Source organism: Hemitrygon akajei, chromosome 1, assembly GCF_048418815.1.
Source record: "Hemitrygon akajei chromosome 1, sHemAka1.3, whole genome shotgun sequence".
Lineage (NCBI taxonomy): Eukaryota > Metazoa > Chordata > Chondrichthyes > Myliobatiformes > Dasyatidae > Hemitrygon > Hemitrygon akajei.
The window spans coordinates 4,417,305-4,489,393 of NC_133124.1; the positions used below are offsets into that span (position 1 = coordinate 4,417,305).

Here is a 72,089-nt window from a genome sequence, read left to right on the forward strand (position 1 = left end):
GAATGAACAACCAGAAGACAGCAGAGGAGAGCCAGGAGAAATGCAGCCATGGCTGCCATCACCACCACCACCACATATACGTGTCCCATCTGCAATAGAACTTGTGGATCCAGGACAGGACTGTATGGTCATCAAAGATCTCACCGTTAAAGGAGTGGACGTCATCGGATTTCGATGAACAACCGAAGAAGAAGAAGAGTCTCTGTGTGTTTCTGTGTAAATGAGGGTGGGGGGGGGGCTGCGAGAAAGGATTTGCTATGCTGTTATTTTAGTTTGTTTTGTTGTGTTGTTCTGCTGAACATTCTGAACATGCTATGCTGGGGTCAGAATGTGTGGCACACTTGTGGGATGCCCCTAGTAAACCCTTGGGTTGTGTCAGTTGTTAAAGCAAACAATGCAATTCACAGTACACTTAGTGCCCACTTCACTAGGTCCACCTGTACACCTGCTCGTTAACGGAAAACTCCGATCAGCCAATCATGTGGCAGCAGCTCAATGCATAAAAGCAGCAGACATGATCAAGAACTTCAGTTGTAGTTCAGACCAAACACCAGAAATGGGAAAGAAATGTGATCTAACCATGGAATGGAATGATTGTTGGTGTCAGACAGGGTGGCTTGAGTATCTCAGAAACTGATCTCCTTGGATTTTCACACACAGTACTCTCTAGAGTTTACAGAGAATGCTGTGAAATACAAAAAAAAACAGTGAGCAGCAGTTCTGTGGGTGAGAACACTTTGTTGATGAGAGAGATCAGAGGAGAATGGCCAGATGGGTTCAAGCTAACAGGAAGGCAACAGTAACTCAAATAACCACACGTTACAACAGTGGTGTGCAGAAGAGCATTTCTGAGTGCATAACACGTCGAACCTCCTGGTGCAGCCTCCTCTACATTGGCGAGACCCGACGCAGACTGGGAGGCCACTTCGTCGAGCACCTCCACTCCGTCCGCCACACCAGACAGGACCTCCCGGTTGCCACCCACTTCAACTCTGCTTCACATTCCCATTCAGATAAGTCCATACATGGCCTCCTCTACTGCCATGATGAGGCCAAACTCAGGTTGGAGGAGCAACACCTCATATACCGTCTGGTAGTCTCCAGCCCCTTGGCATGGACATTGAATTCTCCAACTTCCAGTAATTCCCTCCCTCTCCCTTCCCCCATCCAAGTTTCACTCTGCCTCCTCCTCCAGCTGCCTATCACCTCTCTCATGATTCTGCCTTCTTCTACTACCCATAGTGCTTTCCCCTTACATTCCTTCTTCACCTTTCCTGCCTATCCCCTCCCTGCTTCTCCTCACCCACCCCTTGCTCTTTCCCCTTACTGGTTTCTCACCTGGCACCTACCAGCCTTCTCCTTCCCACCCTCCCCCCCCCCCACCTTCTTTATAGGGCCCCTGCCCACTCCCTCCTCAATCCTGACGAAGGGTCTCGGCCCGAAACGTTGACTGCTCGTTTCCACGGATGCTGCCCGACCTGCTGAGTTCCTCCAGCGTGTTGTACGTGTTGCTTTAACCACAGCATCTGCAGTGTACTTTGTGTTTACATCAAACCTTGAAGTGGATGGGCTACAGCAGCAGATCACAAACAGGTACACTCAGTGGCCACTTTATTAGATATAGGAGCAGCCTAATAAAGTGGCTTCTGGAGCACAATGAGTCTTTGCTTGTGAAAATTCAGGTTCACCAAGGTATCAGAAGCCATTTTTGTCCAGCTTGCATTACTGCTTCTTCACCACACATTGAAAGTATTTCACTGATTTAATGTAACAGTCATCCCACAGACCTTATCCATCACACTGAGATATTTAGTTAACATCTCTGAACTGTTAGCTCCCTCCAGTGCTTTCATGGAAACTTTAACTCTGATTTCTTAATGCACTGTACTGTGTACATGGTTACATCTTTCAAAATCCTAACTTTCAAATTTACAAATAAGAACATGCATTTGGAAAGATAAGTGATTAGGGATAGTGAGCATAAGGAAATCATGTCTGGTCATACCATCATAGAGCACTACAGCACAAAAACAAGCCCTTCACCCCATGTAGGCCCTGACAAACTATTATTCTGCCTAAGACTCTAGCAGATTACTGATGTACTATGGAGAGCATTCTAACTGGTTGCATCATTGCACAGCACTGGAAAAAGCTCCAGAGTGTTCAGCCAACTCCATCGTGGATGGGTACTAGCTTCAACAACATCCAAAAGGTAATGCCTCAAAAAGGTGCCATCCATTATTAGGGTCCATGAGACCATAAGACATAGGAGGAAAATTAGGTCATTCATCCATCGAGTCTGCTCCACCATTCCATCATGGCTGATCCTGGATCCCACTCAACCCCATACACCTTCCGTCTTGCCATATCCTTTGATGCCCTGACCAATCAGAAAACTATCAACTTTCGCCTTAAATATAATCACGGACTTGGCCACCACTAGAGTCTGTGGCCAAGCATTCCATAGATACACTACTCTCTGGCTAAAAAATTCGTCATTACCTCTGTTTTAAAAGGTCGCCCCTCCAGTTTGATAGATAGATAGATAGATAGATAGATACTTTATTCATCCCCATGGGGAAATTCAACTTTTTTTCAATGTCCCATACACTTGTTGTAGCAAAACTAATTACATACAATACTTAACTCAGTAAAAAAATATGATATGCATCTAAATCACTATCTCAAAAAGCATTAATAATAGCTTTTAAAAAGTTCTTAAGTCCTGGCGGTAGAATTGTAAAGCCTAATGGCATTGGGGAGTATTGACCTCTTCATCCTGTCTGAAGAGCATTGCATCGATAGTAACCTGTCGCTGAAACTGCTTCTCTGTCTCTGGATGGTGCTATGTAGAGGATGTTCAGAGTTATCCATAATTGACCGTAGCCTACTCAGCGCCCTTCGCTCAGCTACCGATGTTAAACTCTCCAGTACTTTGCCCACGACATAGCCCGCCTTCCTTACCAGCTTATTAAGACGTGAGGTGTCCCTCTTCTTAATGCTTCCTCCCCAACACGCCACCACAAGGAAGAGGGCGCTCTCCACAACTGACCTATAGAACATCTTCAGCATCTCACTACAGACATTGAATGACGCCAACCTTCTAAGGAAGTACAGTCGACTCTGTGCCTTCCTGCACAAGGCATCTGTGTTGGCAGTCCAGTCTAGTTTCTCGTCTAACTGTACTCCCAGATACTTGTAGGTCTTAACCTGCTCCACACATTCTCCATTAATGATCACTGGCTCCATATGAGGCCTAGATCTCCTAAAGTCCACCACCATCTCCTTGGTCTTGGTGATATTGAGACGCAGGTAGTTTGAGTTGCACCATATCACAAAGTCCTGTATCAGTTTCCTATACTCCTCCTCCTGTCCATTCCTGACACACCCCACTATGGCCGTGTCATCAGCGAACTTTTGCACATGGCAGGACTCCGAGTTATATTGGAAGTCTGATGTGTACAGGGTGAACAGGACCGGAGAGAGTACGGTTCCCTGCGGCGCTCCTGTGCTGCTGACCACCGTGTCAGACCTACAGTCTCCCAACCGCACATACTGAGGTCTATCTGTCAAGTAGTCCACTATCCAATCCACCATGTGAGAGTCTACTCCCATCTCCGTTAGTTTGTGCCTTAAGATCTTGGGCTGGATGGTGTTAAAGGCACTAGAGAAGTCAAGGAATGTAATCCTCACAGCACAACTGACCCCATCTAGGTGAGAGAGTGATTTGTGCAGCAAATATGTGATAGCATCCTCCACTCCCACCTTCTCCTTATACGCAAACTGAAGAGGATCCTGGGCGTGCCTGGTTTGTGGCCTCAGATTCTGTATTATCAGCCGCTCCATGGTCTTCATCACGTGCGACGTCAAGGCAACAGGTCTGAAGTCATTCAACTCCTTTGGTTGTGGTTTCTTCGGTACCGGGACAATACAGGCTGTGCCCTCTAGATCCGGACACCCCCACCATAGGAAACATTATCATTAGTAGCTCCTGTCTATCACTGCTTCACTTTCCCTAACAAGCTGAAGGTCATCGAGCTGCAGGTCAAGTTCACTAACACGGTCTCTGAGGAGCTGCAACTCGATGCACCTGGTGCAGATGTGGCCGTCGGGGAGGCTGGGAGTCTCCCAGAAATCCCACATCTGACACCCAGAACTGGCTCTGCAGACATACCCCCTATTCTCCGTCACCCAGGACATGCCCTCTTCTCATTGCTGCCATCAGGGAGGAGGTACAGGAGCCCGAAGACACACACTCAGCAATTCAGGAACAGCTTCTTCCCCTCCACCATCAGATTTCTGAATGGACAACGAACCGATGAACACTACCTCACTTATTTTGCTCTTCTTTGGCATTATGTATTTATTTATTTTATATTTCTTATTATAATTTATAGTATATTTTATGTATTGCACTACACTAATGCCACGAAACAACAAATTTCATAACATAATGCCAGTGACATTAAATCGGATTGTGAATCGATAAACCAGGGCTCATCTCCTGGTCAGACCAGGAACTGCACATCTGTCTGGAACTGCGCCTTTCCGGAGCCGATTCTCCGGGCACAGAACTCGAAAAAAGCGATGCAACAAGCATTGTTAATCAGTGAGTGGTCTGTTATGTCTCACCTCTAGCTGCGAAATGGGGACACGTCATTTTCTCTTATCAGGGAAAGAGAGAGCCTGTGGTATGTCAAATTACCGGGTGACTGGGGCACTGCAAGTCTGTGTCTTCATTGATGCTTGCTGCGCACTTGAGTGCTGGGTGGAGGGTGTTGGTGGGGATGGGTGGGGGGGTTAATTGACTTGCTGCTGCTTGTGTGTGGGAGCAGGGAGTGGGGTGGAGGGGAGCTTTGGGGTTCTAACATTTAACTGTCATTCATTCTTTGAAGCATTCCATTGTTTTTGTGGATGTTTGCGAAGAAAAAGAATTTCAGGATGTATATTGTATACATTTCACTGACATTAAATGTACCTATTGAAACCTATTGATTTATGAATTTGTACTTTATGGTGGTTTTCTTGTTGGTGTGATGGACAGTACAATGCACGGTAACAGACAGCACGTTTGAATTGCTGGGCTTCTTCTGAACCTGTCCAATTTAGCATGGTGGTAACGTCACACATACACTAGGTTGTGTCCTCGGAATGCAGACGTATCTTACCAAGGACCGTGGCAGTGATATCAGTGCTGGCACAGATTGGTAGATCTGCCCCTAGACTAGTGACAACGTGAAAAAAGTTTTCCCCTCCTGTGGACTCTTTCCACATCAGTTTAGTACCTGATCACTTTGTGACTCTGCAGGCTTAGTCAGTACTGCTGGATGCTGTTGGAATCTGATGTTTTTGATCCAAAGTTCTTTCAGAAGTCAGGAAAGGACAATGAATCCACGTACACTACCTCAATAATATCTTTGATCTCTTTTTGCACTACTTATTTAATTTTTAAAATATATTTCTTATCATAATTTGTAGTTTTATTATTATTATTATTATATACTGCAATGTATTGCTGCCACAAAACAACAAATTTCACAACATATACAGTTGATATTAAACCTCTGATTCTGATAGAGTATGTTAAAAGATTGACACAACATTGTGGGCTGAAAGGCCTGTACTTCTGTGACTGGTCTTGTAAGTTGTCCCATGATTACTCTACTGTTAAATCGGGGGCTTACTGGCTGCTTGGCTCAAAGCGCTGTAAGGGCCCATTCCATGCTATCTTTCTAAATATAAACGGATAAAACTCAGTGGGTCAAGTAGCATCTGTGGGAGGAAAGAGCATGTTGTCCTGATGCGGGTTTTCAACCTGAAACATTGATAGATTCTTTCCTCAGAATCCGTACCAGTATCACATTGGTTGCTTGTCCGTCTCTGTCATGTGAGGCTTTTCATTGATTCCTTGTATTTGCTGTGATTGCCTGCAAGAAAATGAATCTCTGGGTAGCATATGAATGTATATTTGGATACACACACACACACGCACATATATATAAATAAATAAATATATTTAGACAAAAATATATATTTATGTATGTCTATATATATTAGATGGATATTCTCTCTCTCTCTCTCTCTCTCTCTCTCTCCTCTCTCTCTCTCTCTCTCCCCCCCCCCCCCCCCCCCCCCCGGATTGGCAACAACATCTCGATGGTCTCCAGCAGCATGTGGCCTACAGGGCTGTGTGCTTAGCACCCTGCTCTACTCACTTTATACTATGATCGTGAGGCTAAACATAGCTCCAATGCCATATTCAAGTGTGCTGATGATACTACTGTCATTGGCTAAGCCTGCATATAGGAGGGAGATTGAATATCTGGCTGAGTGGTGCCATAACTCAATGACAGCGAGACCAAGTAGCTGGTTATTGACCAGTTGGAAGAAACTGGAGGTCTTCATCTGGGCATCAGAGGAAGAGGAAGAGCAACTTGAAATTCCTCGGAGTTACAATCTCAGAGGATCTGTTCATACAGTATGTGCAATTACGAAGAAAACACAACAGCAGCTCTACTTTCGTGAAAGTTTGCAAAAATTCGGCAAGACAACTAAAACTTTGACATATGTGATGGAGAGTATATTGACTGAAACCTTGGACACTACCTCATTTTTTAATACTTAATATTTCTGTTTTTTGCACTTTTTTAAATCTATTCAATATACGTATACTGTAATTTATTTATTTATTTATTATTACTTTTTTTCTCTTCTATATTATATATTGCATTGAACTGCTACTGCTAAGTTAACAAATTTCACAACACATGCCGGTGATAATAAACCTGATTCTGATTCTGGACTGGTCAAAGAACACTGAGGCTGTCTACAAGAAGGGTCAGAGCTGTCTATTTCCTGAGGAGACTGAGGTCCTTTAACATCTGCTGGACGATGCTGAGGATGTTCTATGAGTCTGTGGTGGCCAGTGCTATCATGTTTGCTGTTGTGTGCTGGGGCAGCAGGCTGAGGGTAGCAGACACCAACAGAATCAACAAACTCATTCGTAAGGCCAGTGATGTTGTGGGTGTGGAACTGGACTCTCTGACGGTGGTGTCTGAAAAGAGGATGCTGTCCAAGTTGCATGCCATCTTGGACAATGTCTCCCATCCACTCCATAATGTACTGGGTAGGCACAGGAGTACATTCAGCCAGAGACTCATTCCACCGAGATGTAACACTGAGTGTCATAGGAAGTCATTCCTACCTGTGGCCATCAAATTTTACAACTCCTCCCTCGGAGTGTCAGACACCCTGAGCCGATAGGCTGGTCCTGGACCTATTTCCACTTGGCATAATTAACATTATTATTTAATTATTTATGGTTTTATATTGCTATATTTCTTCACTATTCTTGGTTGGTGCGGCTGTAATGAAACCCAATTTCCCTCGGGATCAATAAAGTATGTCTGTCTGTCTGATTCTGATTCTGGTTACATCATAGTCTGATACGAAAACACTAATGCCCTTGTACAAAAATTAGTGGACATGGCCCAGGCCATCACAGGTAAAGCCCTCCCCACCATTGAGCACATCTACACAGAGTGCTGTCACAGGAAAGCAGCATCCGTCATCAGGACCCTGACCATCAAGGAGCAGAATTACCACTGAGTACCTTTGCCATTCCATCATGGCTGATTTATTACCCCTCTCAACCCCATTCTCTTGCTTTCTCTCCTTAACCTTTGATGTCCTTACTAATCAAGAACTTATCAACCTTCACTTTAAATATGCCCAATGACTTGGCCTCCACAGCCATCTGTGGCAATGAATTCCACAGATAAATTTTAATCCATAACTATGGAGTGAAAGGCACCAGGTATTATAATGCCCTTCACAAAATGTCCTCTTGCCATAGTACAGTAAAAGCATTTGGGATGTAGATGTATCTTACATCTGGCAGCTTCCCCCTTCCTTTCCAGTCCTGATGAAGGCTCTCACCCCAAACATTACCTGTTTACTCCCCTCCATAGATGCTGCCTGACCTGCTGAGTTCCTCCAGCACTCTTTGTGTGTGTTGCTCTGGATTTCCAGCATCTGCAGATTTTCTTGTTCGTGAGTGTTCATAAGTTCATGTTCCATTCAGAAATCTGATGGTGGTGGGGGAAAAGCTGTTCCAGTGTTTGTCTTGAGGCTCCTATAACTCCTCCAGGATGGTAGCAATGAGAAGGCATGTCCTGGGTAATGGGAATTCTATATGATGGATACTGCCTTTTTGAGACATCACCTTTTGAAGATGTCCTCGACGTTGGAGAGGCCAGTGCCCATGATGGATGGCTGAGTTTACAACTTTCTGCAGATTTTTCTGATCCTCTGCATCGGAGCCTCCATTCAAGGCGGTGATGTGACCATTCAGAATGCTCTCTAACGTACACCTACAGAAATTTGCAGGATTTCTCACCTTGTCTGCAATCTACTTTTTGGAGCGGTCTCCTAAAATTGATATTTTAACTAAGGAATAGAGATCGCACTCAAACTATTTACAGAGGGCAGGCATTGATTCAAATTTTATTTATTTTTATTTAGTGATACAGCTCAGAGCCAGCACTTCCTGTCCTTCAAGCCATGCCACCATAGCAGCCCCTGACAAGCCCAATTAACCCTATCCTAAGCACAGGACAATGTATAATGGCTGATTAACCTAACCAGTATGTCTCTGGGCTCCGGGAGAAAAGAGCAGCCGGAGGAAACCCACGCATTCCACAGGGAGAATATACAGAGACTCCTTACAGAACGGCACCGGAATTCAATACCTGGAGCTGTAACAGCATCACACTAACCGCTACACTACTATCCAACCGTGACACAACTTTCCAGGGATTATGGATCTGTATTCCGGAACCCTCTGATCTACAGCACTCCTCAGTGCCCAACCACTCACTGTGCAAGTCCTACCGTGGTTGCTCCTCCCACAACTGCAACACCTCACACTTATCTGCATTAAATTCTATCTGCCATTTTATACATTAGTTCTGTCACTTGTTGAAGCTCTGCTGCCAAAAACCTGTTCACCAATCACACCACTGCTTACATTTATTTGCTGGCTGGTTCCCAGTCTGACAGTGCCTCAGTTTGTAATTGAGGCAATGAGGCACCTCAATGGTGGAGGAGCAACACCTCATATTCTGTCTAGGTAGCCTCCAACTTGATGTTGTGAACATTGATTTCTCCTTCAGTAATTTTTCCTCCCCTTTCCTGTTTCTTCTATTCATTATTCTGGCCTCTTTCCTCTTCTTAGACTATAAGACATAGGAGCAGAATTAGGCCATTCAGCCCATCGAGTCTACTCCACCATTCCATCCTGGCTGATCCCAAATCCCATTCAACCCTATTCTTCTCACCTGCCCATCACCTACCCCTGGTGTCTCTCCTCTATCAGATTTCTTCTTCTCCAGCCCTTTACCTTTTCCACCCATCACTTCCCAGCTTCTTACTTCATTCCACCCTCCCCTGCCTACCAGGTCTCACCTATCACCTCCCAGCATGTCCTCCTTCCCCTCACCCCACCTTTTTATTCTGACATCTTCCACCTTCCTTTCCAGTTCTGAAGAAGGGTCTTGGCCCGAAACGTCGACTGTTTATTCATTTCCATAGATGCTGTCCGACCTGCTGAGTTCTTCCAGCATTTTGTGGGTGTTGTTCAGGATTTCCAGCATCTGCAGATTCTCTCAATTTGTAAATTGTTGTTCTTGTTTTCAATATTCTCCAAGGCCTCTTCTCTCTCCGCCTGTCTGTCTATATAATGTCTTCCAGCCCCACAGCAAACCTAAATCTGGCACTAGTAGGCTGCAGGTCCCAGTGGAGTTGTCACCTTAAAGAAAATTGCAAAATCAAGTCCAGTTGCCCAAATACTGTTTTAACTGGCTACAGGCCAAATAGCTTCAAACCCCTAAAACAAAAACTGGTAGCTGGCACAATCCAAAACATGTGCTCCTGTTTATTTTTTAAAGGTGTCTTTTGCCAAAAGCAATAGGAATATTCCTCAAGTAAACCAGAAGACCATAAGACATAGGAGCAGAATTAAGCCTATTGGCTTATTTATCATCCCTCTCAAGCCTATTCTCCTGCCTTCCCCACCCCTGGAACCTTTGACACCCTGACTAATCAAGAACTGATCAACCTTCACTGTAAATACACCCAATGACTTGGTCTTCACAGTGTCTGTGGCAATGAATTGCACAGATTAACCACTGTCTGGCAAAAGAAATTCCTCCTCACTTCTGTTCTAAATGGACATCCACAGTTCTAAAGCTGTGCCCTCTGGTCCTAGACTCCCCCACTATGGGAAACATCTTCTCCACATCCACTCTATCCTGACATCTCAATATTCGATAGGTTTCATTGAGATCCCCTTCAGTCTCTAAACACCAGTGAGTACGGTCCTAGAACCATTCATTCCTATAATAATTCTTGTGACTCTCCTCTGAACCTGCACCAATGGCAGTACATCTTTTCTTAGGTAATGGGCCCAAAACTGCTCACAATACAGTGCAGTCTAAAACCTCAGCATTACACCATTTCATTTTTTGGGAGGTTTTCTTTGACTTCTGCAGGCTGATTTGCTGAAGCCTCAGAAAACAGGAGATTGAATTAAAGCGAGAGAAGTCAGCTACCCTTCCTGAAGAAGAAATCCAATCCCCTTCCTCCAAACTTGTATTCACAGCCCCATATATACTCAGTGGCCATTTGATTAGGTATCTCCTGTCCCTAATAGCGGCCTATGAGTGTATGTTTGTGATCTTCTGCCCATCCATTTCAAGATTCAAGCTGTTGTGCATTCACAGGGGCTCTTCTGCACACCACTGTTACTTGTAATTTATAGTTTTATTCCTACGTACAGTATTGTAATGTACATCTGCTGCAAAACAACAAATTTCACGACATATGCCGGTGACATTAAACCTGATTCTGATGCTCCTTCTAATCGTGTTTTACAAATGTATACAACATATAACAATGTGAAGCAAAGCAAATTAATGATATGCAGTTGTTCAAAGATAAGCCTTTAATTTCACAGACCAAACTACCTATTCTGTGCTTCCGCTTCACACGCTGACCAACAGTCCGGCCGACACGGACACCGAGCGAGCGCGTTCGCTTCAGCCACCGGTCCTTGCCGTTGCCAAGGCAGCGTGCGCGCTCCCGGGAGGCAGCCCCCCGATTGCGAGCGCGCTCCCGGGAGGCAGCCCCCCGATTGCGAGCGCGCTCCCGGGAGGCAGCCCCCCGATTGCGAGCGCGCTCCCGGCCCCCCCCGAGCTTCGTTCGCGTGCGAGCTCTGCTGAGGCTCCGTACGTCGAGACGTGAAATATGTGCGCGCGCGTGCGTCATGACGCTGGCTCCAGGCAACCGGCGAGGCCGCGATGGCGGACGACCTGGATGAGCTGCTGGACGAAGTGGAGCTGCGATTCTGCAGAGGCGGCTCTACGGCGGCGGGGGCGGGCCGCGAGGGGGAGGAGAGGACGGGCAAGGAGGTGAAAATCAGGTTAAACCCCAGAATTGTGTCTCTGTGGGAGGGAGGGTTGCGGGAGTGATTCACTGAAAGAAAGGCCCTGACAGGTGGGACCAGCAACACACTCAACCTCAACATAAACCATAGAGGTTCTACAGATGCTGGAAACCCAGAACAACACACACAAAGTCCTGAAGGAACTCAGCAGGGCAGGCAGCATCTATGAACAGTCAAATATTTGGGACGAAACTCCTCGTCTTGAAGAAAGGTCTCAGCCCAAAACATTGACAGTTCATTCATTGCCATATATGCTGCCTGACCTACTGAGTTCCTCCAGCATTTAGTGTGTGTTACTCTCAACCTCAACACCATTGATGAAGACAGGAGCATGTGGACTGCCCCCACCCACCCACCCTTAAAGTCTGTCCTCCTCTTTTGCTGACATTGAGAGCAAGGTTATTTTCTAGACACCATGTCATTGAGCTCTCTATCTCCTTACAATACTTCAACTCATTGCTGTTTCATATACAAGGTCATAAGATAAAGGAGCAGAATTGGGCAATCAGTCCATCAAGTCTGCTCTGCCATTCCATCATGTCTGATTTATTATTCCACTCAACCCCATTCTCTTGCCTTCTCCCTGTAACCTTTAATAGCCTGACTAATCAAGAACCTTCGTTGTAAATATACCAATGATTTGACCTCCACAGCCATCTGGAGCAATCAATTCCACAGATTCACCACCCTCTGGCTAAAGAAATTCCTCATCATCTCTGTTCTAAATGGGCTTTCCTCTCTTCCAGGGCTGTGCCTTCTGGCCCTAGACTCCCCTACTATAGGAGACATCCTCTCCACAGATATATATGTCACTACCGTCGTATCAACTGCAAACTTGTAGATGGATTAGCGCAGAATCTGGCCATGCAGTCATGAGTGTACTGTGAGTGGAGCATGGGGCTGAGGACTCAGCCTTGTGAGACAACAATGTTTAGAATAATGGTAGTGGAGGTGTTGCTTCCTGATTGTCAGGAAATTGATTCAGTTGCAGAGGGAGGCATTGACTGGGTTGTGGAGCTTAGAGATGAGTTTGCTTTAACAATAGTATTGAAGGCTGAGCTGTAGTCAATAAACAATCGTCTGAAAAGCTGACTAGATGCTGTTCTTTCTTCTGGTAATACTTTTCCTTCCTTTCACCTCCTGCGTTTGCATCTTAAAATTTGTTGCATCACTAACTTTCATTTCTGTTGAGATCACTGACCTGAAACATTAACTTTTGTGCTGTTTTTAGAGACATTGTCTTGTCCTGTGGATTTCTAAAGTTCAAAGTAAGTTTATTGTCAAAGTTCATGTTTGCCATGATTCAAAGGTTTCAAAGGTACATTTAATGTCAGGGAAATGTATACAATATACTACCTGAATGCCTTCTCTTCGCAGCCATTTGGAAGGAAAAATAGATCAGATTATTATTTAAATAGTAAAATATTGCAGCATACTGCTGTGCAGAAGGTCTTGGGAGTGCTTGTGTATGTATTGCAAAAGGTTGATTTGCAGGTGCAGCAGGCTGTCAAGAAGGCCATTTGGTTATTGTCTTGTGGGCCAAAGGGCCTTTACTGTGCTGTAGGTTTTCTATGTTTCTATTGTTACACATAAACTTACTGTGATTCATTCATTGTTTTCTATATTGCCTATTTCATTGTACTACTGCCACTAATTTAACAAATTTCATGACATATGCCAGTGATATTAAACCTGATTCTACCTATCACCTCCTAGCTTCTCACTTCACCCCCCCCCCCCCATCCCTTTCCTGGTCTCACCTATCACCTACCAGCTTGTACTCCTCCCATTCCCCCCACCTTCTTATTCTGGCTTCAGCCGCCTTCTTTTCCAGTCCTGAAAAAAGATCTCGGCTCAAAATGTCAACTATTTATTGCCCTCCATAGATGCTGCCTGACCTGGTGAGTTTTTCAGTGTGTTACTCTGGATTTCCAGCATCTATAGAATTTCTTGTGTTTATGACCTTTCACTAGAAGTGGCCAATTTTAACAGAGTCTCAAAAATGAGAGATCTCAGCATTGTGCTCTGAGGACTATAACATCCTTAGAAGATGTGGTGATGTTCCTTAAGATTGATTTCTATCGTATGTATGTGAGTGCATGGAATGGGCTGCCGGCGACAGATAGAAGCAAAATCAGAAAGATTAAAATGAAAATAAGATGGTGTACTGGAGTCCTGAAGTTAGTTGTTTCCCCTAAATCACAGTTTTCCTCAAACCGCTTAACTCTACAACCCAAAATCATGTATTTATCAAATGTACTGTATGTCGAAACATACAGTGAAACACACTGTTTGCGCCGACAACCAATACAACCTTACAATGTGCTGGGGGCAGCCCGCAAGTGTCACCACACATGTCAGCAGCAATATAGCATGCCCACAATGCTTGGCAAAACACAGAACACAAGCAAAAACAAAATAAGCCCATTCTCCCCCCTCACCCACACACAGACAGCCCTCCAACCCCACTTTGTTCCACTTTCCAAACCCATCCAACATAATGCTGCACAGCCTCATGCCAGTTTTTAGATGTGGAATTATGTAATGAACAATGAAATTTAATAGACGTTTGCAGTTTTTTTAATATCATCTGTATTTGGATATGATTAGCTGAAAGAAATGCAGCAGTGGTTTTGCATTCACCATCATAGTAAATGTGGATGCCACGGCAGTGTAAAGGTTAGCATGATCCTATCACAGCTTGGCGTTCCAAAGTTTGGAGTTCAATTCTGGCGCCATCTGCTCCTAAGGAGTATGTGCGTTCACATCGAGAACCACGTGAGTTTTCTCCGGGTGCTCCAGTTTCCTCCCAAAATCCAAAGACATACCACTTAGTAGGTTAAATGGTCATTGTAAGTTGCCCTGTGATTACCCTACGGTTAATTCAGTGGGTTACATAAGAAATAGGAGCAGGAGTAGGCCATTTGGCCCATCATCCCTGCTCTACTATTCAATATGATTGTGACCATGGACTCATCACCTACCTGCCTTTTCCCCTTAACCTTTAATTGTCCTACTATGCAAAAATCTATCTAACCTTGTCTTAAATATATTTACTGAGGTAGCCTTCACTGCTTCATTGGGCAGAGAATTCCACACATTCACCACTTTCTGGGAAAAGCAGTTCCTCCTCTTCTCCATCCTAAATCTACGCCCCTGAATCTTGAGGCTATGTCCCCTAGTTCTGGTCTCACCTACCAGTGGAAACAACTTTCCTGCCTCTATCTTATCTACCCCAAACATAATTTTATATGTTTCTACAAGATCTCCTGTCTGAATTCTTCTGAATTTTCGTGAGTACAGTCCAAGGCGACTCAATCTGTCCTCATAGTATAACCCCCTCATCTCTGGAATCAACCTGGTGAACCTCCAAACCTCCACTGCCTCCAAAGCCAGTATATTCTTCCTCAAGTAAGGAGACCAGAACTGCATGCAGTACTCCAGGTGTGGCCTCACCAGTACCCTGTACAGTTGCAGCATAACCACTTGAATTCAATCCCTGTAGCAATGAAGACCAACATTCTATTTGGCTGCTGCACCTACAAATCAGCTTCTTATGATTCATGCACAAGCACTCCCAAGTCCCAGTGCACTGCAGCATGCTGCGATTTTTTTTACCATTTCACCATTTAAATAATAATCTGCTCTTCCAATTTTCCTTCCAAAGTGGATGGCCTCATATTTACCAACATTGTACTCCATCTGCCAGACCCTTGCCCACTCACTTAACCTATCTATATCTCTCTGCAGGCTCTCTGTATCCACTGCACAATTTGTTTTTCCACTCAATTTAGTGTCATCAACAAACTTTTGTACATTACATTTGGTCCCCTCTTCCAGATCATTAACAGTTGTGGGCCAAGCACTGACCCCTGCGGCACACCGCTCACCACTCACCGCCAACCAGAGTAACACCCCTGTATCCCAACTCTCTGCTTTCTATTAGTTAACTGGTCCTCTCTCCATGCTAATCTGCTGAATTCGATGGGCTAGAAGGACCTGTTACGCGCTGTATCCCTAAATAAATAAATCAATTTACCACTTAACCATTGAAATTTGCTATTGGAGTAAATTTTTGCATGGTGGCTTCTTTATTTTTTGTGACCATGAGGATTTCTTTGTCTCCTAAAGAATGTGAACATTTCTGTTTTGTGCAGTAGGTTCTGACTAATCTGAGTTATTGCTGTTTTACATTTTGATTTTAAATGTTTGGAAGGTATAGATGTTGCTCACATGTTGCTGTGAAATATTTGGTGCAAGATTTCATTCATCACACTGGTTCTCATATAGATTGCCTTTGACATATTTTGTTCTGGTTTTCAGCTCACCTTCAGATGAAACTTTCCAAGAAGAAGATGATTTAAATGATCTAATTAACGATATTTTTTATGATGAGCCAAGTATATCAGACCATTCTGTAAGTGATACGAAATTTGTTTAATACAAACTCGCCTAAAGAAAATGTCCAGGATAAGTTTAGATAACATTTTTTTATGTATTTAAAAATATTATATACAATGAATTTTGTTCATTTTAATATTGTTGTACAATAGTTAGTTTATTGGGACTTTTATTTGGAAATACGGGGTGGAACAGGCTCTTCCAACCCTTTGAGCCGCAAGCCCAGCAACCTTCGATTTAACCCTAAACCAATCATGTTAATGATTGTAAACAGAATTTACAATGACCAATTAACCTACTAGTACGTCTTTGAACTATGGGAGGAAATCAGAGAAAACACACATGCTCATGGGGAAGATGCAGAGACTCCTTGGGGAGAACTTAGGAATCGAACTCTGAACTCCATCGCCCTGAGCTATAATAGTGGCATGCTAACTGCTATGCAGCTGTGGCATGGAGATAATGCAATCTTCTCAGTTTATGATGAAGCACTTTTTTTCATTTACGCTGTGGTTTCTTTTTACAGTAGTTAACTGCCTGTCACGTGCTTTATATGTTGGGAGCGCACATGAAAATTTTGAGCATTTGCTGAATATAAGACCTAGGAACAGAATTAAGCCTTTTGGCCCATGGAGTCTGCAGCTTTATTCCATCATGGTTGATTTATTATCCCTCCTAACCCCACTCTCCTGCCTTCTCTGTGTAATCATTGACAGCCTGATTAATCTATCAACCTCCACTTTAAATATAAGACCATAAGGCATAGGAACAGAATTAGGCCATCTGGCCCATTGATCTGCTCCACCATTCAATCATGGCTGATCCTTTTTCTTCTCCTCAACCCCAGTTCCCGGCTTTTTCCCCGTAACCTTTGATGCCGTGTCCAATCAAGAACCTATCAATCTCTGCCTTAAATACACCAAATGACCCAGCCTCCACAACTCCTGTGGTAACATATTCCACAAATTCACAACCTTTTGGCAAAGAAATTTCTCCACATCTCTGTTTTGAAAGGGCACCCCTCTATCCTGTGGCTGTGCCATCTTGTCCTGGACTCTCCCACCATGGGAAACATCCTTTCCACACCTACTCTGTCTGGGCCTTCCAACATTCAAAAGTTTTCAATGAGATCCCCACTCATCCTTCTGAATTCCAGCAAGTACAGACCCAGAGCCATCAAACATTCCTTGTATGATAACACTTTCATTTCTGGAATCATCCTTGTGAACCTCCTCTGGACACTCTCCAATGCCAGCACATCTTTTCTAAGATAAAGGGCCCAAAACTGTTCACAATACTCAAGGTGAAGCCTCACCAGTGCCTTATAAAGCCTCATCACATCCTTGCTCTTGTATTCTAGACCTCTTGAAATGAATACTAACATGGCATTTGCCTTCCTCACCACCGACTCAGCCTGCAAGTTAACCTTTAAGGCGTTCTGCACAAGAACTCCCAAGTCCCTTTGCATTCTCAGATTTTTAGATTTTCTCCCCGTTTAGGAAATAGTCCGAACATTTATTTCTACTAACAAAGTGCATCACCATGTATTTTCCAACATTGTATTTCATTTGCCACTTCCTTGCCCATTCTCCTAATCTGTCTTAAGTTCTTCTGCATCCTACCTGTTTCCTCAACACTACCTGCCCCTCCACCATTCTTCGTATCATCTGCAAACTTGGCAACAAAGTAATCTATTCTATAATCTAAATCATCTACAGTAGTGGTCGCCAACCCATCGATCTTGGAGACTTTCCCAGTAGATCCCGAAAAAAAAAGGAGATAAATACACAAATACTGTTGAGAGACTGTTTCCGGGTTGCGGGGTTTTAGTTCAGTTCTTTCTGCCCAGTGTGCGTGCGTGTAGCTCCCCCGCACTACACAGTGTACTTCAGTGGTCCCCAACCGCCGGGCCAGAGGAAACAATATGAGTCAGCTGCACCTTTCCTCATTCCCTATCACGCCCACTGTTGAACTTGAATACACGCGAGGTCATTACCCAAGCACGTCAGGGATCACTGGTTGGCCTCGGGTAACTGGCTGGCGGCAAGTGCTGATGCTACTGGCCCGGAGCACCGCCTCTGAACCTGTTCAGCACACCGAATGTTCATGGGAACCGGGTGCTAAAATATTCACAGACCTCATTCGGGCTCAGGGTTTCATAAGCAGCAGAGCAGCTACCTCACTGCGAGCTACTGAAACAAACTTTTGTCAGCCGATAGATCCTACAAGGGGGGCAGGCACGCGTCCTAACGCACTCCTCGCTCGGTCAGTTGCTCTCTCCGGACTGCGACCGCCGCGGCCCCAGTACAGGAACAGATGCACCTGGCCAAGGCGGCGGGCGGGTGGGTGGGAGTTTGGAGCTCGGGACCAGAGGCTGTCGAATGAGGCAATGAAGCCCTCAAAACTGCTTCGGTACCCTGAGTCCAAGCACCCCGCACTGAAAGACAAACCCATTGAGCAAGCGGGACAGCAGCTGAGAGCCACGTCAACGAAATTGCAGAATAGACTGGACATCAGGGACCTGCTTCAAGTATCACTGTATTCCCGTTGCGTTTAACGCCCCCCCCCCCCCCCCCACCATCAGCCGGTCCGCAAGAATATTGTCAATATTAAACCGGTCTGCAGTGCAAAAAAAAGGGTGGTGACCCCTGGTGTTTATACATTATTTCTACTTCCGGGTTGTGGGGTTTTACTTCCGGTCTTTTCTGCCCCAGTGCGCATGCGTGTAACTAATAGATTTGGAGTCGATCTTGCCTTTCACTAAGGCTGAGGTAGGGGATCTTGGGCTTAAAAAGGTTGGTGACCAGTAACCTACAGCATAAAAAGAAGTGGTCCCAACACCAACCCCAACGGAATACACTAGTCACTGGCAGCCAACCAGAAAAGGATCCTTTTATTCCCAATGTCTTGGACTTCACAGCCATCTGTGGCAATGAATTCCATGGAGTTGCAATTTTTCAGAAATTATTCCTCACCTCTGTTCTAAATGGATGCCCCTCAATTCTGAGGCTGTGCCCTCTGGTCCTGGAGTCCTTTGCAATAGGAAACGTCCTCCCCACATCCACTCTATCCAGACTTTTCAATATTTGATTGACTTCAATAAGGTCCCCTCTCATTCTTCTAAACTCCTGTGAGAACAGACCTAAAGCTCTTCATATGTTAACCCTTTCATTCCTGGGATCATTTTCAGGATTCTCTCTATGCTTTTCCAGTACATGTTCTAGCTATTTGAGATTTCCCTCTGGAATACAATACCCATCAAATTACTCCCTCGAGTATTCTGTTGAACTGGAGGTGATCATATTACCAATTAATTTCTGGTTCTGATTCAAAGCAGACTGCCAGCAAGCCAGTTGCTGACTCAAAGTCAAACATAACCGTGGGTTTGACCAGACTCCAATTTCTGATGGATTTGCAACTACCAAAAAACACATGCAAGATACTTTAAACCACACCTAGTTCCTAGGCAGGTTGAACTAGGCCGGAATTCTACCTCGAGCATGACAGGGCGCCCAATCTTTGGGAGCACAATAGGATTTCTCTTTCAATCTTTTTATTAATATTTAGAATATTATGAATGAGATATAATTCAAATAATGGTAAGGGATTACAAATATATAGACTCCCATTATACATAAAGTAATACATAAACAATGAATAGAGCATAAGTAAGTTTCCCAAAACATAAACCATATAGTATATATATGAACAAGGTAAGTTTAGATATTTCATAATATATAGTGTAAAAAAGAGAAAAAAAAAATCTATCTAAGAAAGTTAGCTAATCTACTAATCTAGTATCAAGAAAAAGAACAAAAAACAAAGAAGAAAAAAAAATTTTAAAAAAAACTTTTAAAAAGAGAAAAAAAAGGGCTGTTCATAGTATCTCACGAGTATACATAAACATCAATGACGTCAACTCCGATCCTCTCAACATACATACGATTAAAGCTGAAAAAAAAACAATAAGCCCGGCACAGGGCCATTACATCATATGAAAATATTGAATAAATGGTCTCCATATCTTTTCAAATTTAATAGAAGTATCAAATACAGCACTTCTAATTTTTTCTAAATTTAGACATAACATAGTTTGAGAAAGCCAATGAAATACCGTGGGAGGATTAATTTCCTTCCAATTCAACAAAATAGATCTTCTAGCCATCAAAGTGAGAAAAGCAATCATTCGACAGGCGGAAGGAGATAAGTGAAGTAAGTCCATCATCGGTAAACCAAAAATTGCGGTAATAGGATGGGGTTGTAAATCAATGTTCAATACCGCCGAAATAATATCAAAAATATCTTTCCAATATTTTCTCAAAAGTGGACATGACCAAAACATATGAGTTAAAGAAGCGATTTCTAAATGACATCTGTCACAAATAGGGTTTATATGAGAATAAAAATGAGCTAATTTATCCTTGGACATATGGGCCCTATGTACAACCTTAAATTGTAATAATGAATGTTTGGCACATATAGATGATGTATTAACTAATTTAAGAATTCTATCCCAATTCTCAATAGGAATAATAAGATTAAGTTCTCTTTCCCAATCATTTTTGGTCTTATCAAAGGGCACTGAACGTATCTTCATAATTATATTATAAAGTTTTGATATAAGCCCTTTTTGAAAAGGGTTTAATTCAAACAAACTTTCCAAAGTATCTGAAGACAGAGAATTTGGGAACGAAGGAAGTACCGTACTTAAAAAATGCCTAACCTGTAAGTATCTAAAAAAATGAGATCTAGGCAAATTATATTTATTAGCTAGTTGCTCAAAGGACATAAAACAGTTGTCCAAAAATAAGTCGGAAAATCTTAATAATCCCTTAGTTTTCCAAGCCAAAAAAGCATGATCTATAATTGAGGGATGGAAAAAACAATTAGATACAATAGGACTATTTAACATGAATTGAGTCAACCCGAAAAATTTCCGAAATTGAAACCATATACGTAAGGTATATTTAACTATCGACAATAGGATTTCAATTGAACAAAATACAAAGTGGCTTACTACTACAAACTGCACATGGATTTAATTTTAGTTTAGAATAAATACTTGGTAGATTATCACAATCGTGACTTACACATCAGTGATGATTTAAAGCTAGATGAACGCATGGAGGGAAATAAAAACAAATTTACACCATCGAATTTAGATTTAAATTTGCACTGTGGTGTATAAACTTTGCCATATTTTTTGTTAGGTAGTGCATGTAATGAATAGCACACTGGCTTAAGAATTTAATGACTAAGGTTTACTGCTTAAGTCCTGCTGAAGGGTCATGCAGCCATGTAAATTCACATTTAAAGAGCAGAACTTAACAGATATAAACTATTCATTAAAAGGGTTAGCAAACATTAGAATATCTTAGCAAAGTTGCAGACGTTTGTGTTATGTAACCATTTGCATTCAAAAGAGATGTGAGTGCAGCAAGCTGTAGTTAATCCATTCTTCGGCATGTAATTGAATATAGACCAGTACAACACCTCTAATGTAGCTGCCTCTACCAGCATTCCATGGTTGATAGTTGCAATTAAATGGAACATAATAAATTCAAAATCCAATACAGAAATGAAATTCAGCAGGTAATGCACATCTATAGCAGGAGTTTTCAACCTGGGGTCCACGGACCCCTTGCTTAATGGTATTGGTCCATGACATAAAAAAGGTTGGGAATGCCTGATCTACAGAGAGGAATAAAGAACCGACCCTTCAGGCCTAGAACCTTTGTCAGGACCACTCTTCATCAAATCTTGTTGAAGGATCTCGGCCTGAAGCATCGGTTCTGTATTCCTCTCCGTAGATGCTACTTGACGTGATGACTTTCTCCTGCATTTTTATGCTTGTGATTTCCAGTATCTGCAGAATCTCATGTTGCAAGTTGTCTTTCCTATGAATTCACAAAATTCAGCATGAAAATACTAAAATATGTCAAAATATGATTTTGCTGGTAGCATAAAGTGGACATTTACAGATGTTCTAGGTTTAGACACATTTTGTGTTCATTACAATGCTGGAAAAAAATTTAATAAGGTTTAGTTTAGATTTTTATTATTTCTATCAGTTGAAACATCACTCATTGCTTTATGTTGTTTTCAGATGTCAAGCCCAGGAGCAGTAACAAATTGTGTAGGTCAGAGGGCCAAAGGTACAAAGTAAGTTTAAAGATTACGATCCATATACAGATTTAAAGATGGCAATCATAGGTGGTAATGGTTAAATGTTAATTGTTTAATTCTAATTGATACAGTTCTGTTCAGTATATAAGGTGTTGAAAGTTAGAAATTGTTCAAACTGCTTAATGTCAACCTGTTTATTCCTGGTCACTTCTTCTCCCACTTTTTGTACTGAATAGGCCACAATAATATGAAAGAAAAAACTGCTTGCTTTTAATTATATATTCGAAACTTGCCCAACAACTTGATAATATTTTACTCTTTTATATTGCATTAGTAGAATACCTTGACCTACTAATGCCCAAATTCACAATATATGCACCTAACAAAGGAGATATCCCAAAATTATAAGGTGGGAGTACAGCACAGCCCTTCAGCCCACTGTTACGTACCCCGTAACTGGGTGTCTTACCACCAAAGATAGAAGTATCCGTTGGAGTCTGGTGGTACTATTTTCAACAGTGTTTATTAGTAAAATATACAAAACAATATCAATGCAAATATACAGATAATACACGTTAGCAATACTAAACCTAGAAGTGTGGGTATAATAATAATCAATAATAAACAAGCTCTATCGTTGTCTAGGGGATAATGAATTGTCATATGTGAGTATAAAGTTCAGTTCAGTTCATACAGGCTGAGGTAGTTGTTGGTCGATGTGTTGTAATTGTTGGAGAGAGAGAGAGGGCGATCAAACAATGACAGCTATTGTCTTGCAAACCTTCCTTTACGATCTTGATCCGTCGATGTGTTGTTGTGGCCATTCAAGTATGACCCCTCTGTCCTTTAGCTAGACCGTTCTTCTATGGTGGACTCATCACCCAGGCAAGGGTGGACACACACACAAGCCCCCACCGGCCTTGCTATAAACACTGTGAGTGAAATTGACCGATCCGTTCGGTCCCTGATGCCCCACACTTCCTCGTGGGTTTCTGATGCTCACTAGTGTGTCTCCTGGTGCATCTGAGGGGTGTCACCCCAGACCTCACTTTTATCCCCACTCACGGGGTCTCAGGTGTCAATCAGGTTTGAATGACTTAACCCATCAAACCAGCCCACTCTGGCTGTCCACTGAGGAATTTTACTGAACAGGATGGTACCACGTAAACAGCCCTCTCCGCAGCCATAAGTCTTTCGGGAGTCATAACATGGTGGATAAACATAACTCTCTCTCAGGCTGTTATCAGTAACAGATGTCCTGGCCTGTTTTCTTTTGTCTCTCTTACTCTCTCTCGTTAGCAGCATCGAAATAGTAACAGTTTGCGATTCTCCAAAAGGGGGGGGCATGGGCAACTCTGCACCCTTCTGCCCATCAGAGTTGTTCATCCTTCGTAACACCACAATGCTGTGCCAACCTTTTAACCTGCTCTAAGATCAATCTAACCCTTCTGTCCTACATAGCCATCAGTTTTTCTATCATCCATGTACTTATCTAAAAGTTCTTTAAGTGTCCCTAATATATCTGCATCTATCACCAACCCTGTCAGCATGTACCACATTCTGTGTAAAAAAAAAAATCAACTCACCTCTGATGTCACCCCTATACTTTTCTGCAGATACCTTAAAATTAGGCCCTCTTATATGAGCCATATGGGAAAAAGTATCTGGCTGTTCACTCAATCAATGCCTCTCACCACCTTGTACGCCTCTATCAAGTTACCTCTCATGCTCCTTTGGTCCAAAGAGAAAAGCTCTAGCTTGACCAACCTATCCTATTAAAAGATGCTCTCTAATCCAGGCAGCGTCCTTGCAAATCTCCTCTACAGCCTTTCTAAAGCTTCCGCATCCTTCCTATAATGAGTCGACCAGAACTGAACACAATACTCCATGTGGTCTAACCAGGGTTTTTAAAGCTGCAACATTACCTCACGGTTCTTGAACTTACTCTCCTGACTAATGAAGGCCAACACACCCTATGCTTTTTAACCACCCTATCAACTTGTGCGGCAACTTTGAGGGATCTATGGATATGGACAAGATTCCTCTGTTCCTCCACACTATGAAGAATCCTACCATGAATCCTGTATTCTGCCTTCAAATTAGACCTTCCAAAGTGAATCGCGTTACACTTCTCCAGGTTGAAGTGCATAATTGGCTTTTCTTTTGGCATATTTCCATATGACCATATTTTCAACTATCCAACTATAAGCCACGTTTCAGTTTGTGCTACATTGTTTGAATATGTTACTTCAATCTCTCATATAAACATCCCAGCAGTTTTCTGTTCAATTTAAATAAATATTCATCTTCTTGGGGACATTTAAGAAACTCTTAGATAGGTACATGGTTGATAGAAAGATGGAGGGCTTTGCAGGAGGAATGGATCAGATTGATCTTGGAGCAGGTTAAATAGTTGGCATGGCTTCATGCACTGAAGGGCCTGTGCTGTGCTGCTTACTGATGTTAGGCAACAAATACAAGGAATAACTCCAAAACCAGTTCTGATGTTCTCCAGCGAGAACACAAGTGTGCATTTCAGTAAAGATCAGTGAATAGAAGCCTGGAGTGTGACATCTAGATTGTTATTCTCTTCCAAGTGCTGCATTGCTGAGAATAAATTTAACTCATGCAAGCTGCTTCAAAAGTTCCAACTACCTCAAACTGACCTAGAAATGAACTCTGTCACTTTCTGCGTTTTGTGTATCTTGTCATCAGAATGTCTAGGAACATTAGTTTAACTAACTGTGCTTTATAAATATTTGAAATATATGTTGCTTCTCTTCAGAGAACAGGTTTCATTCTGTTTCTAATGCCACAGATACAGGTGCTGTTCCTTGACACACTAGCTATAAATTGATGTAATTACAGCAGTGTAAATGTGAAGATAATAAACACTTATTGTTTGAAGATGCCGTGCTGGGTGGCTAATTAAATAATAATTGATAAGCTGCAAAGTTTCAAAGCTCTGGTCAATGATCAAATGATTATGTTGTTGCTGCAGAATGACCATGGAGCATTCAACTCAAATAGTGCCTCCCTCCATACGTATTGACAAGCATTAGTAACAAAACTCTGCCAGTCCAAGCGTTTATCAAGGTGGATAGAAAAAGCTTGTTCAAGTACATAAGAAATGTAAGAGAGATGAGAGTGGATATAGGACCACTGGAAAATGAGGCCAGAGAAATAATAACAGGGGACAAGGAGATGGCCGATGAACTAAATGAGTATTTTGCATCAGTCTTCACTGTGGAAGAGACTAGCAGTGTGCCAGCTGTTGAAAGGTGTGAGGGAAGAGAAGTGAGTGCAGTTACTATTACAAGGGAGAAGGTGCTCAAAAAGATGAACAACCTAAAGGTGCGTAAGTCACCAGGACCAGATGAACTGCACCCTAAGGTTCTGAAAGAGGTAGCGGTAGAAATTGTGAAGACATTAATAATGATCTTTCAAGAATTATTAGACTCTGGCATGGTGTCAGAGAACTGGAAAATTGTATATGTCACTCCACTGTTTAAGAAAGTAGGGAGACAGCAGAAAAGAAATTATAGACCATTTAGCCTGACCCCAGTGGTTGGGAAGATGCTACAGTCAATTATTAAGGATGAGGTTATGGAGTACTTGGTGACACAGGATAAAGTAGGACAAGACACTAACAATGTGCCAAATGTTGAAGAGTGTGAGGGAAGAGAAATGAGTGAAGTTAGTAATACAAGGGAGAAGGTGCTCAAAAAGCTGAATGACCTACAGGAGTATAAGTCACCCAGACCAGATGAACTACACCCTAGGGTTCTGAAAGAGGTATTAGTAGAAATTGTGAAGGCATTAGTAATGATCTTTCAAAAATCATTGGACTTTGGCATGGTGCCAGAGGACTGGAAAATTGCAAATGTCACTCCACTCTTCAAGAAAGGAGGAGGGCAGCAGAATGGAAATTATAGACAAGTTGGGAAAATGTTGGAGTCTATTGTTATGGATGAGGTTATGGAGTACTTGGTGAGACAAGGCAAGATAGGATAAAGTCAGCAAGGTTTCCTTAAGGGAAAATCTTGCCTGGCGAACCTGTTGGAATTCTTTGAGGAGATTACAAGTAGGAGAGATAAAGGGGATGCATTGGATGTTGTATATTTAGGCTTTCAGAAGGCCTTTGACATGGTGCCACACATCAGGCTGACTACCAAGTTAAGAGCCCATGGTATTACAGGAAAGTTACTAATATGGTTAGAGCATTGGCTGATTGGTAGGAGGCAGCAAGTAGGAATAAAAGGATCCTTTTCTGATTGGCTGCCAGTGGCCAGTAGTGTTCTACAGGGGTCAATTTTGCGACCACTTCTTTCTAAGCTGTATGTCAATGTTTTAGATGATGGAATAGATGGCTTTGTTGCCAAGTTTGCAGATGATACGAAGATTGGTGGAGGGACAGGTAGTGTTGAGGAAACAGGTAGGCTGCAGAAGGACCTAGACAGATTAGGAGAATAGGCAAGTGAGGGGCAAATGAAATACAATGTTGAAAAATGCATGGTCGTGCACTTTGGTAGTAGAAATAAATGTGTAGATTCTTTTCTAAATGGGGATAAAGTCCAAATATCTGAGATGCAAAGGGACTTGGGAATCCTTGTGCAGAACACCCTAAAGGTTAACTTGCAGGTTGATTCGGTGGTGAAGAAGGCAAATGCCATGTTAGCATTCATTTCAAGAGGTCTAGAATACAAGAGCAGGGATGTGATGCTGAGGCCTTATAAGGCACTGGTGAGGCCTCACCTTGAGTATTGTGAACAGTGTTGGGCTCCTCATCTAAGAAAAGATGTGTTGGCATTGGAGAGGGTTCAGAGGAGGTTTTGAAGGATAATTCTAGGAATGAAAGGGTTATCATATGAGAAATGTTTAATGGCTCTGGGTCTGTACTCACTGGAATTTAGAAGGCTGAGTGGGGGGGGATCTCATTGAAACCTTTTGAATGTTGAAAGGCCTAGACGGAGTAGATGTGGAAATGACTTTTCCCATGGTGGGAGAGTCTAGGACAAGAGAGCACAGTCTCAGGACAGAGGGGTGTCCATTTAAAACAGAGATGCAGAGAAATTTCTTTAGCCAGAGGGTGGTGAATTTGTGGAATTTGTTACCTCGGGCAGCTGTGGAGGCCAGTTTGGTGTATTTAAGGCAGAGTTTGATAGGCTCTTGATTGGACATGGGCATCAAAGGTTACTGGGAGAAGACCGGGGAGTGGGGCTGAGGATCAGCCGTGATTGAATGGCGACGCAGACTCAAGGGGCCAGATGGCCTAATTCTCCTCCTGTTTCTTAGTGTCATTTATAGTAATATTTTTATGCAATGGACTGTTCTGCTGCAAAGCAACAAATTTCACTGCATACGCCAATGATAATAAACCTGATCCTGATTTCTGCTACCCATGAACAGCAGAGTTCCATTTCCATGTACTCTGTGTATTGTACTTCTCAATCATGTCATCCTTTGCTATATTCCAACAAAATGAATAACATATTTCTTCAGGGAATTAACATTTTGAGTTATTGATAATATCTGACAGATTTCTACTCTATTTTGTCAGTTTGTCAGAATTGTGTATAATGCTTCATGTGTGGGCTGATTAGAATTTTGAAAAGTTCTGGCAGAACATTCTCTCCTTTATGTTTTAGCTCTCCAGGTATTCAGTCAGGCTTTTTGAATATTTTTTTATTCCTGATGACTACCTTCTGATGCCTCTCTCTACTCTTGCCTTTAACTGAGGTAATGCTTGCATCTTTATTGGTCCAAAATGAATGGTATCCTTGTAACAGTTAAAGTTTTGTTCTTTCATATAATGCATCAATAAATCAACTTCATTATCTATTCAGATATTGAATTCATTGTTGATGGATGCCATAGATCCCTTAATCTCTGTGTATTGACTGTACGTTTATAGATGCGTTTATCCCCATGACATTTAGCACATGGCAGTAAGACTTAGCAGAATTAGACCATTCGACCTATTGTGTCTGCTCTGCCATTCCATCGTGGCTGAATCATTATCCCTCTCCTGCCTTCTCCCTGTAACCTTTGATGTTCTGACTAATTAATAACCTATCAACCTCTGCTTTTAATATACCCAATAACTTGGCCTCCAGAGCCATCTGTGGCAATGAATTCTACAGATTCACTACTCCTTGGCCAAAGATATTCCTCCTCACCTCTGTTGTAAGTGGACATCCCTCTCTTCTGAGGTGGTGCCCTCTGGTCCTAGACTCTCCTACTATATGAAATATTCTCTCAACATCCACTCTATCTAGTCCTTCCAATATTTGATAGGTTTCAATTAGAGATCAAACCCCCCCCCGCCCCCCCCCCGCCTATTCTTCTAAGCTCCAGCGAGTATATGCCCGGAGACCATTCAAACACTCTTCAAATTCCTTTCTTTCCCAGAATGATTCTTGTCTGGGCCCTCTCCAATGCTAGCATATCCACTGTCTATAACGAATTTGCATGTTCTCCCCATGGCCGCGTGGGTTTCCTCCATGTGCTCCAGTTTCCTCCCACTTTCTGAAGACATATGGGTTCATAGGTTGATTGGTCATATGGGTGTAATTGGGCGGTGTGGGCTCGTTGGGCTGGAAGGGAATCTAAAATAACAGTATGGGGAGGTTTCATCTAGATCCTCAACCCTACTGTCAATACATGGGATTTGTGCTACAGGTCTCAAGCCATGGCTTATTACCACTTCCATTCCCAACCAAAATATTGATATGCTTGTTTGTCAGGTGGAACTCAGACTCAAAAATATCAAAGAGAGTGAGTTATTAAGATGCAAATTCTGGCCCTGTAAGGTCCATTGTTCCCTACTGGTCTCCCCTTCCTTTCTAATAATATTAATTAGGGCCTCCTTTATTAACATAGTGTCCTATAGATTACTTCCTTTCCTAGTGTCATAGATTAAAGATTAGCTTTATTTATCACACATACATTGAACCATGGAAACCTACAGTGAAGTGTGTTGTTTTGTGTCAAAACAGTCCGAGGATATGCTGGGACAGCCCACAAGTGTCACCACATTTCAATACGAACATACCATGCCCACAACTTACTAACCCTAATTGGTACGTCTTTGGAATGTGGGAGGAAGTGCACAAGGAGAACCTGAAAATTCCTTTTGGACAGCCACAGGAATAGAACTCCCATCACTGGCGCTGTAAAGCCATTGCACTAACTGCAACACTACTATGAAACAGAAACATAGAAAACCTACAGCACAATACAGGCCCTTCGGCCCACAAGATTGTGCTGAATATGTCCCTATGCTAGAAATTACTAGGCTTACCTATAAGCCCTCTATTTTTCTAAGCTCCATGTACCTATCCAAAAGTCTCTTAAAAGACCCTATCGTATCTGCCTCCACCACCTTTGCAGGGAGCCCATTCCACACACTCACCACTCTCTGCGTAAAAAACTTACTCCTGGTACCTCCTCTGTACCTACTCTCCAGCACCTTAAACCTGTGTCCACTTGTGGCAACCATTTCAGCCCTGGGAAAAAGCCTCTGACGATCCACATGATCAACGTCATTTCCATTTGTGTCCAATATTACTTCTGTATATTTTTGGATCTGAATACTGGTTGCTTTATTTTTAGGTGTTCCCCAGTTTACCTGGGTGGTAGCTCTGCACCCCTTGGACTGGGAACTACTACTTCTCACAGGTAACCCATTGTCATATTTTTATTATTAACCCATAATTTAATTCAATGAAACAAAACATAAGAGAGAGAAAAATGATGCACCATCTTGTTATGGCACATTTTAATATATAAATATAAATATGCATATGCTCAGCGCATTGGATTTCAGAGTTCAGTCCCAGTGTCCTCTGTAAAGAGTCTCTGTACATCCAATGAAGGCGTATGGTGTGTTGGCCTTCGTTAATGGTGGAATTGAATTTAGGAGCCGAGAGGTAATGTTGCAGCTATATAGGACCCTGGTCAGACCCCACTTGGAGTACTGTGTTCAGTTCTGGTTGCCTCACTACAGGAAGGATGTGGAAGCCATAGAAAGGGTGCAGAGGAGATTTACATGGATGTTGCCTGGATTGGGGAGCATGCCTTATGAGAATAGGTTGAGTGAACTTGGCCTTTTTTCCTTGGAGCGACAGAGGATGAGAGGTGACCTGATAGAAGTGTATAAGATGATGAGAGGCATTGATCATATGGATAGTCAGAGGCTTTTTCCCAGGGCTGAAATGGTTGCTAGGTTTAGGACACAGGTTTAAGGTGCTGGGGAGTAGGTTGTCAGAGGTTGCTAGGATGGAGTGGATTGAAGGGACAGAAGGGCCTATTCCACACTGTATAATTGAGAGCTGGGAGCTGATGAACTGAGAGCTTGGATACATACTTGGAATTGTAGTGGCCATTACAGAGAATTGGCTGGCACCAGGGCAGGAATGGATTCTCAGTATTCCTGGATTTCAGTGCTTTAAAAGGGATAGAGAGGGGGGAAAGGGGAGGAGGGGTGGCATTACTGGTCAGGGATACTATTACAGCTACAGAAAGGGTGGGTAATGTAGCAGGATCCTCTTTTGAGTCAGTATGGGTGGAAGTCAGGAACAGGAAGGGAGCAGTTACTCTACAGGGGGTATTCTATAGGCCCCCTGGTAGCAACAGAGATACCGAGGAGCAGATTGGGAGGCAGATTTTGGAAAGGTGCAAAAATAACAGGGTTGTTATCATGGGTGACTTTAACTTCCCTAATATTGATTGGCACTTGATTAGTTCCAAGGGTTTAGATGGGGCAGAGTTTGTCAAGTGCATCCAGGACAATTTCCTGTCACAGTATGTTGACAGGCCAACTGGGGGAATGCCGTACTAGATCTAGTATTAGGTAACGAACTGGGTCAGGTCACAGATCTCTCAGTGGGTGAGCATCTGGGGGACAGTGACCACCGCTCCCTGGCCTTTAACATTATCATGGAAAAGGATAGAATCAGAGAGGACAGTAAAATTTTTAATTGGGGAAGGGCAAATTATGAGGCTAAAAGGCTAGAACTTGCGGGTGTGAATTGGGATGATGTTTTTGCAGGGAAATGTACTATGGACATGTGGTTGATGTTTAGGGATCTCTTGCAGGATGTTAGGGATAAATTTGTCCCAGTGAGGAAGGTAAAGAATGGTAGGGTGAAGGAACCATGGGTGACAAGTGAGGTGGAAAATCTAATCAGATGGAAGAAGGCAACATACGTAAGGTTTAGGAAGCAAGGATCACGTGAGTCTATTGAGGAATATAGGGTAGCAAGAAAGGAGCTTAAGAAGGGGCTGAGGAGGGCAAGAAGGGGGCATGAGAAGGCCTTGGCGAGTAGGGTAAAGGAAAACCCCAAGGCATTCTTCATTTATGTGAAGAACAAAAGGTTGACAGGAGGGAAGATAGGACCGATTAGAGATAAAAGTGGGAAGATGTGCTGGAGGGCTGTGGAAGTGAGTGAGGTCCTCAATGAATACTTCTCTTCGGTATTCACCAATGAGAGGGAACTTGATGACGGTGAGGACAATATGAGTGAGGTTGATGTTCTGGAGCATGTTGATATTAAGGGAGAAGGGGTGTTGGAGTTGTTAAAATACATTAGGATGGCTAAGTCCCCGGGGCCTGACGGAATATTCCCCAGGCTGCTCCACGAGGCAAGGGAAGAGATTGCTGAGCTTCTGGCTAGGATCTTTATGTCCTCGTCATCCTCGGGAATGGTACCGGAGGATTGGAGGGAGGCGAATTGTTCAAAAAAGGTAGAAGGGATAGTCCGGGTAATTATAGACCAGTGAGCCTTATGTCTGTAGTGGGAAAGCTGTGGAAAAGATTCTTAGAGATAGGATCTATGGGCATTTAGAGAATCATGGTCTGATCAGGAACAGTCAGCATGGCTTTGTGAAGGGCAGATCATGTCTAACAAGCCTGATAGAGTTCTTTGAGGAGGTGACCAGGCATATAGTTGAGGGCAGTGCGGTAGATGTGATCTACATGGATTTTAGTAAGGCATTTGACAGGGTTCTGCACGGTCAGCTTATTCAGAAAGTCAGAAGGTATGGGATCCAGGGAAGTTTGGCCAGGTGAATTCAGAATTGGCTTGCCTGCAGAAAGCAGAAGGTTGTGGTAGAAGGAGTACATTCAGATTGGAAGGTTGTGACTAGTGGTGTCCCAGAAGGATCGGTTCTGGGACATCTATTTTTCATGATTTTTATTAATGGCTTGGATGTGAGGGTAGAAGGGTGGGTTGGCAATTTTGCAGACGACACAAAGGTTGGTGGTGTTGTGGATAGTATTGAAGATTGTCTAAGATTGCAGAGAGACATTGATAGGATGCAAAAGTGGACTGAGAAGTGGCTGATGGAGTTCAACCCAGAGAAGTGTGAGGTAGTACACTTTGGAAGGACAAACTCCAAGGCAGAGTACAAAGTAAATGGCAGGATACTTGGGAGTGTGGAGGAGCAGAGGGATCTGGGTGTACATGTCCACAGATCCCTGAAAGTTGCCTCACAGGTAGATAGGGTAGTTAAGAAAGCTTATGGAGTGTTAGCTTTCATAAGTCGAGGGATAGGGTTTAAGAGTCGCAGGGTAATGATGCATTTGTATAAAACTCTGGTTAGACCACACTTGGAGTACCGTGTCCAGTTCTGGTCGCCTCACTATAGGAAGGATGTGGAAGCATTGGAAAGGGTACAGAGGAGATTTACCAGGATGCTGCCTGGTTTAGAGAGTATGGATTATGATCAGAGATTAAGGGAGCTAGGACTTTACTCTCTGGAGAGAAGGAAGATGAGAGGAGTCATGATAGAGGTATACAAGATACTAAGAGGAATAGATAGAGTGTGCAGCCAGCGCCTCTTTCCCAGGGCACCACTGCTCAATAGAAGAGGACATGGCTTTAAGGTAAGGGGAGGAAATTTCAAGGGGGATATTAGAGGAAGGTTTTTTATTCAGAGAGTGGTTGGTGTGTGGAATGCACTGCCTAAGTCAGTGGTGGAGGCAGATACACTGGTAAAATTTCAGAGACTACTAGACAGGCATATGGAGGAATTTAAGATGGAGGGTTATATCAGGGGCAGGGTTTAAGAGTCAGCACAACATTGTGGGCCGAATGGCCTGTACTGTGCTGTATTGTTCTTTGTTCTTAATTAAATAAAAATTTCCAAAAGCATCTTGAGATTTTTTTAAACTGAAGAGTAAAATGCAATAGTCAGATAGACTGATGGTTCAATGTGAATTGTGCAATCCTTGTGATTGATTATAATTACTTTGAATGCGTAATTTCTAAAGACGTTTTTATTTACAGAACATGTGATCAACTCCGCTGTACTTCCTGTGACTTCAGGGTGGTGATGCTTGATGACTATGAATGGAACAAGTCATGTGACTACCTTTTTTTCAGGTATATTTGGACATGGGCGGCACGGTAGCGTAGCAGTTAGCATAATGCTTTACAGTGCTAGCTGGAAAATTGGGGTTCAATCCTTGCCCCTGATTGTAAGGAGTTTCTTCGTTCTCCCTGTGACTGCTTGGGTTTCCTCTGGGTGCTCAGGTTTCCTCCCATATTCCAAAGATGTACAGGGTAGAGTTAGTGAGTTGTGGGCATGCTACGTTGACACTAGAAGCATGGCAACACTTGCGGGCTGCCCCACCAGCACATCCTCTGCCATCCGATTCCTAAATGGACATTGAACCCTTGGACACTACCTCACTTTTTTTTAATATATAGTGTTTCTGTTTTTTGCATGATTTTTAATCCATTCAATATACATCTACTGTAATTTATTTATTTATTATTATTATTTTATTTTGTTTTTTTTCTTCTATATGTTGTATTGCATTGAACTCCTGCTGCTAAATTAACAAATTTCACGTCATCTGCTGGTGATAATAAACCTGATTCTGATTCAGCATAAAACATTACATTTCACTGGATGCTTCAAAGACAAATAAAGCCAATCCATCATGTGCAGATAATCCAGTTGGAACTGAGAACTTTCAGCCAAAGTCTGATAGTGTAATGATTTCCTATGCCCCAAAATCTATGCTAATCCTTGTTTTGCAAATAAATATTTGACTGATTTGTGTGACCTGTACAAAAGGGACAAGTTACATCTGAACCTCAGGGGACCAATATCCTTGCGGGCAGATTTGCTAGAGCTGTTGGGGGGTTTAAACTAATTTGGCAGGGGGTTGGGAACTGGAATAAGGTAGACGAGCTTGTGCATTTAGAGATTGGCAGGTATGATATGGCGGACATCTCTTGAGCCGGACCTGAAAGATCATAGTTAGGAGCTTAACATTCCAAGAATACACCCCTTATAGAAAGTAGACAGATAGGCAGAGAGGGTGGGGTGGTTATGTTAGTAAAAAATGAAATTAAATCCTTAGAAAGAGGTGACATTAGGATCAGAATATGTAAAAATCCTTGTGGGTAGAGTTAAGAAACTGCAAGTGTAAAAAAATCTTGATGGGATTTATATACAGGCCTCCGAACAGTAGCCAGAATGTGGCATACAAGTTACAACGGGACATGGAAAAGGCATGTAAAAAGCATAATGTTGTGATAATAATGGGGGATTTCAATATGCAGATAGATTTGGAAAATCCATAAGACATAGGAACAGAATTAGCGCATTTGCCCCATCAAGTCTGCTCCACCATTTCATCATGATTCATTTTTCCTCTCAGCCCCAATCTCCTGCCCTCCTCCATATCCCTTCATGCCCTGACCAATCAAGAATCCATTAACCTCTGTTTTAAAGTTACATACAGACTAGGCCTCCACAGCTGCCTGTGGCAACAAATTCCACAGATTCAGCACTAAAAACACAGTTGGTTCTTGATTCCAAGAGAGGAAATCTGTAGAATGCCTATGAGATGGCTCTTTAGAGCATCTTGTTATTGAGCCCACTATGGGAAAGGTAATTCTGGATTGGGTGTTACGTAATAGAAAGCATAGAAGGGTACAGCATAGGAACAGGCCATTTGGTCTACAATGTTGTGCTGAGTCAGCTAAAAAGCAAATCAAAAACACCCAAACACTAATCCCTCCTACCTACACCAAGTCCATATCCTTCCATCTTCCTTACATCCATGTGCCTATCCAAATATCTCTTAAAAGCCTCTAATGTATTTCCCTCCATCACCATACCAAGCAGCATATTCTAGCACTCACGACTCTCTGAGTAAAAAACTTAACCCTCACATTCCCCTTGAACCTACTCTCTGTCATCTTCAATGCATCTCCTCTGGTATTAGACATTTCAACCCTGGAAAATAGATAGTCTCTGTCCACTCTATCTGTGCCTCTCATAATCTTATAAATCTCTATCAGGTCTCCTCTCAGCCTCCGGCGCTCCAGAGAAAACAACCCAAGTTTATCCAGCCTCTCATCACATAACCCTCTTAACCAGGCAGCACCCTGGTAAACCTCTTCTGCACCCTCTCCAAAGCCTCAACATCCTTCCTATAGTGGGGCAACCAGAAATGTATGCAATACTCCAGATGTGGCCTAACCAGAGTTTTATAAAGTTGTAACATAACCTTTTGACTTTTGATCTCAATGTCTCAACTAATAAAAGCAAGCATTCTATAAGCCTTCTTAACCACCGTATCAACCTGTGTATCCACTTTCAAGGAGCTATGAACTTGGATCCCAAGATCTCTCTGCTCAGCAACACTGTTAAGGATCTTGCCCTTAACAGTGTACTGTCTCCTTGGATTTGCCTTAACAAAGTGCAACACTTCGTATTTATTTGGATTAAACTCCATCTGCCATTTCTCTGCCCATATCTGCAACTGATCTATTTTGCACTGTATTCTTTGCCAGAATTCTTCACTATCCACAACTCTACCAATCTCATTATCATCCACAAACTTACTAACCCACCCATCTACATTTTCATCCAAGTCATTTATATACATCACAAACAACGGAGTTCCCAACAAAAATCCATGCAGAACACCATCCTGCTCAAGTAAGTCCCTTCAATCACTGCCTCCAGATTTAATTAGGAATCTTAAGGTAAAAGAACCCTTAGGAGGCAGTAATCAAAATAATAGAATTTACCCTGCAGATTGAGAAGGAGAAGATGAAATCAAATGTGTCAGTATTATAATGGAGTAAAGGGAATTACAGAGATATGAGAGTGGAGTTGACCAAATTTGATTGGCAGGGACACTAGTAGGGATGACAGCAGAAAAGCAATGGCTGGCATTTATGGCAGAAATTCAGCAGGCACAGGAAAGATGCATCCCAAAGATGAAAAAGTATTCTAAGGGAGGATGAGGCAACCTGTTTTCCTCAATACCTCCTCCCCTCCACCTACCATTGTCAAACTTGGCCAGAAAGCCATCAATTCCTTCTTCCGAATAAGTGACTACAATGTGAAAAGAAGTGGTCCCAACACAGATCCCTGTGGAACACTACTAGTCATCGGCAGCCAACCAGAAAAGGCCCCCTTTATTTCCACTTTTGCCTCCTGCCAGTCACCCCATCTTGTGTCCATGTTAGTACCTTCCCTGTAATACCGCAGGCTCGTGTCTTGTTAAGCAATGTCGTGTGGAAACTTGTCAAAGGCCTTCTGAAAATCCAAGTAAACAATATCCACTGACTGTCTAATCTGTCAGGCAAGGTTTCCCCTTTCGAAAACCATGCTAGTTTCGGCCTACTTTGAGTCATAGAAGAATACAGCACAGAAGCAGGCCCTTCAACCCATCTAGTCCATGCTGAAAGCATTTAAACTGCCTACTCCCATTGACCTGTAGAACAATAGCCCTCAATACCCTTACTATACATGTACCTATCCAAGCTTCTCTTAAAAGTTGAAATCGAGCTCAAATGACCACCTGTGCTGACAGCTCATTCCAAACTCTCATGACCCTCTGTTTGAGGAAGTTTCCCGTCATGGTCCCCTTAAACTTCTCACCTTTCACCCTTAACCAATGACCTCCATTTGTAGTCCCACCCAACCTCAGTGGAAAAAGCCTATCAATACCCTTCAAAATTTTGTATACCTCTTTCAAATCTTCTACTTTGCAAGGAATAAATCCGTAACCTATTCAGTCTTCCCATATAACTCAGGTCCTCCAGACCCGGCAACATCCTTGTAAATGTTCTCTGTGCTCTTTCCAACTTATTTACATTTTTCCTGTAAATAGGTGACCAAAACTGTACACAATATTCCAAATTCAACCTTGCCAATGTCTATTACAACTTCAACATAACATCCCTTCTACTGTACTTAGTATTTTGATTTATGAAGGCCAATGTGCCACAGTCTTTCTTTACAACCCTATCAACCTGTGATGACACTTACAATGAACTATGGACTTGTGTTCCCAGATCCCTTTGTTCTACCACACTCCTCAGGCTGGTCCTACTGAACTGCAAAACCTCACACTTATCTGCATTAAATTCTATCTGCCACTTTTCAGCACATCTTTCCAGCTGGTTCAGATCCCACTGCAAGCAATGATAATCTTCCTTGCTGCCCACTGCAATCTTGGTGTCATTCACAAACTTGCTGATCCAGTTAACCACATTGTCATCCAGATTGTTGATCCAGAAAGTCGCCTCTCTTTTCTGAGGAGACTGAGGTCGTTTGGAGTGTGCAGGCTTCTCCTTCACATGTTCTACCAGTCTGTTGTCGCCAGTACAATCTTCTATGCGGTGGTGTGCTGAGGCAATGGCATCAACATAGGTGATGCCAACAGGCTCAATATACTGATTAGAAGGGCAGGTTCTATTATAGGAGTCACACTGGACACACTGGAGGCTGTGGTAGAACAAAGGACCCCCTGGAAAGTCCTGGCAATTCTGGACCATGTTTCTCACCCTCTGCATGCCACCTTGGCTGAACGGAGGACATTTTCAGTAATAGACTAAGACAACTGCACTGTTCCAAAGAGCGCACTATGAGGTCTTTCTTACACTCGGCCATTAGGCTCTATAATAAGTCAACTTATAGCCGGGGAAGTGATGACCCCATCCTGTTAAACTGTTTGAGGTAACTTTTTTTTTAATTCTTTCTTATTTCTCTTCTAATATTTGTGTATTTATATATCTGTGCACTTGTAATGCTACTGTGACATTGTAATTTTGTTTGGGATCAATAAAATATCTGTCTATACATGACAAACAACAAAGCACCTAGCACCAATCTGTGCAGCGCACAACTAGTCACAGGCCTTCGGTCAGAGAGGCAACCATCTATAAGACCACAAGACATAGGAGCAGAATTAGGCCATTCAGCCCATAGAGTCTACTCTGCTATTTCATCATGGCTGATCCTGGATCCCACTCAACCCCATACACCTGCCTTCTCAGCACACCCTTTAATGCCTTGACTGATCAGGAAACAATCTGCCACCTTAAATATATGCACAGACTTGACCTCCAATGTAGTCTGAGGTAGAGCATTCTGCAAATTTACTACTCTCTATTCTAAAGGGTTGCCCCACAATTTTGAGGCTGTGCACTCTAGTTCTGGATACCTGCACCATAGGAAACATCCTCTCCACACCCACCCTATCTAGTCCTTTCAACATTCGATAGGTTTCAATGATATCCCCCCCCCCCCCCCCGCATTCTTCTAAATTCCAGTGAGTACTGGCCTAAAGCTGCCAACTGGTCCTCATATGGGAATGATTCATTCCCAGAATCATGCTTGTGAACAATCTCTGGGCTCTCTCCAATGACAGCAGAGATACAGGGCCCAAAACTTTTGACAATACTCCAAGTGCGGCCTGACTAGTGTCTTATAAAGGCTCAGCATTATCTACTTGCTGTTATAGTCTATTCCCCTTGAAATAAATGCCAACACCGCATTTGCCTTCTTTACCACAGACTCAACCTGTAAATTAACATCTGGGAGTCTTGCACAAGGACTCCAAAGTCCCTCTGCACTTCTGATGTTTGAACCTTCTCTCCATTTAGATAATAGTCCACATTCTTGTTCCTTTTACTGAAATGCATTATCATACATTTCCCAACACTGTATTCCATCTGCCACTTTTTTGCCCATTCTTTCAATTTGTCTAAGTCCTGCTGCAATCGCATTGCTTCCTCAGCACTACCTACCCCTCCACCTATCTTTGCATCATCCGCAAACATTGCCACAAAGCCGTCAATTCCATTATCCAAATCATTGACAATGTGTAAAAAGCAGTGGCCCCAATACTGACCCCTGAGGAACACCACTAGTCACCGGCAGCCAACCAAAAAAAGTACTTTATATTCCCACTCACTGCCTCTCGCCAGTCAGCCATTCTGCTATCCATGCCAGTATCTTTCCTGTAACGTCATAGGATTTTATCTTGTGTGGCATCTTATCAAACACCTTCTGAAAATCCAAGTAAGTGACACCCACTACCTCTCCTTTGTCCACCCTGCTTGTTACTTCCTTTAAAATTTCTAACAGATTTGTCAGGCAGGATTTACCTTTACAGAAACCATGCTGACCGACTTATTTTATCATTAGTCTCCAAGTACCTCAAAATCTCATCCTTAATAATAGACAACATATTCCCAACCACTGAGGTCAGACTAACTGGCCTATAATTTCCTTTCTTTTGCCTACCTCCCTTCTTAAACAGTGGAGTGACATTTGCAGTTTTCCAGACATCCAGGAGCATGCCAGAATCAAGTGATTCTTGAAAGATCATGACCAATGCATCCGTTATCTCTTCAGCAACCTCTCTCAGGACTCTGGGATGTAGTTCATCTGATCCAGGTGACTTATCCACCTTAAGACCTTTCAGTTTGTTAGCATTTTTTCCTTTGTAATACCAATGGCACTCAGTCCTGCTCCCTGTATGATCAGCCATGATCACAGTGAATGGCGGTGCTGGCTAGAAGGGCCGAATGGCCTACTCCTGCACCTACTGTCTATTGTCTGACACTCATGGACCTCTGGCACACTGCTAATGTCTTCCACAGTGAAGACAGATGCAATATACTCATTAAGTTCATCTGCTATTTCTTTGTCCCCCATTACTACCTCACCAGCATCATTTTCCAATGGTCCAATATCAACTCACCTCCCTTTTGCTCTTTATATAACTGAAAAAATGTTTGGTATCCTGCTTTATATTATTGGCTAGTTTGCCCTCATATTTCATCGTTTCCTTTTGTATAGTTTTTTTAGTTGCCTTTTATTAGATTTTAAAAGTTTCCCAATCATCCAACTTCCCACTCATTTATATGCCCTTTCCTTGGCTTTTATGTAGTCCTTAACTTCCCTTGTCAGCCATGGTTGCCTAGCCCTACCATTTGAGAAACATGCCCTGTGCCTTGTGAACTATTCCCAGAAACTTCAGCTATCTCTGCTCTGCCATCATCCCCACTAGTATCCTCCTCCAATCCACCTGGGCAAACTCCTCTCTCATGCCTCTGTAATTCCCTTTATTCCATTGTGATACTGATGCATGTGATTTATGCTTTTACTACCACTCTTTGGCTTCTCCCACAAAGCCAATGTCTAATCCAATTTACTACCTTATCTTGAATGACTAATGCCTGAACCATCTTGCCCAACCTCCCACGCAGAACCTTGTCAAATGCCTTGCTAAGGTCCATGTAAACAACACGCACTGCCTTGTCTTCATGAACTTCCCTGTTAACTTACTTAAAAACACTGTAGGATTGGTTAGACATGACTTACCATGCACAAGAGCTATGCTGACTATCCTTAATTTTCTCATTGCCTCTGAGTCTTATCCTTAATAATAGACCCCACATCTTCCCAACCACTGTCAGGCTAACTGGCCAAAAATTTCCTTTCTTCTGCCACCTTCTCTTAAAGTGTAGAGTGACATTTGCAATTTTCCAGTGCTCAGGAAGTATTCCAGAATCTACTGATTCTTGAAAGATCATTGCTACCATCTTCAGCTACCTCTTAAGAAACCGTGGTGTGCAGTCCATCAGATCTAGGTGACTTATCTATCTTCAGGCTTATCAGCTTCCCAAGTTTTTCCTCAGTAAAAGCAACAACGCTCACTTCTACCCCCAACACTCAAATTTCTAGTGTCTTCCACACTGATGTAAAATACTTAAGTTCTTTCACCATTTCTATGTCCCTCATTACTACCTGTCCAGCATCATTTTCCAGCGGTCCTCTCTTTAACTGTATATATGTCAGAAAAAACCTAGTGGTTGGTAAGTTGATGGAGAAAATCCTGAGAAGCAGGATTTATGAACTTTTGGAGAGGCATATTATGATTAGGAATACTCAGCATGGCTTTGTCAAAGGCAGGTCGTGACTTACGAGCCTGATTGAATTTTTTGAGGATGTGACTAAACACATTGATGAAGGAAGAGCAGTAGATGTAGTGTATATGAATTTTAGCAAGGCATTTGATAAGGTACCCCATGCAAGGCTTAATAAGAAAGTAAGGAGTCATGGGATCCAAGGGGACATTACTTTGTGGATCCAGAACTGGCTTGCCCACAGAGGGCAAAGAGTGGTTGTAGACAGGTCATATTCTGCATGGTGACCAGTGGTGTGCCTCAGGAATCTGTTCTGGGACCCCTACTCTGTGATTTTTATAAATGACCTGGATGAGGAAGTGGAGGGATGGGCTAGTAAATTTGCTGATGACACAAAGGTTGGAGGTGTGTGGATAGTGTGGAGGGCTGTCAAAGGTTACAACGGCACATTGATAGGATGCAAAACTGGGCTGAGAAGTGACAGATGGAGTTCAACCCAGATAATTGTGAGGTGGTTCATTTTGGTAGGTCAAATACGATGGCAGAATATACTATTAATGGTAAGACTCTTGGCAGTGTGGAGGATCGGGGGGATCTTAGGACACTCAAAGCTGCTACACAGGTTGACTCTGTGGTTAAGAAGGCATACGGTGCATTGGCCTTCATCAATCATGGGATTGAATTAAAGAGCCAAGAGGTAATGTTGCAGCTATTTAGGACCCTGGTCAGACCCCACTTGGAGTACGGTGCTCAATTCTGGTCACCTCACTACAGGAAGGATGTGGAAACCATAGAAAGGATGCAGAGGAGATTTACAAGGATATTGCCTGGATTGTGGAGCATGCCTTATGAGAATAGGTTGAGTGAAGCAGCGTTTTCTCCGTGGAGCGACGGAGGATGAGAGGTGACCTGATAGAGGTGTACAAGATAATGAGAGGCATTGATTGTATGGATAGTCAGAGGCTATTCCCCAGGGCTTAATTGGCTAGCACGAGAGGGCATAGTTTTAAGGTGCCTGGAAGTAGGTACAGAGGAGATGTCGGGTTAAGTTTTTTACACAGAGAGTGGTGAGTGCGTGGAATGGGCTGCCGGCGGCGGCGGTGGAGGCGGAAACTCCTGGATGGCTACGTGGAGCTTAGAAAAATAGAGGGCTATTGGTAAAGCCTAGGTAGTTCTAAGGTAGGGATAAGTTCAGCACAGCTTTGTGAGCCGAAGACCCTGTATTGTGCTGTATGTTTTCTATGTTTCTATGTATCCACTTATATTATTGGCTAGCTTCATCCTTATTCCTGCAGAAGGACACAGACGGGGAATGGGCAAAGAAGTGACAGATAGAATATTGTGTAGGGAAGTGCATGATCATGCAGTTTGGCAGAATGAATAATGGCATGGACTAATTTCTAACTGGGGAGAAAATTTTTAAAGATCAGAGGTGCCGAGGGGCTTGGTAGTCCTCATGCAGGGTTTCCTAAAGGTTAATTTTCAGCTTGAGTCAATGGTAAGGAAAGCAAATGCAATACTAGCATTTATTTTGGGAGGACTGGAGTACAAAAGCAAAGGAGTGCTGTTGAGGCTTTGTAAGGCCTTTGCCAGACCACACTTGAGTATTGTGAGCAGTCTGGGGCCTCTTATCTAAGAAAGGATGTGCTGTCTTTGGAGAGGGTCCAGAGGAGGATCACGAGTCTCTTAAATGGCCCTGAGTCTGCCTTTCCATCCACTCTGATTAGCGTGTTCCATACACCTACCATTCTCTGCGTAAAAAATCCTACCTCTGACAGTCCCCCTATACTTACCTTCAATCACCTTAAAATTGGACATTTCTGCCTTGGGAAGAAGTCTTTTGCTGTCCAATCAATCGATGCCTCTTATCATCTTGTGCACCTCTATCAAGTCACCTCTCATCCTTCTACACTTCAAAAGGAAAAGCCATAGCTCACACAACATCTCCACATAAGATATGCTCTCGAATCCAGTAAATCTTCTCTGCACCCTCTCTAAAGTTTCCATATCCTTCCTATAATGAGGAGGCATCAAACAGGGTGCAGTGATTTACTAGTAACATTCTCATAAAAAACTTAACAAATTTTATAAACACATTCACTTCAATAGCTGAAAGTAATTTTTATCAAAATTTTATATATATGTGTGTGCATATATAAAAAATAAAAATTATATTTAAAAATATTATTAGAAAAATAGAGGGTTATGGATAACCCTAGGTAATTTCTAAAGCAAGTACATGTTTGGCACAGCATTGTGGGCCAAAAGGCCTGTATTGTGCTGTAGGTTTTCTATGTTTCTATATATATACCTGAATACCATATACTTCCTGGAGATTCTCTTTCCTGCAGGCAGTTATGGGAAAATAAATAAAGAAATACAATAGAGTTTATGAAAAGCTATACATAAGCGAAGGTTGACAACCAACCAATGTGCAAAAGAAGACCAACCATATAAACAATAATATAAAAACAATAAGTAAATAAATAATACTGAGAACATAAATTGTAGACTTTTTGAAAGTGAGTCTGTAGGTTGTGTAATCAGTTCAGTGCTGAGGAGGGTGAAGTTATCCACTCTGGTTTAGGAGCCTAATGGTGTTGTAGCAGCAATGACTCCTGTACCTCCTTCCCAAAGGAAGCAACTATGCAAATTATACTAGGAAATTCCAACAAAACTCAAACGTGAGTGCTGGCTGAATCAATAACTTCCAGAATTTAATCACTAGCTCTAGTGATTTTAGAAAAACTATGGTTAAAATTGACATAATAATTAACTGATGATGAATAAATGGGTTGAAAATGCGTCAGTCCTGACGAAGTGTCTCGGCCCGAAACGTCGACAGTGCTTCTTCCTATAGATGCTGCCTGGCCTGCTGTGTTCCACCAGCATTTTGTGTGTGTTGCTTGAATTCACCCATTGTTAACTTTCACCAACAGAAACAACATACCTGACATAAATAAACTGAAAACAAAGGCATTACGTAAGAGAGGTATGCGAGCTTACGCCTGCCAGTGTAGCTGGAGATCCATCCAGAACCTGACTGACCTCAAGGAAGAGCAACAACTTCGATGGGTCTGTGGCAAACATTAAGGATGATCTGTTTTGGTCTTGCCCATTCTCCAGCAGACTGATATAGTGGAGACTGTTCCAATGCATTACCTTAAGTATTACTGGGGCATAAGCTGATGACAGCAGCTCACCAGAGTCCTCTGCCCTGGGCCATTCCTTCAAGTTGTCTCCAGGTGTAGTCCATCAAAGATCCTTCCTCTCCCAGGGATGAGGTCTTTGGAGCTCCTGCTGGCGTTTCTGTAGCTCTGGGTTTTTACGGGATGGGGTTGCAAGCCCCTTTGCCCAACACCCCTCTTTTCACAGCTGGGCTTGGGACCGTCCATGGTGGAGTTAATACCACATGTACAGAATTTTTATTAAACACAAGACAAGCTACAGCAGTTTTAGCAAAATTCAGTTTTTCCTAAGGTTTGTTCGGGAATGGCTCTTTGGCTGCATGGAGCCAAGCTGAACTGAATATCAATTTTACAGTGAAACCATTGTGATATATCTAGTCATGCAAAACTAGAATTTACCCTATTTCTTGCCACAAAGTGGAACAAAACTGACATCATGAAAGACATAATTGAAAATGTCACAGTAACATAGCAATTAGCGCAGCACTATTTTACAGCTCAGGGCATCAGAGTTTGCAGTTCGATTCTGGCATCCTCTGCAAACAAATCTGTATGTTCCTCCACGTGTGCATGTGGGTTTCCTCTCCAGGTTCTCCGGTTTCCTCCTACATTCCAAAGACATACTACTTAGTAGGTTAATTGGTCATTGTAAATTGCCCATGATTAGGCCAGGGTTAAATCAATGGTTTGTTGGAGGTATGGCTCGAAGGGCCCATTCCATGCCATGTCTTTAAATAAATTTTATTTTAAAAAATTTCAATTGAACTCGTGTCATTCTACATTTAATCCCTTTACTACAAGATGTACTGACGTTGCCTTTAGTGATGGAGCATTGTGGGACGTTTATGTAATTTTTCATGATTGATCATGGTGAAAGTTGTCTTCCCCACAAAGACTACAACAGTTTAATCCAGTGATTCACTGTCTGTTCTAGAATGCAATAAAAAGCGAGCAATCTGTTTGGAACATTGGAGATGGATTTCCTCCTATGGATTGGATTTGCTGAATATTATACAGCCATTGTAATGGTAAAAAGCTGTAGTCAACTCCAAATGTACATTTGTGATTTTGGGGAATTACTCAAATTGGCAAGCTTAAGTTTTAAAAAAGTGTAACACAGAGAAAGAGAAAGTTGTTTTAAAATCACCATTCTTCAGTCAGGAAGAGATTTATTGAGTTTATTAAATATTCTGGATTAGAACTTCTGGCATCAAAATTCTTAAACACTGGATAAAGAAATGTGAGAGTTCCATTTTATGTTCTAGTTTATATAACTTGTTTGATAGTTTGTCACTTTTCATTGTGTTTCCTGCTATGTATTTGGTCAAGTATGTAAATAAAGTTGAATTTTGACAAGTAACTGCTGTTATAATTTATTTTTTCTGGTTTAGCTGTATGTCTTTATCAGGCTAAGGAACAAGACCCTGATGGGAGTTGTATACAGAGCCCAAACAGTAGTAAGGATGTGGCCTACAAATTACAATAGGAGACAGAAAATACATGCCAAAAGGGCAATGTTACAATAGTCATGGGGGACTTCAATATGCAGGTAGATGTGAAAATCAGGCTGCTGCTGGATTACAGGAGGGGAATTTCTGGAGTGCTTACAAAATGACTTTTTAGAGAAGCTCATGAGAGCATCAGCTGTTCTGGATTGGGAGTTGTGCAATGAACCGGAATTGATTAGAGAGCTTAAGGTAAAAGAACTCTTAGGAGGAATTGATCATAATATGATCGAATTCACCCTGAAATTTGAGAAGGAGAAGCTAAAGTCAGATGTACCAGTATTACGGTGGAGTAAAGGGAATTACAGAGGCATGAGAGGGGAGCTGGCCAGAATTGATTGGAAAAGATCCCTAGCAGAGTTGATGGCAGAGCAGCAATGGCTGGAATTTCTGGAAGCAATTCGGAAGGCACAGGATATATCCATCCCAAAGAGGAAAAAAGTATTCTAGAGGAAAGATGACACAGCCGTAGCTAACAAAAGAAGTCAAAACTAACCTAATAGCCAAAGAGAGGGCAAATAATACAGCAAAAATTAGTAGGAAATTACAGGATTGGGAAGCTTTTCAAAACCAACTGAAGGGAACTAAAAAAGTCCTTAAGAAAGTAAAGATGGAATATGAAAGTAAGCTAACCAATAATATTAAAGAGAACATGTATTTAGATACATAAAGCGTAAAAAGATGCAAGAGTGGATATTGGACCACAGGTAAACGTTGCTGAAGAGGTAGTAATGGGGGACAACGAAATGGCAGAAGAACTAAAGACGCTAGCAGTAAGGTGGAAATTCCAGCTATCAGTGGTCATGAAGTGTGTGAAGTTACCATTACTAGAGAGAAAGTTCTCGGGAAACTGAAAGGTCTGAAGGTATATGCCCCAGGGTTCTGAAAGAGGTGACTGAAGAGATCATGCAGTAATCATCATGCAAGAGACATTAGCAATGACCTTTCAAGAATCACTAGATTCTGGAATGGTTCCAGAAGACTGGAAAATTGTAAATGTGACTCCAAATAAAGGAGAGAGGCAGAAGAAAGGAAACTATAGGCCAGTTAGTCTGACTGCAGTGGTTGGGAAGATGTTGGAGGATTAAGGATCAAGTCTCAGGGTACTTGGAGGCACATGATAAAATAGGCCATAGTCAGCATGGTTTCCTCAAGTAAAAATCGTGCCTGACAAAGCTGGAATTCTTTGAAGAAATAACAAGCAGGATAGATAAAGGAGATTCATTTGATGTGTTCTTGGATTTTCAGAAGGCCTTTGACAAGGTGCCACATATGAGACTGCTTAACAAGCTATGAAACATTGAAAACCTACAGCACAATACAGGCCCTTCGGCCCACAAAGCTGTGCCGATCATGTCCCTACCTTAAAACTACCTAGGCTTACCATTAGCCCTCTATTTTTCTAAGCTCCATGTAACCATCCAGGAGTCTCTTAAAAGACCTTATCGATCCCCTTCCACCACCACTGCTGGCAGCCCATTCCACGCACTCACCACTCTGCGTAAAAAACATACCCCTGACATCTCCTCTGTACCTTCTTCCAAGCACCTTAAAACTATGCCCTCTAGTGCTAGCCATTTCAACCTTGGGGAAAAGCCTCTGGCTATCGATGCAATCAATACCTCTCATTATCATGTACACCTCTAGCAGGTCACCTCTCATCCTCTGTCACTCCAAGGAGAAAAGGCTGAGTTCACTCAACCTATTCTCATAAGCCATGCTCACATATCCAGACAACATCCTTGTAAATCTCCTCTGCACCCTTTCTTGATTTCCACGTCCTTCCTGTAGTAAGGTGACCAGAATTAAGCACAGTACTCCAAGTGAGGTCTGACAAGGGTCCGAAAAAGCTGCAACATTACTTATCGGCTCTTAAACTCAATCCCACAATTGATGAAGGCCAATCCATCGTATGCCTTATTAACCACAGAGTCAACCTGCGTAGCAGTTTTGTGTGCCTTATGGACTCAGATCCCAAGATCCCTCTGATCCTCCACACTGCCAAAAGTCTTGTCATTAATACTATATTCTGCCATCATATTTGATCTACCAAAATGAACCACCTCACACTTATCTGGGTTGAACTCCATCTGCCACTTCTCAGCCCAGTTTTGCATCCTATCAATGTCCCACTGTAACCTCTGACAGCCCTCCACACTATCCACAACACCCCAACCTTTGTGTCATCAGAAATTTACTAACCCATCCTTCCACTTCCTCATCCAGGTCATTTATAAAAATCACAAAGAGTAGGGATCCCAGAACAGATCCCTGAGGCACACCACTGGTCACCGGCCTCCATGCAGAATATGACCTGTCTACAAATACTCTTTGCCTTCTGTGGGCAAGCCAGTTCTACAAACCCCATTTCCAGAAAAGTTGGGATATTTTCCAAAGTGCAATAAAAACAAAAATCTGTGTTATGTTAATTCACGTGAACCTTTATTTAACTGACAAAAGAACAAAGAAAAGATTTTCAATAGTTTTACTGACCAACTTAATTGTATTTTGTAAATATACACAAATTTAGAATTTGATGGCTGCAACACACTCAACAAAAGTTGGGACAGAGATTGAAAAGTGCACAGAATATTCAAGTAACACCGGTTTGGAAGAATCCACAGTAAGCAGGCTTGACTGGGTATAACACTAGCATCCATCAAAGGCTCAGTCTCTGCAAGCAAGGATGGGTCATGGCTCACCCCTTTGTGCCAAAATTCGTGAGAGAATTGTTAGTTCAAAAGGAACATTTGTCAACGCAAGATTGCAGAGAATTTAGGTCTTTCAACATCTACAGTACATAATATTGTGAAAAGATTCAGAGACATCTCAGTGCGTAAAGGGCAAGGTCAGAAACCACTGTTGAATGCACGTGATCTTCGAGCCTTCAGGCGGCACTGCCTAAGAAACCATCACGCTACTGTGACAATTATAGCCACCTGGGCTTGGGAGTACTTCAGAAAACCATTGTCACTTAACACAGTCCGTCGCTGCATCCAGAAATGCAACTTGAAACTGTATTACGCAAGGAGGAAGCCATACATCAACTCTATGCAGAAACGCTGGCGAGTTCTCTGGGCCCGAGCTCATCTCAGATGGACCGAAAGACTGTGGAACCGTGTGCTATGGTCAGATGAGTCCAATTTCAGCTAGTTTTCGGAAAAAACGGGCGTCGCGTTCTCCATGCCAAAGATGAAAATGACCATCCTGATTGTTATCAGCGAAAGGTGCAAAAGCCAGCATCTGTGATGGTATGAGGGTGCATCAGTGCCCAGGGCATGGGTGAGTTGCATGTATGTGAAGGTACCATTGACTCTGAGGCATATATTAGGATTTTAGAGAGACATATATTGCCATCAAGGCGACGTCTCCTCCCGGGACGTCCATGCTTATTTCAGCAGGACAATGCCAAACCACATTCTGCATGGGCTACAACAGCATGGCTTTGTAAACACAGAGTGCGTGTGCTTGACTGGCCTGCTGCCAGTCCAGATCTATCTCCTATCGAAAATGTATGGTGCATCATGAAGAGGAGAATCAGACAATGGAGACCACGGACTGTTGAGCAGCTGAAGTCTTATATCAAGCAAGAATGGACAAAATTTCCAATTGCAAATCCACTACAATTAGTATCCTCAGTCCCAAAATGATTAAAAAGTGTTATTAAAAGGAAAGGTGATGTAACACAATGGTAAACATGCCTCTGTTCCAACTTTTGTTGTGTGTGTTGCAGTCATCAAATTCTAAATTTGTGTATATTTACAAAATACAATTAAGTTGGTCAGTAAAACTATTGAAAATCTTTTTGTACTTTTGTCAGTTAAATAAAGGTTCACGTGAATTAACATATCACAGATTTTTGTTTTTATTGCATTTTGGAAAATATCCCAACTTTTCTGGAAATGGGGTTTGTAGATCCACAAAGCGATGTCTCCTTGGATCCCTTACTTTCTCAATAAGCCTTGCATGGAGTACCTTATCAAATGCCTTGTTAAAATCCATATACACTACATCTACGGCTCTGCCTTCATCAATGTGTTTACTCACATCCACAAAAAATTCAATTAGGGTTGTAAGGCATGACCTGCCTTTGACAAAGCCATGCAGACTATTCCTAATCATATTATGCCTCTCCTAATGTTCATAAATCCTGCCTCTCAGGATCTTGTCCATCAACTTACCAGCCACTGAGGTAAGACTCACTGGTCTACAATTTCCTGGACTATCTCTACTCCCGTTCTTGAATAAGGGAACAACATCCGGAACCCTCCAATCCTCCGGAACCTCCCCCGTCCCCATTGATGATGCAAAGATCATCGCCAGAAGCTCAGCAATCTCCTCCCTCACTTCCCACGGTAGCCTGGGATACATCCCGTCTGGTCCCAGTAACTTACCCAACTTGATGCTTTCCAAAAACTCCAGCACATCCTCTTTCTTAATATCTACATGCTCAAGCTTTTCAGTCCACTGCAGGTCATCCCTACAATCACCAAGATCCTTTTCTGTAGTGAATACTGAAGCAAAGTATTCATTAAGTACCTCTGCCATCTCCTCCGGTTCCATACACACTTTTCCACTGTCACACTTGATTGGTCCTATTCTCTCACGTCCTATCCTCTTGCTTTTCCCAAACTTGTAGAATGCCTTGGGGTTTTCCTTAATCCTGTCCACCAAGGCCTTCTCATGGCCCCTTCTGGCTCTCCTAATTTCATTCATAAACTCCTTCCTCCTAGCCTTATAATCTTCTATGAGCTCATGGTATTACAGGAAATATTCTAGCATGGATAAAGCAGTGGCTGATTGGCAGAAGGCAAAGAGTGGGATTAAGGGGAGCCTTTTCTGGCTAGCTGCCAGTGACTTGTGTTGTTCTACAGGGTACTGTGTTAGGACCAATTCTTTTTATATTATACGTCAATGATTTGAATTATGCAATTGATGGCTTTGTTGCAAATTTTGATAGATAGAATACAGTATCACAGTGTATGGTCATGCACTTTGGTAGAAGAAATGAAAGGGTTGACTATTTTCTAAATGGAGAGAAAATACTGAAGCCTGAGGTGCAAAGGGACTTGGGAGTCCTTGTGCAGTTTTAGCTTGCAGGTTGAGTCTGTGGTGAGGAAAGCAAATGCAATCTTACTATTCATTTCAAGAGGACTAGAATATAAATGCAAGGACGCAATGTTGAGACCTTATAGAGCCCTGGTGAGGCCTCACTTGGAGTATTGTGAGCAGTTTGAGCCCCTTATCTTAGAAATGAAGTGTTGAAACTGGAGAGGATTCAAAGGAGATTCACAAAAAATGATTCCAGGATTGAATGTCTTGTCATATGCAGAGAGTTTGATAGATCCAGGCCTGTATTCACTAGAATTCAGAAGAATGAGGGGTGACCTCATTGAAATCTATCAAAAGGTGAAAGGCCTTGATAGAGTGGATGTGGAGAGGATGTTTCCTATCGTGGGAGAGATTAAAGAGGTGTCCTTTTAGAACAGAGATGAGGAATTTCTTCAGCCAGACAGTGGTGAATCTGTAGAATTCTTTGCCACAGGCAGCTGTGGAGACCAAGACTTTATGTTTATTTAAGGAAGAGGTTGATAGATTCTTGATTGGTCGGGGCATGAAGGGATACGGGGAGAAGGCAGGAGATTGGGGCTGAGAGGATGAAATGGCTGAGCAGACTCGATGGTCTAAATGGCCTATATATTATGGTCTTATTTAATATACATATATGATCCTCCATCAGTCGGAGTCAACCATGGATGGTGCATTCTAGCTGCCTAGGTACGCAAGCCTGGACAGTAAGATTTGGAGAGCAGGCTGTTGCTCGTGTAGCAAGCTCCCCCTCTCCATGCATCTGATGAACCCAAAGAAACCGATTCATTTTGGTACCAGCAGCATCACAGGAATTGCCAGTCAACATTGAACTCAACGTAGGAATGCCTTAGGGCCTCCACCTCCGGATATTTCCTTCAGGGTTTACTCCCAAAGTCTTCCCCATGATTCGGTATAGCCACTAGGCAGCAGAGGTTTAAGATCAGAGTTTTCCTTCTCCTAGATGAGCTGCCAACCACAACTGATGAGCCCAATCTGCCCAAAGCAACTGGTTTTAAGATGCCAGTAACCCGCCTTTGTGTGGAAACCGTTCCATCGGGCTTAGTAGCTAAGCCACGTGTGAGGGCCAGGAGCTGGACTTGGTTGTCAGAGGCTATTTGAGGTGTAAGCCCTTCAGGAGCATTTAATAGATAGTGGGAGCTTTTCCCAATTACCACCCTCCCCCCGGCTATAGCAACCTTAAAGAACCATATATACATATATATATATTTACTGTAATTCATTTATTTATTCTTTTCTAAATTTATCATGTATTGCATTGTACTGCTCCCTCTATATTAACAAATTTCACATTTCCCAGTGACAGTAAATGTGTTCTGATTCTGATATATTGCTCTGAGATTCATTTTCGTGCAGCTTTTTACTGTAGAGCAAAGAGAATCAATGAAAAACTACACACAAAGATTAAAAAACACCTGATGTGCAAAGAAAGACAAATTGCAGTTGCAAAGAAAGGTAATAATAAACAATTAATACTGAGAACTCGAGTTTATTGAAAGTGAGTCCACAGGTTGTGTCAATTGATCAGTTCAGTGAGGTGAGTGAAGTTATCCACACTGATTCAGGAGCCTGATGGTTGAGAGGTAATTACTGTCCCCAAACCTGGTGGTGTGGGTCCTGAGGCTCCTGTATCTTCTTCCTGATGGTTGAGGGGGAATAACTGTTCCTGAACCTGGAGGTGTGGGTCCTGAGGCTCCTGTATCTTCTTCCTGATGGTTGAGGGGGAATAACTGTTCCTGAACCTGGTGGAGTGGGTCCTGAGGCTCCTGTACCTTCTTCCTGATGGCAGAAGCGAGAAGAGAGCGTGGACTAGATGTAAGCGATCAAACTGGACTATCACACAAAAAAAGTTCTGCAGTATTAATTTTAACTTACAAATCTGGGGTGTAATATCTAGAATGATATACAAAGCACAAAAAAAAGTTTCCAAGATTTAACGATTTGCAGTGTTGCAAAATGATCCTAAATTAAGTAGATTAGATTCCCTTGCTGAGAATTCTGATGAAAGTTCTTAGCCAGAAACATCAGCTCTTTATTCCTTCCTATAGATGTTGCCTAACCTGTTGAGTTCCTCCAGCAGTTTTTGTGTGATCTGATTGTCTTGACCACTTTCATGTTTCTCACATGAATGTAAATCATTTCCAGTGTGTTGTTTGCAGAAATTTTGTCTAAATCTCCTCATTGACAGTTTACATGGAAGTTAGTCATTTAGTTTGGAACGGGTTCCTTAAGGTTGTTATAGTCAGGGGATGGTGGTAGTGGGGGTAAGCTCCCACCTCTTATTGGATGCTCTCAATGGCGAGTGCCTCAAACAGCCCCTGACAACCAAGCCCAGCTCCAGGCCTTCAAGTGTGCCCTATCTACAAAGCTCGGCGAAACCATTTCTACTGCCAGGAGAAGGGGCAAAGGTGGGTCACTGGCACCTTAAAACCAGTTGCTTTGGGCAGATGGGGCTCATCAGCCGTGGTTGGCAGCTCATCTAGGAGAAGGAAAACTCTGATCTCAAACCACCGCTGCCTTGTGGCTACACATGGGGAAGTCTTTGGGAGTAAATCCTACGGAAGAATGCGGAACAAGAACCCCTAGCGCAGTCCTACGTTGAGTTCAACGCTGACTGACAACTCCTGCAACACTGCTGCCGCCGAACTGTATCGGTCTCTGCCATTGCTTTGGGTTCATCAGCTGCGTAGAGGACGGGCAACAGCTTCCATATTATACTACCCTGGCTTTTGTAACATATAGTCAGGTGGAATGCAACATCCATGGTCAACCCCAACCAACAGAGGCCAAGTTTGGAAATAAAACAGATCTTCACTAGAGAACAAATCTCCTAAGAGGAAAATGTGGAAAGGTTGTGTAGAATCACTTGCATTATAGACCAGGGTGCTCTTTACCTGATGAGGTAACCATAGCCTTTGGCCAGGAGCAGATGTAGTGAAGTGATGGCCAACCTTCATAGAGTGCTTCAACCTTTAACCACGACACTCTCCAGTTGGCAGTCACTGCCCACCTGCTCCTGACTTCCAGCTCCACTCCTCTCACCTGCTCCATATCCAGCAAGAGGCTCTTTCTGCTTCCCCCTCCCCCATCCTGCGAGCTGCTTGGTTCTTGCTCTTTTCATCAAGGACCAGGGGAGACAGCAACCTCCATGTCAACTTTGTCGGGAACCCTCTACAGCCGATCTCCATGGAGAGTAGATACATTTGCCATCTTTTGTCCCTGCACTCCTGGACTAAGGGCTGGTATTTCAGGGGCTTCCACTCACGAGCCTCCTCACATCCTTCCTCTCATGGTACTGTGAGCTCCACCAGGATGATTTTCTTTACTTCAGTGAACCACAGTTTGATGTCTGGTCAAAGTGTGGTTTGCACAACCTCCAGGAACTGCAGCTTCCTCCCCACATCAACCCTCATGTCCCATGATTTGGCAGTTCACAGCAGATTGGATTTAGGCCTCTATGATATGACCAGCTGGCCCTCTCCTTGATGAAAATGAATGCCCTGTTTGCCTCTCTGCCAGCTGGTCTCTTTGTACACCTCTCCCACTCCAGTGTGTCAACAAAGGACAGCAGGACCCTGTCGTGGCGTGGCTATACCATTGTTGTGTTAAAGCTGCATTGTGTCCTGATACTATGTGAGCCAGTGAACCCTGCTGACCACAAAGCTTGCAGTTAGGGTCCTCTCTCAGCCCCCATATATTCAGCTGTGAAGGTGTAGGGAAAGAGTCATACACAAACCGCAGAAGGAAAGAAATGCGGAAGGTCTCCAGTCTCCAAAGCTCTGCCCAAGTGATAGACCATAAGACATAGGAGCAGAATGAGACCATCTGGCCCATCGAGTCTGCTCCGCCATTCAATCATGGCTGATCCTTTTTCTTCTCCTCCTCAACCCCAGTTCCCAGCCTTCTCCCCGTAACCTTTGATGCCATGTCCAATCAAGAACCTATCAATCTCTGCCTTAAATACACCCAACGACCCGGCCTCCACAGCTGCATGTGGTAACAAATTCCACATATTAACCATCCTTTTGGCTAAAGAAATTTCTCCACATCTCTGTTTTGAAAGGGCACCCTGCTATCCTGAGGCTGTGCCCTCTTGTCCTAGACTCTCCCACCGTGGGAAACATCCTTCCCACATCTACTCTTTCTAGGCCTTCCAACATTCAAAAGTTTTTAATGAGATCCCAACTCATCCTTCTGAATTCCAGCAAGTACAGACCTAGAGCCATCAAACATTCCTCGTATGATAGCCCTTTCATTCCTGGAATCATCCTTGTGAACCTCCTCTGGACCCTCTCCAATGCCAGCACATCTTCTCTAAGATGAGGGGCCCATAACTGTTCACAATACTCAAGGTGAAGCCTCACCAGTGCCTTATAAAGCCTCAGCATCACATCCTTGCTCTTGCATTCCAGACCTCTTGAAATGAATGTTAACATGGCATTTGCCTTCCTCACCACCAACTCAACCTGCAAGTTAACCTTCAAAGTGTTCTGCACAAGAACTCCCAAGTCCCTCGGCATCTCAGATTCCTAGATATTCTCCCTGTTTATAAAATAGTCCGAACATTTATTTCTACTACCAAAGTGCATGACGATACATTTTCCAACATTGTATTTCACTTGCCACTTTCTTGCCCATTCTCCTAATCTGTCTAAGTCCTTCTGCATCCTACCTGTTTCCTCAACACTACCTGCCCCTCCATCAATCTTCGTATCATCTGCAAACTTGACAACAAAGCCATCTATTACATCATTGAAATCATTTATATACAGCATAAAAAGAATTGGTCCTAACACCGTCCCCTGTGGAACACCACTAGTCACTGGCAGGCAACTAGAAAAGGATCCTTTTATTCCTACTTGCTGCCTCCTACCAATCAGCTAATGCTATAACCATATTAGTAACTAATTAATGGGCTCTTAACTTGGTAAGCAGCCTCATGTGATGCATCTTGTCAAAGGCCTTCTGAAAGTCCAAATATACAACATCCACTGCATCCCCTTTATCTATCCTACTTGTAATCTCCTCAAAGAATTCCAACGGGTTTGTAAGGCAGGATTTTTCCTGAAGGAAACCATGCTGCCTTTGTACTATCTTGTCCTGTGTCACCAAGTATTCCATCACCTCATCCTTAACAATTGACTGGAACATTTTCCAACTACTGAAGTCAAGCTAACTGGTCTATGATTTCCTTTCTCTATCTTTCCACCTAATTTTTGCTTTGGTATATGCCCTTTCTTTTGCTTTTACAATATCTTTGACTTCCCTTGTCAGCCACAGTTGTACTATTTTACCATTTGAGTATTTCTTCATTTTGGAATTCACATGTCCTGCACCTTCCTCATTTTCCCTAGAAACACACACCATTGCTGCTCTGCTGACATCCCTGCCAGCAGCTCCTTCCAATTTACTTTGACCAACTCAAGTCAAGTCAAGTTACTCTCATTGTCATTTCGACCATAACTGCTGGTACAGTACATAGTAAAAATGAGACAATGTTTTTCAGGACCATGGTGTTACATGACAGTACAAAAAAACTAGACTGAACTACGTTAAAAAAAAACAACACAGAGAAAGCTACACTCAACTACAGAACTACCCAGGACTGCATAAAGTGCACAAAAACAGTGCAGGCATTACAATAAATAATAAACAGGACAATAGGGCAAGGTGTCAGTCCAGGCTTCGGGTATTGAGGAGTCTGATAGCTTGGGGGAAGAAACTGCTACATAGTATGGACGTGAGAGCCCGAATGCTTCGGAGCCTTTTCCCAGATGGCAGGAGGGAGAAGAGATTGTATGAGGGGTGCATGGGGTCCTTCATAATGCTGTTTGCTTTGCTGATGCAGCATGTAGTGTAAATGTCCGTGATGGCGGGAAGAGAGACCCCGATGATCTTCTCAGCTGACCTCACTATCCACTGCAGGGTCCTGCGATCCGAGATGGTGCAATTTCCGAACCAGGCAATGATGCTCTCAATACAACCCCTGTAGAATGTGATGAGGGTGGGGGGTGGGAGATGGACTTTCCTCAACCTTTGCAGAAAGTAGAGACGCTGCTGGGCTTTCTTTGCTATGGATCTGGTGTTGAGGGACCAGGTGAGATTCTCCGTCAGGTGAACACCAAGGAATTTGGTGTTCTTTACGATCTCTACCGAGGAGCCGTTGATGTTCAGCGGGGAGTGGTCGCTCCGTGCCCTCCTGAAGTCAACAACCATCTCTTTTGTTTTGTTCACATTAAGAGACAGGTTGTTGGCTCTGCACCAGTCTGTTAGTCGCTGCACCTCCTCTCTGTAAGCTGACTCGTCGTTCTTGCTGATGAGACCCACCACGGTCATGTCATCGGCAAACTTGATTATGTGGTTCGAGCTCTGTGTTGCAGCACAGTCGTGGGTCAGCAGAGTGAACAGCAGTGGACTGAGCACGCAACCCTGGGGGACCCCCATGCTCAGTGTGATGGTGTTGGAGATGCTGCTCCCGATCCGGACTGACTGAGGTCTCCCAGCTAGGAAGTCTAGGATCCAGTTGCAGAGGGAGGTGTTCAGGCCCAGTAGGCTCAGCTTTCCAATCAGTTTCTGAGGGATGATTGTGTTGAATGCTGAACTGAAGTCTATGAACAGCATCTGAACGTACGTGTCTTTTTTGTCCAAGTGGGTTAGGGCCAGGTGGAGGGTGGTGGCAATGGCGTCATCTGTTGAGCGGTTGGGACTCCTCTCTCATACCACTGTAATTTCCCTTACTCCACTGAAATACTGCTACATCAGATTTTACTTTCTCCCTATCAAATTTCAAGTTGAACACAATCATATTGTGATCACTGGTTCCTAAGGGTTCTTTTATCTTAAGCTCACTAATTGCCTCCAGTTCATTACATAACACCCAATACAGTACAGCTCATCCCCTAATAGGCTCAACGACAAACTGCTCTAAAAAACTACCTCTTAGGAATTCAACAAACTCACTCTCTTGAGATCCATTACGAACCCAATTTTCCCAATTGACCTGCATGTTAAAACCTCCCACGACTATCATAACATTGCCCTTTTGACTCGCCTTTTCTATTCTCTGTTGTAACCTGTGGTCCACCTCCCAGCCACTGTTGGGAGGCCTGTATATAACTGCCATCAATGTCCTTTTACCCTTGCAGTTTCTTAACTCCACATCTTCTGATCCTATGTCACATCTTTCTACTGATTTGATGCCGTTCTTCACCAGTACAGCCACACCATCCCCTCTGCCTACCTTCCTATCCCTCCGATACAATGTGTAATCTTGGACATTCAGCTCCCAACTACAACCATCCTTCAGCCACGATTCAGTGATGGCCACAACATCATACCTGGCAATCTGTAATATTGCAACAAGATCATCCACCTTATTTCTTATACTCCGCGCATTTAGATACAACACCATGAGTACCGTATTTGCTATCCTTTCTGATTCTTCATCCCTAATGTTTTGATACTCAGCCTGTTGGTTGGAACTAAGTCCCATCACCTGCCTGAACTTCCTGACAATCTGACTGCACGTTATCTTTACATTTTACCATTCGCCCTATCCTGAGTTCCTTCAATCTGGTTCCCATCCCCTCTGCCAAGTTAGTTTCAACCCTCTCCAACAGTTCTCACAAACCTGCCCTTGAGAATATTGGTCCCCCTTGGGTTTAGGTGCAACCCGTCACTTTTGAACAGGTTATACCTCCCCCAGAAGAGATCCCAGTTATCCAAGTACCTGAAGCCCTGCCCCCTGCACCAGCTTCTCAGCCATGTATTTATCTGCCAAATCACCCTGTTTCTACACTCACTGGTGGGTGTCACAGACAGCAATCCAGAAATTACTACCCAGGAGGTTCTGCTTCTCAGCTTTCTACCAGCTCTCTAAATTCTCTTTTCAGGACCTCTTTGCTTTTCCTTCCTATATCATTGGTACCAAAATGTACCAAGACATCTGGCTGCTCCCCCTCTGTCTCCAAAATGTTGCACCTGGGAAGATCCCATTTCATCCAGGGGCATTGTGACTCCAACTCCACTGCCTTCAATACCCACCTTTCATCCTCACGGTTCCGCACCTCTGTCTGGAGCATATCACGCCTATCCCTTGCATTCGCACTCCTCCATCACTGGAAGCATGCAGAGTCGAGGCTTGCCATCCCAGGGATGATGTACCTCAGCTGTAGGGAGCTCACTGCCTGGTCCATGGCCGAGCTGGCGGCCCACTTTTGTCCCAATCTTGTGACTTCTTCTTGGTTCATTAGCTTGTCATCGGAACCTCTCAGTGTTAACACGTTTCTACACTTTGCCACCTTGAACTCCTCCTCTAGCAATGCTGTAGCTGACCTGTTCTCGTGTACAGCCCCACACCACTGGCACAGGTCATGAAACGTGACATTATGTGGCCGCATTACAAGTTCAATGTAAACTTATCAAAGTACATATATGTCACCATACATTGCAATACGTAAAAAACTATAAATACATATATTTAAAAAGTAGGCAAAAAAGAGAGGAAAATAAAATAGTGACATATTGTTCATGCTCAGAATCAGGTTTAATACCAGCGGCATTTCTTGTGAAATTTGTTGTTTCGTGGCAGCTGTATAGTACAATACATAATAATAAAACATTATTATTGTAAATTACAGCAAGTAGTAAGTGTGTGTATATTTATTTATTTATAAGTTAAATTAAACAAGTAGTGCAACAAGAGGAAAAAAGTAGGGAGGAACTGTTCATGGGTTCAATGTCCATTCAGAAATCTGATGGTGGAGGGGAAGAAGCTGTTCCTGAAACGTTGAATGCGTGTCTTCAAGTTCCTGTACCTCCTCCCTGATGGTAGCATTGAGAAGATGGGATGTCCTTAATGATGGAAACCGCCTTCTTGAGTAATTGCCTTCTGAAGATGTCCTTGATGCTGGGGAGGCGAGTGCCTGTGATGGTCAGATTAATCATCTTCAATCAACTTTCAGCCTTTTATTGTCATAAAGGTGGGCATTGGGAGCAGACCTAAAAGCAAATCACAGACACTGAACTACCAGGAACAGGACGAGGCATGAGAAGGAAGCAAGGGAAGTGGGGAAGAAAGGACGCTGGACATGACAAAGGCCCCAGACGAGACGAGGATTCCGGGCCTGGGCTAGGACTTGATGAGGATAGCGGAACCAGGACATGAAACTGGGAACTAGGAGCCAGGGCTTGGATCCGAGCCAGAGACTGGACAAGGACCCAGAACCTCGGTCTTGACTCGGGCTCAGACTCCAGAACCAGGTGAGGACAAGACGTGGCTACAGGACGAGGAGAGGCACAGGACTGGACGAGAGACTCCTGGACTGGACAAGGCACATCGACAAGACGAGAACACAGAGTCCTGGTCAAGGGAGAACAGGAATGTAGAACACAGAGCCTGGGTCGAGGGAGAACAGGAACGCAGAACACAGAGCCTGGATCGAGGGAGAACAGGAACGCAGAACACAGAGCCTGGGTCGAGGGAGAACAGGAACGCAGAACACAGAGCCTGGGTCGAGGGAGAACAGGAACGCAGAACACAGAGCCTGGGTCGAGAGAGAACAGGAACGCAGAACACAGAGCCTGGGTCGAGGGAGAACAGGAACGCAGAACACAGAGCCTGGGTCGAGGGAGAACAGGAACGCAGAACACAGAGCCTGGGTCGAGAGAGAACAGGAACGCAGAACACAGAGTCCTGGTCGAGGGAGAACAGGAACATGGAACACAAGAGTCGAGGGAGAGACAGGAACATGGAACACCGAGCCGGGACCCCTCCTTGGATACAGGACATAGGGCCGGGACTCATTACACAGAACACAGAGCCGGGACCCCTCCTTGGGTTCAGGACATAGGGCCGGGACTCATTACACAGAACACAGAGCCAGGACCCCTCCTTGGGTACAGGACATAGGGCCGGGACTCATTACACAGAACACAGAGCCGGGACCCCTCCTTGGGTACAGGACATAGGGCCGGGACTCATTACACAGAACACAGAGCCGGGACCCCTCCTTGGGTACAGGACATAGGGCCAGGACTCATTACACAGAACACAGAGCCGGGACCCCTCCTTGGGTACAGGACATAGGGCCGGGACTCATTACACAGAACACAGAGCCGGGACCCCTCCTTGGGTACAGGACAAAGGGCCGGGACTCATTACACAGAACACAGAGCCAGGACCCCTCCTTGGGTACAGGACATAGGGCCAGGACTCATTACACAGAACACAGAACCAGGACCCCTCCTTGGATACAGGACATAGGGCCGGGACTCATTACACAGAACACAGAGCCGGGACCCCTCCTTGGATACAGGACATAGGGCCGGGACTCATTACACAGAACGCTGAACGTGACGAGACAGTTCCCAATGCTAGGTAGCGGCAAAATGGCCGGACCTACCTAGTGAAGGCGTGGACACGGTCAGACAGATCCAAACAGGGCGAGTCTCCAGGCAGAGGCAAGGCAAGGCAAGGCAGGGCTCCAGGTGAGGCGAGGCGAGGCAAGGCCCCAGGCGAGGCAAAGCGAGGTGAGGCAAGGCCCCAGGCGAGGCAAAGCGAGGTGAGGCAAGGCTCCAGACACAGGTTGCAGGCAGGGCTTCAGAGGGAAGGAAGGGAACAGTCCAGCCTCAGGGTAGCAGCAATGACAGCCTGATTTACCCAATGGAAGCAAGGACCAGGATGGACAGATCCCACCATAGGGTAACAGCAAGGACAGCCTGACTTACCCCCCGGAGGCAAGGACAGGATACCGACAGGACAAACCCACACAGAGGCAAGGACATGATACTGACGAGACAAACCCCACAGAGACAAGGACAGGATACTGACAAGACAAACTAGCAACCAGCCGTGAAGCCAGGGCCACTTAGATTCCCAGCTTCAAGTCGAGAATCAGGTGCCTACGATTAAACCCAAATGAGACAAGGGAACACTGGAAGACCCGGAGTCTGGAGTCCACAGACCGGACCGTGAGCCGGAACGCAGATTACATGGATCGGACCATGGCATTTATGGCTGTATGATTGAAATTATTATAATATCCAGCTTCTGTGAAGAATGCTAGCAAATTTATTCCATTTATTTTTCTTTCATATTAATGTATAAATATAAAATTCATTAGTCTGTCATATGAAGCAGCATCCATCATCAGGGACCCCCACCACCCAGGTCATGCTCTCTTCTCACTGCTGCCATCATGAAGAAGGTACAAGAGCTTCAGGACTCACACCACCAGGTTCAGGAACAGTTACTACCCTCAACCATCAGGTTTCTGAACCAGAGGGGTAACTTCACCCGAACTGATCACTGAGTACACCCTATGGACTCACGTTCATCCCATGTTCTCATTATTTATTGCTATTTATTTATTATTATTTCTTTCTTTTTGTATTTACACAGTCTGTTGTGTTTTGCACACTGGTTGAATGCCCAAGTTGGTGCAGTCTCTCATTGATTCTATTACGATTATTCTATCATGGATTTATTGAGTATGCCCACAAGAAAATGAATCTTAGGGTTGTAGATAGTGACATGTACGTATTTTGATAATATAGTTACTTTGAACTTTGAAATAAAAAATCAAATAGCATATGTTTTTTCGTTTGGGTTCTCCAATAAATAGAGAGAAAATTTACAATGACATTGTGGGGACCTGAGGACCTGAGTTATACAGACAGACAGACAGACATACTTTATTGATCCCGAGGGAAATTGGGTTTCGTTACAGTTGCACCAACCAAGAATAGTGTAGAAATATAGCAATATAAATCCATAAATAATTAAATAATAATAAGTAAATTATTCCAAGTGGAAATAAGTCCAGGACCAGCCTATTGGCTCAGGGTGTCTGACACTCCAAGGGGGGAGTTGTAAAGTTTGATGGCCACAGGCAGGAATGACATCCTATGACACTCAGTGTTACATCTCAATGGAATAAGTCTCTGGCTGAATGTACTCCTGTGCCTACCCAGTACATTATGGAGCGGATGGGAGTCATTGCAGGCACCCACCAACAGACAGTTGAATAAGTTAGGACTTTATTCCCTGGAGTGTAGGAGAATGAGGGGTGATTTGACAGAGGTATACAAAATTATGAGGGGTATAGATAGGGTAAATGCAAGCAGGCTGAGGTTGGGTGGGACTACAACCAGAAGTCATGGGTTAAGGGTGAAAGTTAAAATGTTTAAGGGGAATATGAGGGGGAATTTCTTCACTCAGAGGGTGGTGAAAGTGTGGAGCAAGCTGCCAGTGGAAGTGGTGGATGTAAGTTTGATGGCAACATTTGTAGAGTGATAGTACAACACAGAAACAAGCCCTTCAGCCCATTTAGTCTGTCCCTAACTATTTAAACTTCCTACCTCCATCGACCTGCATCCAGGCCACACCCTCCTATATATGTACCTATCCAAACTTCTCTTAAACATTGAATCGAGCTCACATGCACCATTTGTGCTGACAGCTCATTCCACACTCTCACAACCCTCTGAGTGAAAAGGTTTCCCCTCATGTTCCCCTTAAACATTTCACCTTTCATCTTTAACCCATGACCTCTGGCTGCATTCACCCTATCTATCCCCTCATAATTTTGTATGCTTCTGTCAAATCCCCTCTCAATCTTCTACATTCCAAGGAATAACGTCACAAACTGTTCAGTTTTGCATTGTACCTAAGGTCCTCCAGAGCCGGGAACATCCTTGTAAATTTCAGAGAAATTCTGGTGCAGGTTGATGGGAGTAGGTAGATTAATAGTTTGGCATGGACTACATGGGCTGAAATTGTGTTTTCATGCTGTAGTACTGTATGACTCTCTGAATAGGTTAAACGTGCTTTCATTTTATCAAAATCACATTAACTTTAGCTGAGTGTCTAGCTATTTACAAAATAGCTCCCAACACTTCCCCAATGATAGATAGAAGCTAATTGGCTGTGGTTTCCTGCTTTCTGCCTCCATTTATATAAATTATAAATTTTCTGTTTTCATCCCCAAAATTGAAGGGATTTGGGAAAATTAACAACCATGCTTCACTGTCACTGGCCAGTTTCAAATCCCTGGGATGAAATCCACCAGGATAAGGAGACTTGTCCACCTATCAGCTCCAAGAATTTGGTCCGTACAAATTTCCTAAGATCCTTCCATCCCATTCCCAACTTAGAGCTACAGTGCCTTGAAAAAGGCGTTCATCCCCAAGAACTATTTGTACATCTTAGTGCCTCATCTTCTAAATTAAAAATAATATTGAAGCAGGAAACATAGAAAATAGGTGCAGGAGTAGGCCATTCAGCCCTTCAAGCCTGCACCGCCAGTCAGTATGATCATGGCTGATCATCCAACTCAGAACCCTGTACCTGCTTTCTCTCCATACCCCCTGATCCCTTTAGCCACAAGGGTCATATCAAACTTCCTCTTAAATATAGCCAATGAACCGGCCTCAACTGTTTCCTGTGGCAGAGAATTCCACAGATTCACCACTCTCTGTGTGAAGAAGTTTTTCCTCATCTCGGTCCTAAAAGGCTTCCCCTTTATCCTTAAACTGTGACCCCTCGTTCTGGACTTCCCCAACATCGGAAACAATCTTCCTGCATCTTGCCTGACCAATCCCTTTAGAATTTTATACGTTTCAATAAGATCCCCCCTCAATCTTCTAAATTCCAGTGAGTATAAGCCTAGTCAATCCAGTCTTTCTTCATATGAGTCATATGAATGTAGATTTTTGACCTCATCTACAAAACATTGTTCATCATGTCAAATCAAAAGAAAAATTCCAAAACTTGTCAACAATTTACTAAAAATTAAAAACCAAAATTGTGAGGCTGAGAAAGTATTCATCCCCTTTGTAATTACTACGCTAACCTTCCTCAGCGCAATAGACGCATTACCTCACCAACTCACCCAAATTGTTGATGTAAAAAATTGGAGGATCACGCATTTTCAATTAATTCACAAGAATAAATACCCCCTCTCTCTGTAAAGTCCAACAGTGTGGTAGATTTTCAACAGACCAAACCAAAATGAAGACAAAAGAGCATTCGAGTCAGGGAAATGATACGAGAAGCACAAATCTGGAGAAGGGTACAAGACCATCTCAGAGGCTGGCAGTGGCTGCCCGTGCATTAGCCTTCTCACGTTTAACAATGTCGTGCATAGGCATTCTCCATGAGGGAATCCACCCTAACATCCCAGTTCTGTGGATCCTGGATCAGCCTCGACAGTAATAACAACTCCTCAAGAGAACCTCGCATTGGACTCGAATTATCTCTGTACAACTAATAGTGGTGACGGGCTGCTGAAATTAATTTGAACAGTAGATGGCGCCATGTGTAAGAGAAAAGAAATCAAAGTAATTCTAGAAAATAATACTTAGTCTGGAAATAATAGAACAATTAATGGAATGAGAAGCAATGCTGGAAAATTAAATTTAAAGGATTTGATGGACCTGGGCCTGGAGTTTAGGAGAATAGAACATAAGAAATAGGAGCAGGAGTCGCCATCAAGCCCGTCAAGCCTGCCCCGCCGTTCAATAAGATCATGGCTGATCTCATCTCCACCTACCTGCCTTTTCCCCATAACCTTTAATTTCCCTATTATGCAAAAACCTATCCAATCTCATCTTAAATATATCTACTGAGGTAGCCTCCACTGCTTCATTGGACAGAGAATTCCACAGTTTCACCAATCATTGGGAAAAGCTAACCTCATCTCCTCATCTCAGTCCTAAATCTACTCCCCCGAATCTCAAGGCTGTGTCCCCTAGTTCTAGTCTCACCTACCAATGGAAACAACTTTCCTGCCTCTATCTTATCTATCCTTTTCATAATTTTATCTGCTTCTATAAGATCTCTTCTCATTCTTCTGAATTCCAGCCAGTACAGTCCCAGGCAACTCAATCTCTCCTCGTAGTCTAACCCCCCTGAGCGAGATCTCATTGAAACCTATGGAATGTTGAAAGGCCTGGATAAAGTGGATGTGGAGAGGACGTTTCGCATAGCAGGAGAGTCTAGGAGGAGAGGGCACAGCATCAGAATAGAGGAACATCCATCTAGAACACAGATGAGGAGGAGTTTCTTCAGCCAGAGGGTGGTGAATCTGGAATTCATCACTACAGCTGGCTGTGGAGGCCAAGTCATTGGCTATACTTATGGTAGAGGTTGATATGTTCTTAATCAGTCAGGGCGTCAAAGGTTACGGGGAGAAGTCAGCAGAATGAGGATAAAAGGGATACTAAATCAGCCATGATGAAATGGTGGAGCAGACTCAATGGGCTGAATGGCCTAATTCTGCTCCTATGCCTTCTGGTCTTATGGTCTTGTAGTCTTGTGGTGCAATTTGCAGGTTTAATATTCACAATGTGTGTTTGTTCACCAGTAGAACGAGGAAAAATGAGTAGGACTATGAGGAAGTATAGTTGACTGTGAGAAATTGGATAACATGCCGAGGGTCACAGTTTGCCACTGTTTGGATATTAAACATAAACAATAAATTACAGCAAGCACCCTACCAGGAATATGTTCAGAAAATTAAAACAAGGAAAAATAAAATATATCAGTCAACTCAATAATTAGGCAATGCTTAACAATGTTTTCCCAAGTGTATAACATGCAATCCCAGCAGGTGAGCCTTCTCTTGAAACAGAAAATTGTAATGTACAGTCAGTGGCCGCCCGTACACCTGCTCGCTAATGCAAATATCTAACCTGGAGAATGGTCAGACCGGTTCAAGCCAACAGGAAGATGCCAGTAACTCAAATAGCCACAACACTTAACAGCGGTGAGCGTCTCTGAACGCAGAACACGTCGAACCTTGAAGCGGATGGGCCACGGCAGCAGAAGACCATGAACATGCACTCAGTGGCCACTTTATTAGATACAGGAGTTATCGAATAAAGTGGCCACTGGATGTATGATACATTATTTCCACAAAAGGACATGAATTCATTATTGCCCAGAGAAGATCTGAGTTAAATCTAGGTAATCCCTACCACTGTGTGGCAGTAGTTCCAAGGAAACTGAGCAGAAGTTAGTAAAACAAAAAGACTTGAAATAAGGTCACAGTCATAGAAAAGTACAGCACAGAAACAGGCCCTTCAGCCAATCTAATCCATGCTGGACCATTTAATCTGCCTACTCCCATCGACCTGCACTGGGGACATAGACTTCCATACCCCGCCCATCCAGATATCTATCCAAACGTCTCTTAATAGAGCTCGCGTGTACCACTTGTACTGGCAGTTCATTCCACACTCTCACGACCCTCTGAATAAAGAAATTTCCCCTCATGTTCTCCTTAAACTTCTCACCTTTCACCCTTAACTATTGTAGTCCCACTCACCTCAGTGGAAAAAGTCTGTTTCCATTTACCATATCCATACCCCTCATAACTTTGTATACCTCTATCAAATCTCCCCTCAATTTTCTACATTCCAAGGAATAAAGTCCAACACTATTCAATTTTTCCTTATAACTCGGGTCCTTCAGACCCGGCAACATCCTTGTAAATTTTCCCTGTATTTTTTCAACCTTATTTACATCTTTCCTGTAAGTAGGTGACACAATACTCCAAATTATACCTCACCATTGCCTTACACAACTTCAACATAACATTCCATCTCCTGTACCCAGTACTTTGATTTATGAAGGCCAATGTGCTGAAAGCTTTCTTTATGACCCTATGCCATTTTTAGTGAATTATAGATCTGTATTAAAATATGTCTAAAATGGTGAATGAGTGAAGAACTTTCTTCTGTGTTCTGTCTGTGGAACAAAGAAGATTGAGAGATTTGATAGAGGTATACAAAATTATGACCCCCCTCAGAGTCCTGATGAAGGGTCTCGGCCCGAAACGTCGACTGTTTACTCTTTTCCACAGATGCTGCCTGGCCTGCTGAGTTCCTCCAGCATTTCGTGTGTATTGCTCTGGATTTCCAGCATCTGCAGATTTTCTGGTCTTTTTCCCCTAAGGTTGGGTCAGAATAGAACTAGAGGTCATGGGTTAAGGGTGAAAGGTGAAATGTTTCAGGGGAACGTGAGGGGGAAGTTCTTCATTCAGGGGTGGTGAGAGTGTGGAACGAGCTGCCAGTGCAAGTGGTAGATGTGGGTTTGATTGCAACATTTAGGAGAAGTTTGGATAAGTACAGGGGTGGGAGGGGTATGGAGGGCGATGGTCCAGGTGTGGATCGATGGGACTAGGTGGAATAACAGCTGGATGAAAATGTTGAAATGAGCAGTCAACATTTCGGGCCGAGACCCTTTGTCAGGACTGAAGGAGGGGGCAGGGGCCCTATAAAGAAGGTGAGGGGAGGGTGGAAGATGCCAGGTGAAAACCAATCAGAGGAAAGATCAAGGGGTGGGGGAGGGGATAGGCAGGAGAGGTGAAGAAGGAATGTAAGGGGAAAGCACTATGGGTAGTAGAAGAAGGAAGAATCATGAGAGAGGTGACAGGAAGCTGGAGGAGGAGGCAGAGTGAAAGTGGGGTGGGGGAAGGGGGAGGGAGGGAATTACTGGAAGTTGGAGAATTTGATGTCCTGGTCATAGAATGATAGAGCACTACAGCACAGACACAGGACCTTTGGTCAAAAATACATATATTAATGAACTCTGTATGTTGTACCATACAGACTCAGAGTCAGGTTTAATATCACCAGCATATGTCATCAAATGTGTTGCTTTGCAGCAGCAGCAGTACGGGTCTGGGAGCAAAGTTTACTCCCTGGAGTGTAGGAGATTGAGAGGAGATTTGATAGAGGTATACAAAATTTTGAGGGGTATAGATAAGGTAAATGAAGCAGGGTTTTACCACTGAGGGTGGTTGAGACTAGAACTAAAGGTCATGGTTTAATAGTGAAAGGTGAAATGTTTAAGGGGAACATGAGGGGGAATTTCTTCACTCAGGCAGGTGAGAGTGTGGAACGAGCTGCAGGTGGAAGTGGTAGATGCAGATTCAATTTAAATATTTTAGAGAAATTTGGATTGGTACAGTACATGGATGGAGGGGTACAGAGGACTATGGTCTGGGTGCAGGCCAATGGGACTAGGCAGATTAATAGTTCAGCATGAACTAGATGGGCTGAAGGGCCTGTTTCTGTGACCTAGTGTTCTATGACTCTCTGACTGCAGGAGCACAAATAACTCTAAACATTGAATAATTGGGATGGGTTAGCAAGCACTGGGGAAATGGGACGATACATGCCAGAATACAGGCTACAGAATTTTGGATGACTTCAAGTTAACAGACAGAAGGAAAAGGGAGACCAGGAACTGTCAGATCTAGCAGAATAATTTACCACATGTACATTGAAATGTGTTGTTTGCATCAAATGAAGTGAGCGAGGATGTGCTGGGGGCAGCGCACAAGTGTTGCCATAATCCCAGCACCAACATATCATGCTGACAATGAACTAACCCTAGCCTGAAAGCCATTGGAATGTGGGAGGCAAGCGGCAGGAACTGTACCCCAATCGTACGCTGCCACTGTGCAACCATGCCATCTGGATCAATGCCTACAATCTGCTGGCATCTCAAATCAAATCAAATAAAGTTTAATTACCATTCAACCAAACATGGATACAGCTGAACAAAACAGCGCTCTGCTGGGGCCAAGGTGCAAAACGTACACAGGACATTCAAAAACACACATATATAGTCCAAGACCCTGAGTGACATGACCTGCAAATTGATGGTAGAGTTCCCAACAATCCAGCAGCAGTGAAGGGTCCTCCATCTCTGCTGGCATTCAGGGCTTCCTTCATCGTGTCAGTAGCTTCCTCTCAGTTTTCAATACTGTCAGTCATGCAAGTCCCAGCTGGAGACTCAGGAAAACCATCATACTCAGATAGAGAAGGATTCGTCATTGCTGTTTGCGTAACAATTTCGTTTTTCCCTTTCAGGGTTCATTTGAAGACCCTGACCTGGAGTTACACGCTGACTACGGTTCTTTGTGGGAATGGGACCCGCTCTCAGAGTTTTACAAATGGCCGTTATTCGGCACATACAACCATATAACAATTACAGCACGGAAACAGGCCATCTCGGCCCTTCTAGTCCGTGCCGAACGCTTACTCTCACTAGTCCCACTGGCCCGCACTCAGCCCATAACCCTCCATTCCTTGCCTGTCCATATACCTATCCAATTTTACTTTAAATGGCAATACTGAACCTTCCTCTACCACTTCTACTGGAAGCTCGTTCCACACAGCTACCGCTCTCTGAGTAAAGAAATTCACTCTCATGCTACCCTTAAACTTTTGCCCCCTAACTCTCAACTCATGTCCTCTTGTTTGAATCTCCTCTACTCTCAATGGAAAAAACCTATCCACATCAACTCTATCTATCCACCTCATAGTTTTAAATACCTCTATCAAGTCCCCCTCAACCTTCTACGCTCCAAAGAATGAAGACCTAACTTATTCAACCTTTCCCTGTAACTTAGGTGCTGAAACCCAGGTAACATTCTGGTAAAACTTCTCTGTACTCTCTCTATTTTGTTGATATCTTTCCTATAATTCGGTGACCAGAACTGTACATAATACTCCAAATTCGGCCTTACCAATGCCTTGTACAATTTTAACATTACATCCCAACTCCTATACTCAATTCTCTAATTTATAAAGGCCAACATACCAAAAGCTTTCTTCACCACCCTATCCACATGAGATTCCACCTTCAGGGAACTATGCACCATTATTCCTAGATCACTCTGTTCTACTGCATTCTTCAATGCCCTACCATTTACCATGTATGTCCTATTTGGATTATTCATTAAAATGTAGCACCTCACATTTATCAGCATTAAACTCCATCTGCCATCGTTCAGCCCACTCTTCTAATTGGCCTAACTCTCTCTGCAAGCTTTGAAAACCTACTTCATTATCCACAACACCACCTACCTTAGTATCATCTGCGTACTTACTAATCCAATTTACCACCCCATCATCCAGATCATTAATATAAATGACAAACAACATTGGACCCAGTACAGATCCCTGAGGCACACCACTAGTCACCGGCCTCCAACCTGACAAACAGTTATCCACCACTACTCTCTGGCATCTCCCATCCAGCCACTGTTGAATCCATTTTACAACTTCAATATTAATACCTAACTATTGAACCTTCCTAACTAACCTTCCATGTGGAACCTTGTCTAAGGCCTTACTGAAGTCCATATAGACAACATCCACTGCTTTACCCTCGTCAACTTTACTAGTAACCTCTTCAAAAAATTCAATAAGATTTGTCAATGACCTTCCATGCACAAATCCATGTTGACTATTCCTAATCAGACCCTGTCTATCCAGATAATTATAAATACCATCTCTAAGAATACTTTCCATTAATTTACCCACCGCTGACATCAAGGGCTCAGCCTAAGAGCTCAGCTTGCCTTTGGAGGACCGAGATTTTGAGGCTCTGGAGACGGAGGGATTGGAGGTTGGTGTCCGGGCAGGAGACCGGTGTGTCGTTGGAGATGGAAGATCTAATGCTGTGTGCCCAGAGACCCAAGGTCTTTGGGCATAGAACTCAGAAAAAGCGATGCAACGGAATTTTTAACATTGTAAACCAGTGAGTTGTTTGTTATGTCTCCCCTCTCGCTGTGAAATGGAGACATCTCTTTCTACCCTTATTAGGGAAAGAGAGAGGCTGTGGTATGTCGAACACCGGGTGAACGAGCAGTCTTTGGGGTTCTGCGAGTCTGTGTCTTTGCTGTTGCTTTGCTGCACGCTTGTGAGCTCGGTGGGGGGTGCCGATGCTTTTTTTTGCCGGGAGGGGAGATCGTTGCTTGCTGTCACTTACGCATGGGAGGGAGGGGAGCTGGGGGTACTTTGGGGTTCTAACATTTAACTGCCATTCATTCTTTGGGGCATTTCAGGATGTGTATTGTATACATGTCTCCGACATTAAATGTACCTTTGAAAACTTTGAAACAATGTACTGCTGCTGCAAAACAACAAAGTTGATTGTATATGCCGGTGATGTTGAACCTGATTCTGATTCTCATTATGTTGCCAATTACCTGACTCAGTTCTGCTGCTGTCTGTAAGGAGTTTGCATGTTCTCCTGGAACTG

The 72,089-nt window shown here is 43.3% G+C and overlaps 1 protein-coding gene across 2 annotated transcripts; it reads left to right on the plus strand.

The window, feature by feature from the left end:
- The first annotated feature begins 11,333 nt into the window (after positions 1–11,333).
- Positions 11,334–45,774, plus strand: cfap418 (cilia and flagella associated protein 418). Of its 2 annotated transcripts, none has more exons than XM_073072864.1 (6): positions 11,334–11,479; positions 15,827–15,920; positions 22,011–22,066; positions 29,645–29,710; positions 33,322–33,417; positions 44,166–45,774. In XM_073072864.1, exons 1-6 carry the CDS (start codon positions 11,358–11,360, stop codon positions 44,317–44,319), a joined length of 588 nt encoding a protein of 195 aa, XP_072928965.1. In that variant the 5' UTR covers positions 11,334–11,357; the 3' UTR covers positions 44,320–45,774. The 2 variants fall into 2 exon arrangements, with proteins under 2 accessions (XP_072928965.1, XP_072929031.1); XM_073072930.1 differs by having other exon boundaries at positions 11,334–11,468.
- Positions 45,775–72,089: the final 26,315 nt, after the last annotated feature.

Bases quoted from the DNA above. Each gene is read 5' to 3' on its own strand.
- cfap418 (XM_073072864.1), top strand. From the start codon at position 11,358: ATGGCGGACGACCTGGATGAGCTGCTGGACGAAGTGGAGCTGCGATTC. The intron at 22,067-29,644 runs GTAAGTTTAAAG...CTTTATTTTTAG, and splicing joins CAGAGGGCCAAAGGTACAAA to GTGTTCCCCAGTTTACCTGG. The intron at 33,418-44,165 runs GTATATTTGGAC...TTTCACCAACAG, and splicing joins TGTGACTACCTTTTTTTCAG to AAACAACATACCTGACATAA.